Here is a 71631-nt window from a genome sequence, read left to right as displayed (position 1 = left end):
GCGCTCGCCGCCCTCGCCGTCGCCGACCTCTTCTTGCCGGAGCAAAGGTCCGATTTGGGGTAACACATCCCTCGCCGGGTCCTCATGGAGACAGATAACCCCCCGTCCGCCTATATGCGCAGGCGAATGTGTATGTATATAAATTCGTGTGGCTGCAATTCCGCTCCCTATCTATCTATCTATCCGTCTATCTATCTATCTGATTTCTTCTTATTCTATCTGAACCAGGAAGAGGGTCCGAGAAGAAACCAACAAGGAGAAAGACATGGCCGAACCCAGAGAGACAAATAAATACGGGGGAGCTTATAACGCACAGGAGGACCTCCTGGGGGATTGATTGTCTTTAAGTGAGAGAAAGAGAGAGGAGATAGAATGACGAGAATGCCCCCCCTCCCCCTTCGCTTTGTCGCGTCCTGCAGTCAAACGGCGTTGACCCAGATCCGTCCTTTCGTCGTCGGTTTTGCTCTCTCTCTCTATCTGCTTCTGCTTTTGCTCCTCCCTTGTCTGGACTCTCTCTCTCTAATCTTCGCTTTGCGAGAGCGGAATGGAGGTTACGGGGGTCGTTATTTATTTCGTCTCGTCCTGAATTTCGTCCCCTTTTTTCCCTTTTTTTTTTTTTTTTCAAACCCCCACTCGCTCAGGAGAATTTACAGGGCTTTTTAGAAGCGGTTAATTTGGTTATAACTGCGACAACTAACCGTGGTTATTCTTTTCCCTCCGTGGAATTAAAAAAAAAAGAAATTGGAAAAGCGAGTGCTGCCCCCGTATCCACCCTGAATTGGGGGCCGCGTGAGTTCCACGCGCGAGCTCATCCGCCGCTCTTTAATGGGGAGGTGCGGCGCACGCGCCTCTGCCGGCGGGTACGGGGAGCGTCTCCGGTCCCCCGTAACGAAATTTGAGGTGGCGGATCCGGGGGCACTGCTTTGTCCGAAGAAAGGTGGGAAGAAGGGGATGACTCATCAGCTTCGGGCGAGGATGTTTTCCAGGTGATTCTGGAACGGTTAGGACCTTAATTGATCGGAGCAGCTGGAAAGTGAATTATCCGTCTACTTTTTTCACTTGCTTAGGGGACGAACTTTGTGCTTGTGAATTAGGCGTGGGAGACGTGTGTAATTCGTGCTTCAGGGTAATTTTTGTTGGGTCAGATGTTAATACAGTTAAGGTTGGTCTTCCTTTATTTTTTTTTTCCGGTCGCGCCCCACAAAAAATAAATAATGATAAGCTTTCGATTTTAGCGTCGCTAATGTGGTTCTAGTAGTAAACGCGTCGCTCGTTTATCATGAGATCACGAGTTCGGTTTGCCATGACGTAGTCCGTCATCGTGTGGCTAATCCGACCCTCTCTCTCAAGATCTTACTTTGTTGAATAGAGATTGGAAATCGTGACTAAATTCACCCAAATTGTGGGGTGACATGTTGTCCACCCGCAACTGTTTTAAAGAGCGCATGCAAAGATGAAAGTCGAGATTAAACCTATTCTCAAGGTGAGAATTTGTGGATGAGCGGCTCGGACGTCCTCATGCACATGGGGTTCGTGTCAAAATCGGGTTCCATCCTACTTTCGCGTGTACATCGAGCCTAACTCAACGAGCCATAGAGGAGTGTGAGCACCTGAGAAACACACGAAAGTCGTGTGTGTTTGAATAATTGCAATCTTAATCTTGGTGACCCTAGTGAAAAACCTTTGATCATCTCCCGTTATGAAGTAGGAGCACCCGAACTAATCACGTAAATCCTCTCGGTCCACTTTATTTACTACGCTAATCTCTCGCTCCTCCCACCGTTTCGCCGTTTCGTGTAATGCCAAAGAACATTAATCGGCAAGTTGACCAAATAACTAAAGAAAATCCGGAAATTGGCTTGTCAAATCCGTCATAATCAATTTTTCCCTTCTGCCACGAGTCATAAAAATACAAACAAAGGCTATGTAATTTTATTAATTTGCCCCAAACACAAAAAAAAAAACAATAATAATAATAACGGGGGCATGCATCTTAATGGATTTGATTTATTTCCTTTTTTTGATCGAAATTTGATTTCTTGCCTAAATGAGGAGCAATTTATCTTTTTCCGACAAGAATTAGCGACAAGTTATTGTGCTGAAATTCGGAATGGAAATATCCAATGTTGCAAAATTTTGTCTTTTCATTAACGTGGCCGAATCACAAATGTGCAAGATACTTCCTTAGCGACCCAAAAAAAAAAAAAGGATTAAAAAGAAAAGGTTTTGGCATATATTAAACTGAAGAATTAGGAGTAAATGCTGGACTTAATGAAGTTTACTAACTCGGGTCTCCATTTCGGAATTGTTGCGTAAGCATCGACAACAATACAATGCACGTGGAAAAATTAAATGATAGTTGCCTAAAGAAGGATTTACTGCGTTATGTATGACTCTAAACCTATTAACATAATTGATAGCTCAGGGTTTATTTCCGTTACTTAGAGTGAATTTATTTTGGAATTTCATGATAAAGGAAAATACTTTTCGTGGAAATTATTTTCAAGGAGCATATTTTCCTCTTTTCAAATCAAGCGTGAATTTTATTTTTGACCGTAAATGATTTTCCATCGACTAATTATTTTCAACAACACAAATGCGTGAAAGTCTTGAGTACTCGAAGAAAGTTCTTTCACTTGAACATACATCCCCTTAATTCATGTTTATATATATCGACTAAAATTAACCTAATCTCCACCACTTAGTGTCCGTTTCTTTCGTGAAAAAATTAACGATTTTGAAATATTTTCTTAAAATAATCAACTGTATTGGTTGAAATAATTAGCCAATGAGAAATATTTTCATTATCGGTAATAATTTATATATGTATGTTTTCGTGGATAATGAAAATATTTTTCGTTTATTCATTTTTTTATGTGACACAAACGAAGTCTCGGTCCTAGTCTTTTCTCTTATGTTAAGCCAATTAGGAGTGTTTGGGGGGTTCGGCTCAGGTCGCGTCTCCACCGATTCCGGACCCAATTCGGACATCGAAGATTACTCAGCCCGTGCGATTTGATCCTTGACCCGACCCGCCCAGAAACCAAACTGAAGAAAACGGTTACCACGTCTTCGAATGAACTTCAAAAGACACCGCCAAGGCGAAAAGGACGGACTAATCTATTGTGTGGGAGTGTTCTACTTATCTCGCAAGTCGCCGCAATCCCATATCAGTTAACGACATCATTATAAAGATTGACTCCACCATCGATCGGGACTTAATCGAGATTATTTTCCATTTTCGTTTCTTTCTTTTCGACTTTTGGGGACACCGTGTCGGCAACATTCCTTTCGAAAACGCCCAATGAAGGGTAAAAAACATCCCATTAACTGGAAAACTTAATGGAGAGGTCAAAATCTCCGCACCACTTCGTTGAAAATAATTTAAAAATGGGCCCCTTATTTTCCCTTTGTTTTCCAATTTCGACCCCAATCATTAACTTTCTTTTTTAACCCCACTCAAAACTCTCAAACGCGATCGCTCATCGCGCATAGACAAAGAGAAATACTTTAAAAATAAAAAATAAAAAGGAGGGGAGAGAGAGAGAGAGAGAAAAATAATAATAATGATGACAATATCGGGAGCTCCCGTGAGGATCTTGAAGACGTCTCATGGTGTCACGTCGCCGTAAAATTTCATCGATCCTCGTCACCCTCGAAGGCAATAGCGACGTTTTTCAAGAACAGAATTCGCCCGGTCGTTTCGCTAGCGTCGTACGAAGAAATTGGTTCGATTAAGCCGTCGTTCTAGATGATGAACTGATGAGAGTAAATGAAAGAACCACAACACGGCCCCGACATTTTTGGCAAATTGCAAATCGACCCCTCAATGATTTTTTTCCCTCCTCTTCAGAAAAAGGATTGTGGTGTGTGCTTTTGTGGAAAATTATTTTATGTGCCGTTCACATAACTTACTTTGTATGACCCAACAATAATGTCGGATCAAGTGATTTTCTTATCGTCTTACATGGTGTTATAGATGATGGGATCATTTTATTTATTTATTTTTTCCATCAGCTTATATCATTATATGAAATATTGTATGACCCAACACGCCTCCGATGTTTTGTACAAGTTATCGACAAATGCAAGTGCAACAGCTCACGCTCTTGTTAGTCTCGAGGAATTTGCATTTGTGTATAGGATCTCACTAACTCCTTAAAGGATAAAGCTGGGGAATTGCTTTTTGGGGCCTAATGCGTGAAAGCTAGATCCAAATCAATAAAAGGAAAAGCACGGAAGGCGGGTCTAAATTAGTAAAAGAAAGTTCGTGTAAGTAATCAAAATTCTTCGCTTTCTCGAGACAAGTTGGATTCTTCCATTATGAGCTTTGTTGAACTTTATCCTCTCTCAATTATTCTAACCTCGACACGAAAATCAAAGCAAGTGTTTCCATGAACTGTTCTCTTTTAACTCATCCGACGAGTTGCGTGTAGCTAGAGAAGAGCTAAAAGCCCTCGAAATCTTAGAATCCACGACGTTTGACCTTCAATCTCCATTTTCGGACGCAGGCAGGAACGAATCTATCAAAAAGAGACATGTCGACTATATCGATAACTCTGACGGTACGGCCAATCAGAAACGAGATAGTGTGTATAAAATGCCCTCGACTCTTGAATTAGGAGAACATTGTCCAAAGAAGTATAAACCTACTCTACTTTCACTAATTCAGTCCTAAACTTTTTAATCGTGCCAATTGAGTCATAAACTTTTTCATGTTATGTCAATTGAGTTTACGGGCCAACTTTAATCGAAATCGCTAACGTGGGCAATTTTTCAAAAATTTAAGCATTTTATGATTTTCTCTTTAAAAAAATTATCGTGACCGGCGAGGGCGGCGAAGATCGCCGGCCTCAAGTAAGGACCGCCCTAGCCCAATCCGGCAAAGGCAACCCCCACCAGCCCAGGCCCAAGTGTCCCGTGTTCGAGGTCAGCGGGACTTTATATGCTGAATTTCGACCTAAGGTTAAAGCGAGAAAATATGTAATTGAAAAGGCAAATAAAAATTTGGTAAGTTTCGAACTCGAAACTTTATGCTTTGATATTATGTGAAATTTTGTGGAATCGTTTTTTAATTATTTTAAAATTTTAAATTATTAAATGAATGCGAGATTTAATATTTAGTTATTTTAACAGTAGTCGCGTGATTTGTGAAATATAACATTAGCGAAAAGGATGAAGTGCGAATACATAAAAGACCGGAGAGTTACTTGGACAAGTTGGGGGATGACGAGTACATCGTGGAGTGATGAGGACGGTTCCTTGACTCCGTGTCATGCCTGGGGTGGGCCCCCGCTTGTCGGGTTGAGATTGTGCTCCGGTAACAGCGACGGGCGCGAGGGTGGTCGTACGGCCACGTGGCAAGTTCCGGAAGGTCGTCGGATCGTATGCTTGCTCTTCTTGCCAACCTTTTGGACCTTGGGGCAACCCGAACCCTGCGCATGCTCCATGAAACACATGAGTCATGCCGTACCATTTTGAATTGATGGGGGGAAAAATAAAAAAATGGGTTGATGTCATTCTTATGTCGATGTCATTTTGAATTACTCCATCGACCTCTTAGAAAATTGGCAAATAAGTTTTCGTTTAGGCAAGTACCGAAGCAGACGGCACCAAAATATGCCGAGTTTTGATTTTTAGGGCGGTGTTTTTATTCATATTCTTTTGAGGAGTGCTCCTACGAAGAGTGGACCAACCCAAACTTCCTATCTGTAAGTACAATGAAAGCCCTAAAACTTATAACGAATGTACAATTGAGTTCTAAATTTTTCAAAAAGTGCAATTAGATCTTAAAACTTTTCACGAAAGTGCAATTGACTCTTAAAACTTGACAAATTGATCAAATCAAGTTCTTCCGTGGATTGCAACTTTTTGAAAAATCTATGATCCAATTGCACTTTCGTGATAATTTTTAAGACTTCTAGTACACATATTATGAATATGATTGTTGTCTATTCTAACTTTAGACTTAAGTTTACAAAACAAGTTATTTTTCTAGTCCGTCTGCCCAAGGACCTGATCAGAGGAGATGGAGAAAAGTACAACTGTTTCTCCGATTCTAGTTCGTCTGCCCAAGAACACCCGTGCAATGCAAGGCTCTTTTGCCTAGTCCTCCTTGGAGACGAAAATAGGGTTATATCCCACCCAAGCAACATCTCTGTCTAGTACCGGATTAGCGATTGTCATTAGGTTCTCGTTTTTTGATGCGGCAACATTGAGATTCCGAAAATGCATTCTCCGGAGCGATGAGATTGTTAGCTACTATATGGAGATGACTTTCCTATAGGAGCCATCCCGATCTAACGCCTCGTGTCTTTCCGATCCATGTTTGATCTACGGTCAAGGTTTTCTGGTTATGTAAAGAAAAATTCAATATTCGTGAGTTTATATGGATTCTCGCGTAAGATGGGTGCAAATAGCTCTATGACATTTAAATAAGATGCATCCAGAATTTGTCTATGCATCTTGGGATAATTATCGGGCAAGCATCACGCGACATCCATTTTTGAACATTCCACATCTATCTCCGTCGGCGTGGGTGAACAGTTACTTCCCAAGATTAAAAGGGACAAAGGCACCACAAAGTCGTCGAATTTTTTTGACTTATTCAATTAGGCACCCGAACTATTTTTATTCGGTTGAGTCCTCTAAGTATACATTTTCTGTTCGAGTTGGTTGTTCTGGTAAAATAGAAATGACACCGACGCATTGAGGCCGCGTCGGGATTGACGACACAAATAATGGTGCATACGGGGTAATTTTCATGTGTTTTCTTCATTTAACTTTCAATTTGGTTTTCCTTATTCCCCGTTTTCTTATGTTTAAGTACTATTGAGGACCTAATCTTACAAAAAGAAAAAGTTCAGGGGGCTTGATTGAGAAACTCGAAAAGTTTCAGGGATCTTTAGTGCCCTTACCATAAGATAAAATCGACAAACTTGCGCAGTGATGAATGTGGAATATGTAGGGAAAAAGAAAAAAACTCAGCAGGCCCTGGAGATTTAAGACATTTAAATCTCCACGACGAAGTCCAAAGTTGTTGAAAATTGTCTAAAATCTCCGCAAAGGCAACGTCAGTTTCATCACGCAGCTTTGATAAGACACATCTCCGTCTTATTTAATATAGCTCATATCAACATAGAAGCTCAATCTTTTCAATGCTACAACCAGCGAAATCACGTGTTCACAATGCGGTCGGTCTGCCATCAGCCCTTAGGACGACGATCGACCTAGGGGCATACCTACAATATTCAAAGTGAAAACAAAACATGTTTAATCTAGCCACTAAAAAAAAGAAAAAACTAGGATAAACGACACAAATAATCCATGAACTTTAGCTCAATATGCAATATCATTCTTGAATTTCAAAATTCGTCCAACACGGTCCTTGAATTTTAGTCTGTTGTGAAATGCCGTCCTAGAACTTTTAATTTATTCAATGTGGTACATGGGCTTTTGGTACATGTTCAATATAGTCTTTGGGCTGTATAATATTATTCGATGTTATCCCCGAACTTGAATGAATGAAAATACAATATTGAATATTTTTATATATTCATTAAGTTAGACATATACCATAAGTTTAAAGACCTTATCGAACACGTTAAAATTTCGGTGACAACGTTGCACGTTGGACCGTAACTCAGAGACTAAATCGAACTAATTTAACAATGTATATTGGGCCACCAGGGATTGCTCGAACAAGTTCAAAATTCAAAGATCCCATTGCATATTGAACCAAATTTCATGGATCATTAATGTAATTATTTTTAGAACTTAAAAATAAAACTAAATAGTGCAATGATATAGTCTTCTTCTCGTTTGAAAAATTTAATAAAATCCCCAAACCCCAAAAATAGCTCTTTCAATTCAATTATTGACAATGCACGGCTTGGGAACTCAAATCACAGGGGCCAAAAAAAGGAAAAAAAGGGCAGGAAGATGAGTCCCGGTCGGAGCACATTATTGCGATTGTCGGGGAAAACAACGTGCGGAGGAGGAGAGAACCCTAATGGAAACGATGGCGATTGGACACCAAATTTTGCCAATGGATCGGTCGTGCAAGAACATGTACATGTCAGGAACAGCAAAAGGCCGTAGTAGCTTGGCAATTATAGGGAAAGTGATGGTTACCTGCAAGGAAAAAAAAAAAAAAAACCACCGTGAGCGGTTGCTTCCGGGTCGATCAATCGCTGAAAACTCCAAGAGGATCGCTCCCCTGTTTTGGCCGGCGCTCGTTTGGTCATCTTTGATTTGACATGAGCCGTTGTTTTCTGCTGTTGGGGATGCCACGGTGCATGCTTCGAAGTTGACTAATTTTAGATTAGCGAAAATGACACAAATAATCTCAGAATTTCGGTTCAGTATGTAATGTGATTCTCCGAACTTTTAATTTGTTCAATATGATGTATAAATTTTAGCTCAATATGTAATGTAATCTTTAAACTTTAATTTGTTCAATATTATTTACGAACTTTTTTGTACATTTTCAATTTAGTTATTAGCTTATAAATAGAGAGATTACATCGAATAATTTTATTTATTTCATGGACTACATTAAATATGTACTAAACGTCTATGAATCATATTGAATAAATTAAAAGTTTAGAGATCACAACCTTCATAATACTTGACATCAGAAAGCACTTATGATATCCTTATAGAATTTGTGAGTAGATTTATGAGCGAATTTAAAGATTGATGGAAAACCGTCCTTGTTCAAAGATCAAATGGCTTATTTGCTTGTATTGAACAAATTAAGGATTCAGAGACTTACCGATTCCAGACTCTGTTCGGGTCGTTTTCGTTTCATTTAGGAAGGAGATCTCTCGGCCGATTTTGGGTTTTAGGGTTTGCCTCTTTGATGGGACGTACTCTGGTTTCGGTTCGATGGCTTCGAAATAATGCCACGCCTCATGTCCCCATTTTGCCACATCTCTCTCTCTCTCTCTCGTCCTTTATATTGACTTTTATGTACGCGCATGTATAGGTTTGTCGATCAATAATTCCATAGGTAAGTCCGGCCAAATTGTAAAGTTAAAAACTAGAGTTGAACTTGGGGAAAATTTCCCCAAAAAAATCATAAGTTTATGTTATATGGTGACTAATCCGATTTTAAACTTTTTAATTTGATCAATTGAATCATAAATCTTTTGACATCCTATCAATATAGCACTTCTAGCAAAAATTGGTTGGAAATTAATGATGTGGAGAACTTTTGAAATTTTTAGAAATTTTGCAGTCTTTTTTCCTTTCCTTTTCTTCATCCTATTTTTTAACGGGAATTAATTATATGACAGTGTTTGGGTGGCTGTTATGCTAACAGTCCATTTTAGATCATAAAAATTAATTAATTAATTAATTGAAAAGTATTATGGAGTTCGCTCTTTTAAGAATTTATGGGTTAGAACATTCTGTTATTATGGCGATCACCTAAATACTATTATGCTAATAAAATCCTTTATCAATCTCCCTTTGCCGATCGCCGGAGGAAATCATGGCCGGCAAGGGCATGCGACGGTCATTGTCAAGGCACCGACGACTGGTGGAAAGAAATAGGCAAAAAAAAAAAAAGTAAAAGGAAGAAAATAAAAAATTCACAAAAAAATTGTGAAAATTGTCGGTTGGCTTTTTTGAAATTTTAACCCAATATAAAAGATTTTCCTAATTTCCAAAAGAAAATCATGAACAAATCCTACATTAAAGCGAATGACTTCACATGTTTATGAACGTTTTCGAGTTTGCTGGTTTTTCAATAAGAATCAAATATGAAATCTTAAAAAGCAAGTTGAAAGTAAGCGAGACTTCCTATGGCTAGAAAAGGAGGAGAGGTTTTTCTTGATAATCCGAGGACACGAGCACAGAAGCCCGACACGGGGCAGTCCCTAGAACACCCTACAAGCCTCGCAATATGTAGGTGATCTCGACTTGAGGTAGTTTGCATGTAGTTTATGGGTTTTGAATAAGCAACATCTAGATCTCGAAAAGTTCAATAAACTACATTGAACAAATTAAAAGTTTAAGGACCATACTGAATAATGAGTTAAAATTCAAGCACCACATTGCACATTAAAACAAAATTTACGGACTATTTGTGTTATTCCGCTTGATGGTAATGGAAAATTCTCCATGATATCATAGTGAGATATCATGAGTTTAAATCTTTTCGGGCTTCAAAGTTGCTTCGTCGTCTTTTATTTTTTGTTATAGTCTTAGACCAAAGTCCCACCTAGCATGAGGGAGAGTGTTAGAGGCTTCGGTATTTTAATATCAACAGGAATGTTCATCTAACATTTTGAATTTTTAGATTAGTAGGTAGTGTTCTGGCAAAACTATGTACAAATTATTTATTAATTGTCACGGGTACGAGTAAACATGTCTTTGAAGCACATAAAATCTTATGTCCATTCAATAATATCAGGAGATGGTACCTTGCAATTTTATCTTTATCCAACGAAGGGAAGGGAGGCAAAAATGAGAAGAGCTCGGAATTTCGTTTTAGGAGAGATGGTAAGAATTTTCTTAAAAACTATCATACACAATAATACACAATAAATGGTGTATTTGTTTATCGAAAAAGGAATGACCAAAAAAGTCGCTTGTACCGCTTATGAAATGAATGAATAAACGATATTTTCATAAACTAAGAAAATATTTAGACATAAGTCGTCGTCGATAATGAAAATATTAGTGAAATATATTTTTCAAATTTGTTATTTTTCTCAAATTAAACAGAGCTAAACTTTACAAATTTTTAGTGAATACGAACTGATTGGGAGGTGGCAACAAATTTACCCAGGTGAGGTCCGCCGTTAGGAGGCCAAGAAAGAGCGAGTAACCACTCTTCTACTGTCGTGACAATTACGACAATCATATATAAATCTTGGTACATGTGTTATGTAAGAAATATCTCTTTATCATATACCAATCGTAGTAACTCCATTTATTTCGTGAGAAATAAATTATTTGAAATATATATAGTTTAAAAAATCATCCATTTCATCGTTTATAAAAATAATGAATGAAAAACGTTCTCATCATTTAAGAAATTATTTATATATAAAATTGTCAATAGACTAATAATTATTTCGAATCATATAAGTGATTATTTTTAAAAATTTATTTGAACAAACGGAGCCAAGCAACAGCTCGTATTAATAGCGATGGACGTGGGTTTAACCTCCAAAAGGGAATACACTACGTAGGCGGCAGGCGGTATATAGCCAGTGTTAATCCATACGAAACTAGCGGGGACCCGCATAGGCAACAAATCACGTAGTACAAATCTGCGGACGTAGAACTTCACGACACGTGCCCGCTGACGTGGCACCTCTTGACTCGTGAATCTGTCGTGCTCTGCGGGGCCCACATGCACGGTTTTGCTAGATCTGGAGAGCGCGTCGCCGTGACGGGGGTGGTGGGGCCCGGTTCTGTTGGTGGTTCACGGACAAGGTGAGTTGCTCCCCCTCTGGGGAAGTGGTGCACGGCTCTTCAGCCGACTGACACGTGGCGGGTCTTCTGGCCTCTGTGATCGGAAGCGTTGGCGTATCTGTTCACATGCCACGCGAGACAGAAGAGACAGAGAGAGAGAGAGAGAGAGAGAGAGGATTGAGTAAGTGGGAGAAGAGGACGTCGGACGCGTTGGTTTGGCTCAGTGCGAGACTCGGTCCCCGACCCAACCGACTCGACAGCCACCGCGCGACTCGCTCGTCTCGTTGCTTCGTCGGCTCGCGTTTGGCTGCATGCGGTGTGCAGTCCTTGCCCGATGATATGGTTAGCGAAAACGTACTCCTTCCCTTCCCCCCCGACCCCCTCTTCTCTCTCTCTCTTTAAAGATTTTCTTATGTGAGCCAAAATGGTGAAAAAGGAAAGAGGAAACCCAATTAATATTTATTCGATAATAATTCAAATTATTTTTAAACTTTGACTTAATAAGCAATACAATTTCTGCACTTTAAATTTGTTAAGTATTGTTTTTGACCGTTAAGTAGATGTTCCATTTAGTGCCTGAATTTTGGATACATATTCGATTTAATCCTTCAATTAAGTCAAATTTAAGGAAAACATTGGACATTTTCGGACTGTCTAAGTAATAAATCGAAAATGCACCAAAAGTTCATGGACTATATAGAACAAATTGAAAGTCGTTGCACGTTGGGCTGAAATTGAAGGAGCACTTTTCACATTGAAGAAAGTCCAAAGGCTATTTGGTTCGTTTACCCCGATATTATAGAGGTTTAATACAAAAAAAAAAAAAAAAAACTCAAAATTGGTACACTCATTACAAACTTACTCCAAACTTTTTTTTTTACCATCAAAAACTCCAAAGTGGTACACCCTTGATAAATTTACTCTAAACCGATACACACGTGACAAATTTACCCTCTATTAGTTTTCGTTAAATTTTATCATCAAATTATTGTGTTGAATGACACGTGACAATTGTCGTGGGTACACATTTGGGATTGTTACCCTCTGTTTGTCACATGTGTATCAATTTGAGATTTTTCGTGGTATTAATTCAATTTAATGGAAACTAACGGAGGGTAAATTTGTCACATGTGTTCAAATTTGAAGTTTTTTTGGGGGTAAAAAAGTTAGTTTGGGGTATGTTTGTTACAAATGTACCCTTTTGGAGTTTTTGCCAAATGCATCGGTTTGGGATTTTTGGTGATAAAAAAAAATTATTTATGGTAAAATTATCACATATGTATCGGTTTCGATTTTTTTGTGATAAAAAAAAAAGAGTAAATTTATTTTAGATGCACCAATTTTGAGTTTTTCGTGTTATTAATCCTATTATAAATAACTCATTCATCCTTAGCTAAAGCCCGGGATAAATAAATTTTTCCGTCTCGACGCGACGAAATTTACCGTAAATATAATGATTGGCCGCATCTAAAAAATGTCTTGTGATTACTCGCGTTCTCGGAAAGTCAATTCAAGCACCGACGAATTGCGAGACGGGTTTTCACCCTCATGTCACATTGGAGTACATCTAAAGCTCGTATCATCCGACACTCACCCACAACACAATAATCAAAGCCAAGTCATTAGTAAATTAGGATATCGTCGCCGTAAAAATGGGGGTTGTGTTTAGCTTGTAAATGGGCCAAAGCTCGTCCCTAACGTAGAGAAACATCAATCAACATCCCTCATTCCTTACGTCGGGGATGATATCGAAAGACGGGGGAGGAAAAAAAAAAGGGCTCGGCTCGAACCAAGTTAACCAACTCAAAAGCTACCTCACACGTATCTCACTAATGATAAACCTAAGACCGCTTTATTAAAGGCGACAGAGAATTAGAAGAGATTTTCTGCAGAGGATGTTGCTTAACGCATTTGCCAAATGAGCGTTAGTAAACAAACCACGTACCTCGTAACTGGTGTTGGGGGATTGTTCAAGCATGCGCACGTGATGGCGCCACTTCCACTTGAGTATCGTCCAAGTCATACAGTCAGGAAAAAAAGCTTTGTACTTACGAAAGCTATCATTTTTTCTTTGTTAAGCTACTAATTTTATTGCTCTTTGGTCGAGACTTGTGTGCATTTTTTTTTTGGTTTATAAGATGGTTATGCACATTTTAAGTTAACCCAATCTTTCGAAAAGCGTGATTAGGAATGTAATAAGATAATTGGGGGGGAAAGGAGAAGGGGAGGTGCGGGGACATATCTTACTTCATGGTACAGCAGTCAGATTTTGGTCAACCGGTTCGAGGGTTGCGTTGGTCGGCTCCCATCGTTTGCCCTGACTTCCTTCCTGCTTAATCTTTCGGATCCAACTTGCTAATCTTTACCAAATAGTGGCACGGAGGACGCGAAATGACGAGGACGCCCTCGTCCTTTTCAGAGATCGTTAGCACTAATAATAGTACGCCAGAGGGGACACATTACTCGTTTGTATTTATACAAAAGCGAAAATGTAAGTCAATAATTCGTAATTTTATTCAAAATTTTAAAAAAATTGAAGGAACATTGTAAATGTACACGTCAATGCTTAAATTATATTTATAATACTTGTCGTAGATGAGTTCCTTCGCTAGTTTAAAACGATACAGTGCTCATTGTACAATTCTTTTGATAGTTTCTCATTTTTATGAATCGTTACTAAAACGAGTTACGTTGTCACAGTACGTGATTTCTTGTATGATGTTTATATGTTGAGAAATAGCCGATGTTGAGATTTTAATTTGAGTGTAACCTCAAGAATGACCGATTTTCAAGTTGCACCGAACCAAATAACAAGCCGATTTTTCGAATTCCTTCACAATTTTTTGAGCACGTACAGTTAATATTTCACCGTATGAGTCTAATGTCTACGGTTACGGTCTCGTTTGAAATATGCATGGAGTAACTTGAAAAGTAAATAAAGGCAGAGTAAAAACGATGGTTTGTATCATTTCGTTTGAGGACCGTCAATCGCACGTGATAGGCTCCCTTTCAAAGAAGAGAAAAGGAAAATTGTCAGCTTTGACCGGGGAGTTTGACCAGTCTTTCCTCTTCGTCTTCTTTTACAACGCCTGCGAATATTGAAGCCAACATTTCCAACCCACACGCAAAACCCAACTCTCTCTCTCATTGCCTGCGACTGCAAACTGCTGGAAAAGGACAACCCTTTCTCTTTCTTTTTGGTCTTTCGCCTGTGTTTTTATCCTGGTTTTCTCGGCTTTTGCCTGCGACTGCTCCTGTTTTTCTCGTCTGACATTTCTCGCGGGTTTCCTTCAGACGACGAAATTCTCGGGAAAATTTTTACAGCATGAAAGGGGGTACAGAAGAGTTAAACAGTAGGCAATGATAACGTGGGGTTGGTTTGGTTTCTTGGCAATCCAGCTAATTCCCGTGGGGAAAAAAAATAAAAATTCACAGCTCGTCGTGCAAGCGAGCTTGATAGAGAGAGAGAGATTGCTTTTTGCCTCCTAGTCCAGCGACAAGCTCGACTTTGCCTTTACGTGCATGGTAAGTGAGCTTCCTTCGAAATTTAACCAGAAAGCTCTACCAACTTTTCACCCAGTCATCCTACAACAAGCTCTCTCTCTCTCTCTCTCTCTCTCTCTCTCTCTCCCCCCTTCTCTCTTGGTCATTATGCTTCCACACAGCGAGTGACGGGACTTGTGGTTTGCGTTGAGTAGCCATCACTTTCCCGGCACTGCTCTCTCTCTCTCTCTCCACCTTTTCTCTGTATGATTCCCAGCGCCAACTGTCAACTGTGTGGCGCCACTTGGATTTCTATCCTTGAAGTTCAAGGTTTTTCTGGAGGGGGAGGTAAGTTGGGGGATTAACGTTATCCATTCCACGGACGATGGAAGGTAGCAAAAGCATGGCAAAATAACTCTGAATAAGAGGAATTTTTCAACCTAAAAGAAATCAAGAAAAAGCAAAGAAGCCAAAAAGACGATGAAAAACAGCGATTTGCATGCGCATAATTCGCATTCAACTAGGAAAATGAATAACTTTTTCAAATTTTTCATGACGGTTAAAAAAAAAACGTATTCGTAAAAGCATTTAGAAAAAGCAGGTATATTGGGCAGCGTTGAAAGCTTTTTCCTAATTTTCATTGGTAATCCTTATGGTTTGAGGATATGGTGTGCTTATGATTTGATTGCAAGTTTTGTCCAATCGTAACGTATGCATATGCATAGGCTGTTTCGTAGAATTAATGAGGCCCGATGATTAACCATAACACATACGGTTACCGTTTAAAAATATTTTCAGAAGCGATTCTATCCATCGTTGACTCAGGGGAACATATTTTCAGAAGCTGTAGTTAAATGAGACAAGGTTGCGATTATTTTTTTTTTTTACCGCGAAGATCTTTGCTTTAATCTTCCCGATACATATGTATTTCCGTCATCTTTACTTATCTAATTTGTTGCCGTAAAAGCAAGCAGAAATCCGGGGAGAATTGTTGGGAAGAGATAGGATTTGAGATGTGGAGTGGGTGGAGCACAAGTCTCGCTTTTATTGCTCGAAATAAGGGCTTTGGCATCCATGCATATTGAGATGAATCAATAAATTTGATGGTGACTAGGATAAGTTAGCAGAAGATCTTTCCAGAAAAAAAAAAAAAAAAAAGAGTAGACGTTGATCATGAAATTTCTACACGACATTCACGCAAAGGATGCTTTCATCCATCATAATAAGATCATGCCGCTCTAACCAAACTTCCTTTGGGATGAAAAAAAATTCTATTAATTATATACGCTTCTTAATTAATAATATATATTTTTTATCCGACCAATAATAATAATAATAATAATAATATTTTGATTCCTTTTGTTTTGCAAAAAGCGAATCATTCGAAAAAACACATTTCTAAAAAATGATCACTTATATTGCTTGATGTAATTAGTCAATGAAAAATTTATTCATTATTGACAATAGTTCATGTATTTTTTGTTCATTCATTTTTATAAGCGATGCAAGCGATCATTCTTAGAAAAATATGTTTCGAATAATTTATTCTCCGCGAACCAAATGGACCGTTTTCTAAATTTTATTGCTACTCTATTATATAACATATGGCGAATAATACAGATGGGAGGGAGGTTCAGCATCATTGCCTCCCAAAACCCACAAATTTGAACATATGATAGCAATCATGCGTAACAAGCTATAAAATTTGGTTTAGCAAGGTCTTTACAAGACCGTAACTATTAGGATTCGGCGTTCAATCACAAGAGAAACCGACTTAAGGTTTATCTTGATTTATCCTTAAACTAGGGTTACGTTCGGTAGAGGATTCTACTATAACAAGCAACTCACACCTCTCGATACATCCCTAAATTGCAAGAGAAAAAGATATTACATCGCAGTGATAAGAAAAAGCTCCCGTGCTTTTCTGTCGATTGGGAGTATGAACTACACTCCAACAATAACAATAAAAGACCGTTTGCCAGCCTGAATTTATTAATGGTTTAGAAATTATTGATTTTCATTTGAGTTCTCATGAACGTATACGTAACTTCACAATCGTTGCATGTGAGTTTCTTTGAAGCAAAAGATACAGTAATAGCGTGACATTAATGTTCCCCACCTGTTAGGCTAAGACTTCAGCGAGGAATCACTCGAGATAGCCTGGTCCCCCTTGAGAAGAGAAGAAGATCAGTAAGATGAGAACGGTCCGGAGTCCTTGATTTTTTTTTCTCGGCAAAGTACTAAATTTTTTTTAATCAACACAAAACCTTTTAATTAAATAAATTTAGTCATAAACTTTTTGCACCGATACCAATTTAGTCCAACCGGCCAATATAGGCCGAAAAATCGCTAAAGTAGACATCGACCACTCTATGTGGCGCGGCCGGCGCTGTCGTAAACATTTTGTATTTTTTTTTAAATTATTTGTTAATTATTTTTTTATCATTTTTTTCTCTTAAAATTTCGCTGCCGAGGGCACCAAGCCCACGCTAGATGGGCGAGGGTGCCGCCTCGCCCGTGGCTGCGTGCAATGCTGCAAAGTCGACTTGGGCCTTCGCGGCCTCCACAAGCCCGCAACCGAGGTGGCCCTTGCTAGCGGAAGTCGAGGGCTGGGTGGCCCTCACCCGGTGGCCGAAGAGAGTTACCGGCGAGCCTTGCCGGCCAAAGTGAAAGACAAAATTAGAATGAAAAAAAAGAAAAGAATAATTAAAAGATAATTTTTAAAATTATATTAAAAAATATTCACGTCAACGTCAACGCTACCAATGCTATGTAGGGTGGCTGTTATCCACGTTAGCGATTTCGAGCTAAAATTGATAAAAAAATTTATTTATTTTTAATTATATAACCGGTCATCCGAAAAGTGAATAAGTCTTGACGACCCGAGCCGTTTACTAAGAGACTTTAAGACAAGAACCTGACGTAAACTACGGACGAAGCATATGGTCAAACAGGTCATATGGTGTATAGTATTTTGGAAAAAAGTTCACACAGTCGGTTACTAACTCTCAGCTAAATAATAATTCATATGAGCGATACATACACCGACCCCTTCATTATTTGAAACGAAAGTTTTGCCTCTTTAACCACCGTGGACGTCAATGACACCGAAACGACATGCCACCCTCTCAACCACTGCTGTCTTCTTCCTCCCGTTCTTATTCTGGTCCGCCATGGATAAGTTTAGTCTGACGACGGAAGCTTTGGGAAGATGAGGGCAGCTCGAGTGAATTACTGGGGGATATCTCTTTCTTTTTCCTTATCTGTTTGTATTAGATGGTTTTTGCTTTTCTTGGTTCTTCGTCCGATGATGCTTCTTCGTATGTAGGTCAAACGAGTACGGGTTCATGAAGTTTCGGAGCTCGGTCGGGAAGAAAATATGAATGACTGAGGAAAGAATGTCGAGTAACTATAACTGCTCTTTGTCAGATTTATGACTTCGTGCAACCTGATATTAGGCCAGTCAAGCGAATACGAGTCGATGTAACTACAAAGTATTGTCTTTAATCATGACACGAGATAAGCATTTGCTCGGAGAGGACCGCGCTAGCGACTCCCTCCGAGCGTTATCACAAGAGTCTCGCATCTCTAGCGGAACGTTCAGTTTGAGCTATGGCTACTCAAGCATCACTTGCGATCGGAAGGTTCAATGTTGACGAGCCTATCGCTGCAACCCCATAAAGATTCTAACGGCCAGGAAGTCTCTCTATGTGAGATATATCGCAGCTAGGCGATGCAGCACGAGTTGAAATATCCATGTATTTAGGATTTACATTAAACTCGTAACACGTAACCTTGTGAAAAATAGGATGTGTTGGAATATATAAATATTAAACCACGCATTCTTCTATCGCCTTAAGTTTTTAGAACAATTGATTGTGGTCCCATAAAATCTTTCATGGTATCGGAGCGGGAGGTCATGAGTTCAAATCTTTCCGGACCCCTATTTGCTTCCCCAATGAATATTTCCATGCTTAGTACTAGGTAAAAAGACCATACTAAACATGAGGGAGAGTGTTGTAATATATAAATATTAAAACCATGCCTTTTTCTATCAGCTTAAACTTTTAGAACAGTTGGTTGTGGTCTCATAAAATCTTTCGGGATGCCCATTTACCCCTTTATTACTAGGCTAATCACCTTAACGGGGCCTCATTTCTTGGTCCCGGCGGGAACCGAGTCACGTACTATTTCTCGTTCGATGGACATGTGAAAAGTTGAAACATCCACGCGTTCAGGATTTACATTAGACATGGTCGATTCATGAGAATTTTAGGCAAACAAATCTTGGTTAGGAGCATATAATTCCAGCAGTTGAATGAGACTAATTTACTGGCTAAACTAAAACTATTAAAATCTGGCTTGCATGTCTCTGTATTAGGATAATCTCTGAATTTCATTTTTAATACCTCTAGTGTTTGAAATAATATCCACTTTTAACATAGTTGCATGTCTCAGACATTTACATCAGACGTGGGACTTGATTCAATCCCTATATGTTAGACGGAATGGAAATAATCTATGACCATGCTCTAAAAATTTTTGCCCATGCAAGGGCTTGAACTGACACATTCTCGGTTCCCAGATCGTCCAAAACCAAATGTACCCGAGTGAAAATATTTACTATTTTGGCCGATCGCTGCCTCTTTTGCAGTTTTCACGTAGGCGTACGACCGAATGGAGTAGTAATTCCTACTCACCACATGCGAGCACACAAATATAATTCAGATTGTTGCTTTGATTGACCGCACGTCCAAAAGCTTCAGAACTAGATCGTGCCGTCACGTGCGAGCTTTGCATGGTGGCTAGGTAGCGTAGCGTACAACTCCGTCATTCCGATTCATTCATGAAATTCTAACCATTTACAAATTATGGCAACATCAATATACGCACATATTAATAAGAAGACATTAGAAAATTTAATGGGGATTTGGGAGAATTTAGCGTGACGAACCACTAAATGTGACAAGCAAGGGGATGTTGCTTGACGCACTTGCCCAATTCCCCGTTTTCTTTTTCTTTTTTTCCTTTGGTCGATCGCCGCGAAGAAGAGAATCCAAGCGAGGGTCGAAATTGAACACGTGCTGACCCAAAAGGAATCCCAAAATCTTGGAGTGATTCTTAAGACATCGCAACATTCTCTGCTCAACGCACGATCTCCCCCTCCATTATTTATAAGATCATGGCTTCGCCAGCGGTCAGAAGGTGTGCACACCCAAAAAAAAAAAAAAAAAAAAAGGCCTTCGAAATCATTTTTCATTTGGTCAAATTCAATCGAAAGCATCGATTTGAAAAGCTGGCTTTTGCCCACTTGGAAACATAAGTCAAGGCTTTGGTCAAAGGGAGATATGATTAAAGCTTTGGGGGGTAATGGTATGGCCACATTGTGCCGTGATTGTAGGTCATCTTCTTCATCCACATCTTGAGGAATTCTTAGAATTGGAATAATAATTGACTAATTGCATTATGTGACACCACTATTTTCCATAGATATGACATATTTTCATGCCATTTGCAAATTCTTATCTTTTTCTCGATGTATTTCGAACATTAAAAGGGTTTTGGAACTTGGAGCGTCGGAGAAAGCCCTAAAAGATTGAACCCTAACCACGGGCAGGGTCAAGCCGAGCATAACGATTCTTTAAGTATCGTAGTTCTTGCGATGCACCCATCTATCAATTAACCGGCACGGAATGACGATCCCAGCATTGAATTGTAAAGGTTTCATAATGTATGTTTGCGCGGAACTTACAGGAAATCGTGAAATGTCTTTAACCGAGTCTAACTCTACAACTTAAAAGCCTATCAATGGGATAAGACCTATGGTTTTAATAGAATCAATGGAAAATGAGATGACGACGGACCGTTATCGACAATGCAAGATACAAACGTGGACTTGCCTTTGAGCCATTTTTTTTTTTTTGATATATTCTAGGAAAAGTTTGTTATTGTCCAATATATCAATATTTTGAAAACTATGAGATTCTCAATTTAGTATGACTAGAAGATGGTTCCATCTCAGAAGCTCCAAAGTTCAAGATATCTCTCTCTCTCTCTCATTAGTCCGTCACCTCACTAAATGAGGCGTAACTTCAGGGGCGAGCGACGTAAACAGACGGGATCCATTTGTTTCGATCGAACGTCAATGTTTCCTAAGAGAAGGCGATTATTACAACGTGAGAGACCATCGTGAATTGGTAAAAAAAAAAGACTGATTGATGCCTCCCAATGTCGAGACACGAAGCTCTTTACGTGCATGGTAAGTGAAGTTAACCATTTCCTAAGCACCTTCATCGATTGTTGGGTATTTTACCTTGTAATCCAATTAAGGAATAGCCCACCATGACGCCCCTCTCGTGGTGCTTACGGGGATATAAACATGTAATTTCTAGGGTAGTTCTCTGTTTTTCCTTCTTTTTCACTTTTGCGATAAGATGCGAATACGTAATATGCCAAAGTATTATTACATATCAACCCCTCAGCATTGGCGTAGATGCTCATTCTGGACATCAGTAAAAGTTTTGAAATAGTTATAAATCTATTATATTGGTACCAATTAAGTCTATTCGGGCAAATGTAAGTCGAAAATTACTGACATAGATGGATGTCAACGGTCTTACATGGCACGGCCGGTGTTGCCGTGGACATTCTTAATATGTATTTTTTTTCTTTCCCTTATCTTTCTACCAATGTCCGGTGACCGATGAGGGAGTCCCTCGTCGAGGCAAGGCCAACCCTCGCTGGCCATGGCATGTGTCGCCAGCCAATGGAAAAAAGAAAAAGAAAAAAAAATTCAAATACAAAGGAAAAAAAAGGTTCATTGTCGAATTGATACAAATGCAACAAGTTTATGACTTTTTCTCTGCTTTTTCTCATCCTAGTTAAATCATGTGAAAACAACATTTCGTCTGGGTCATTTACATAAGTGAATGGCCAAGATGAGACTAACAAGATAACATTTTTTTGGTAGATTTGCCTCTCTAAGAGTTTTGATAACGACACTCTCCGAATCGAGTCTTTTACTCTAACACGCAAGTTCGAGATCAATATTCCTAATCATAGATAATATCGAACGACCCCAAATCATTTATAATTTGTCCAACTCAAAGTCTTATCAATTCGCCAAGCAACATAGAATTATGGTGTCATATTAATATGAACTTTCGAGTTACCATCGATCACGAGCCCGTTTGTTTCCAGTCACGAGTATTGAATTTTGACAGGGTGATCTCATCCAACCTAATAAACTGGTAAAACTAACTAAAACTCCACCTAATAAGTCTGATTAGTGGCCAATTCTTGAGGTCGGGATAAATGCATACGTATCATAGCTGATTTGGACATATGGCTTGAGCTTTCAGGCTCTCCTATTTCTTTATACCTTCTCACTTAGCCGATCTGCCGTCCAAGGTCCCATTTTTCACAATCACCGTACAATGATTCGAAGATCTGGCAGAAGTCCATCCGGAGAATTCTCCCTCAAACATCATGATCAAATGTCATGCCGCCCCAAATAGACAACAAAAGCAGAAAGCGAAACCTTTCCAAACCTAAACCCTGGAGAGGAAAAAAGTACAATAAATGTCAAAAAGAACACATAAATAATCAAATCACCGTACGATTTAAAGAAAAACAGGGCGGAAAAAGTATGAAAAATATATCGAAAAGGGCAAGCAAAGCATGCCTCGTGTTGCCATTGCTGCCGCTCGATCTCATGCAAGAGAGCTTGAAACGACGTCATGGGCGGGGGTTTGAGAGCTCCATCTCATCTAACTCCACCCCACTCCTCGGCAGTTCCCATGTTTCTTTACGTTGACCTCGGACAAGAAAAATAGCTAAAATCCCAAATCGTCAGTGAATCAAGCGGAGAGAACACCCTCGGATAATGAACTTTAATAGCAAACGTCGAACGACGATAATGAAAAGGAATAATGTCACTAATTAGCCGCCGGAGAAGGAAAGATGGCGACGGGAACTGTTTGTAAAATCAGGCTTGGCCGGCTGAAAGACCGACATCGCGATCGACATTTGACAAGGAGGAGTTGAGCCTGATGGATTAGGTGGTCTAGCAAAGGAAAAAAAGGAAGACATCTCATTTGGGTATAAAGAACAGTCACCCGATTGATTGGTCGGCGTCTAATCTCGATTAAATAGCCGCCGCGGCATTTTCCTAACATTTTTCAGGAGATACATTATTTTCGGGGAAAAGTATCAAAAAGATACTAAACTTATTACATTTGTGCCAATTTAGTCTTAAACATTTTAATTGCAATTTAATCATGAACCTTTTACATTTGTGTCAATTAAGTCCATTAACCAATTTTGACGGAAAATCGCTGACGTGAATGTTGGCCATCCTACATAGCATGACGGGCGTTAACATGAACATCTTTTAATATATTTTTAAATTATATTTAAAATTATATTAATTATTTTTGTCTTTCTTTCATTTTGGCTGGCAACCCTCACCCAGAGCCGGCGGGGTTGCAAAAGCCTTGGGTGAGGGCCTTCACGGCATCGCTTGAGGCCGCCAAGGACCCCGCCTGCAGATGAGGCGGCCCTCATTGGCCAAAATTGAAGGAAAAAATAATTGAAAATTAATATTCAAAAATTATTTTAAAATATCTACGTCGGCGCCGGTCACGTCACGTTGGACGAACGACATCCGCGTCAGCAATTTTCGATCAAAATTGGCCGGGAGGGCTCAATGGGCACAAATACAAAATGTTTAGGACTAAATTGGCATAATTGAAAAGTTTAGTACCGAATTGGCACCAATGCAATAAAGGTTTTAGGGAAAAATCCAAAAAAGGGCCCCGAAGTCCTCATGTTTTCTCAAATAAGGGTCCCAAGTGAACACTGTTTCAAAAAATGGCCCGAAGTTCTCATGTTTTCTCAAATAAGGGCCCCAAGTGAACACTATTTCAAATAAGGGTTTGAAATGACTATAAAATCTAGAAAAAGGGCCCGATTTAAGGGTATTTTAGTCTTTTTACTTATTTAATTTTTTTCTTTTTTATTATACTTTTTGTTATCTGTTTTCTTAAAAAAAAAAGAAGAGAAAGTGGACATTCACAGGCGGGAGGGGCAACCCTCCCGCTCGTGGCCACCGCCCCATCGCCGGAGGGCGATAGTCGGGGGTGGCAAAGGCTGGCGGGGTCGCTGGCCCTCGCTAAAATCGGGAGAGGGTCGGGCCCTCTCCCGGATCTCGGTGAGGGCCGGCGGTCCCCACCTAGATCGGGGGCCGCCGGCCATCGCCCCATTGTTGGTAGGGGGTTGGCTTGTCAACGCGACCTCGGCCTGGTCCCGGGCGATGGCCGGCAACCCCCGGATCGGGCGGGGACCGCCAGCCCTAGCCTATGACCGGAGGGGTCGCCCAGGTCATCGGCGACCTCGCCGGCCTTCGCCGCGCTCGCCGACCCCCCACTAACAGTAGGTCGATGACCACGGGCGGGAGGGGCGGCCCTCCCACCTGTGAGTGGCTTTTTTCTTTTTAATCGGGAAAAAGAAAAAAATGAATAAAAAAATTAAAATGTGAAATGACAAAAACGCCCTTGAGGCCAAACCCTTTTTTGAAACATTATGACCACTTCGGGGCCTTAATTAAAACGTACTATGTCACTTTTGGCCCTTATTTGAAAAAAAAAGAGGACTTCAGGCCTTTTTTTGGATTTTTCCCAAGGTTTTATGATTTTTTTTTGTACCTTTTCCCATTATTTTGGGACGGCTGGAGCTTAACTCGTAAAGAAAACTTGCAGATACCATTCAATAATGCTTTCAACCTACATATTCAATCTTTGAGACAGGAGCCACTATTATATTTTTTTTTTGTTTCTGCAATGAATAGACAAGAGAGCTTATAATAATCACCGAAAACGAAGTTTGTCGAGACATAAATATACAAGAAGAGAATAAGTAGAAGGAGAGGAGAAGAGGGGTGGTATGATTGAAAAGAATAATTAGGGGATGGATGGTTTTAGGTGCATGAGACCAAAGTCATCGAATATTGAATTAGGGTTTCCATTGATAACCACTTAGTCTTAACTCTGCTCTCTTTCTTCGTAAGGAAATAAATATATAAATATACGTAATATTATTTATTTATCTATTTATTTACATATATATACACACTTGTCATGATTGAAGCTAGAGATTACAAAGGGAATCATGTGCATATTCAATCCAAGTCAGCTGCCAAAATCATCACGTATGCTTTTGCCTGGCTGCTTTCTTCTCTATGTGTTCGCTTTTGACTTTCTTCTTTTTTAAAAGGCGAATTAAGTCTCGACTCTTTCAATTATTATTTTTTTTTAAATTTATGGATTTGTTTCTCTCCAATGTTAATGGCAACTATCGATCCTTCATTAATAAAGGGAAAAAAAAAGGACATAGAGCACCATTTATTAAAGACCAGTTGGATTGGCATAAGCATTAATGTATAGTGGTCGACATCACAAGCATTGGAGATAACATTGAATTTTGGACAACCCACAATCGTACGTTAAATGCACACATTGGCCAAAAAGCAAACCGCTGACACAATCTTCCCCACAGTCATGCGAACATATTACCTACAATGAGAGCTTCATTTCATTCTTCCTTAATTTCAATTTAGTTAGGGCTTGGATGGTGCACATTAAAGTGGGACCCGCATCAAATCGCCGAGCGACACCCCGTTCCATCGGTAGAGGGGTAGCATAGATGGATCGGAAAACGCTCGGAATAACTTGGGGCTGGATCGGAAAACGCTCGGAATAACTTGGGGCCATGTTGTTCTCTAACGGGTCTTCTTAATCGGCGGGGGTTACATATGTAGACGGACATCGCCCATGTTAATATTTTGTCAAGTCTGCGTGAGGGGTGCGATTCATAACTTGCATCAGCCAATCAAATGTAAAATTTCTGAATAAAATTGTATGAAAGTCAGATGCCATGACATTGCTTCCCGTTCAGTTTGCAACTTCTGATTTGACTTTTTCATGAACATAGAAACCCAATGACATAAAATCTGGACATATCACTTTCAAGTTGAGAAGTGGCCGTCTTTGAAGCGATGAGCCCTATGATCTGTCACGATTCACGAGTCAATTCACCAAAAAAAAAAAGAAAATCAACCGGGGCCTATGATGAGCCCAATGACATAGAATGGGCCCATGTGAGTTTTCTAGCTGTTGATTAGTCTAACCCACTTGTAGAACATGGTAGGACAAGTGTATTTACAAATTTTTCCATAATTGAAAGGACATTGAGTTCCTTGACCATGTCGAGATCCTAGTCCCTAGTAATCACACTTGTCCTTCCCTTCGGGACGACAACGTCTAGGACAACCGATTTATGTGCTCTGATAGATGTGGTTCATGTTCGAATGGAATGAAGAGATTGCGATAAATAATAAGGATTGGCCGAATCTCAACGACCGTAAGAAGAGTCACCGAAAGTTTCAAACCAACAAACAACCGATAATTCCAATGATTTGTGGGACGAATGCACTCATGAGAACGAATGCCACACGTGTTAACGTCGGCTATCCATCACGAGTCAAATCGGGCGACGGTCGTATCTAATGGGTATTAGTCGGGTACCGAGGAGTGTACGTAAACGGTCCTAGTAAAGGTCACACGGTACAAAAAAAAAAAAGATCTGGTTAAGGGCAATCAAGAAGATGTCTCCTCGAGGTTGAAGAGAGTAGTGTTTGAGGATAATGATTAGGTCATGGTGATGTCCTCTTGAGCCATGAAAGTGTCCCCTAACGAGTTGCAAACTCAGACGTTTCTTCCTCCTCTCCCTTTTGGCGTTGCTTCCGAGCTACTCTTCCTCTCGTGCATGGTCATTAATTAGTATGGAGAATTCAAAACACTTGGAAGAAAACTGCCTTTTTCTTGGGTCCCCCACACCTCCTCTTTGGGGAGCCCCCAATCTAAGGGCGCAATCACCCTCCGAGCATGTGAACGTATGATCGAAAGGGGGCGTGGATTGTTGAAAGCGATGATAATGAGGACCAACGAAATGATGATTATGATGATGATGATGACGATCCATTGGGGGTCCGACTTGTTTACTGGTTAAGGATCCGACAGAATTAGCGTACTTCTTATGGGAGGTTTTGGGTTTGGGGGGCGGGGAGAGAACCTGGTTTAGTCATTATATCGGAAAAATTACCAAAAAAATCATAAAATTATTATAATTGTGCTAGTTCAGTCTTAAACATTTTGCATTTGTGCCAATTCAGTCCATCCGACCAAATTTTGGCCGGCCAATTATGATGTGGAGCTACCGACACTAACATGGCAATTTTTATTAATATTTTAACATTTCATTTGATTTTTTTCTTTTTTCTTTTCTTTAGTTCCCCCCCCAAAAAAAAAAACTAAAGAAAAGAAAAAAAATATGTAAAGATTAAAAAAAATTAGAAAAAATCCATGTCGGCGCCGACAGTCTACACTAACCTGCCAAAATTGATCATATGGACTATATCAGCACAAATGCAAATTAGGACTGCATTGGCAAAAAAAAAAAGATTTATGACATAATTGACATAATTACAATAGGTTTAAGACTTTTTTTTTTTTATATAGTTCTCCCTCGTTATAACGACCAAATCCAGCTGTGGATTTAGTGCTCTTTGGAACGGAAAGCTCACAAGGCCGTGTTTATATCCTGTGTCCCCACGTAAAGTTGAATCATTGATGTCGATGACTATAGCCCTCGCCGATGGTTGACCCCGCAATCATAAAGGATGGAAAAGCAGGAGAAGTTGTAAAAATTTTAGGGAAAAAAAGAAACATAGAGAATGATCGAGTTTTGTAATATTTATTTTCTTTTGGGTTTTCAACATACGTAGTCGTACCGTGCATAATGATGAAGTTTGAAACCGTAAATCGTTTCGTTTTCAATTAATAGGATCGTCGAAATTGGCAATAAACTCTTCGGAATCGATTTATATCGAGGTCACATGATAAATTCACAAGCAAAAATTTATCGGAATGACCCACATATTTCTTGATACCTATCATATTTCATCGCTATACCCCGGAGTAAGCAAGCAATTGATGTCTGGAAGCGCCTGTTAAGCCAATAATTATAAGGCCTTTCAAAATGGTGAACAAAGCACGAGATATCCATATATGTTTCCTCAAGAATTCATTGCAAGCAATCATTCAGGACATGCTGGATTTTCGAACAAGTATTGAGTGAGATCTTTGTCTTAATCATGATTATCGCATCCAACATTACGGTGTGATTTTCGGGACACATGATTATGGTTGCTGTTTATGCTGTTTTTTTTTTTTTTTGGGACCTTCATGCACATGCTTGCATTAAGGAGGAAACAAAAGAAGAATCCGAGGCACAATTAATTCGAAGGCAATCTCGATTTCTTTCCTTAATGTTCAAGGATTACTGAATCCTACCGAACACGATTTGGTTGGTTCATTAGTGAATAGTGACAACGACCCGACATTTTGCTTCCTTAAAAGGGTAAATCGCCAGTTGGAGGGTGGGGAAAAAAATTGGGGGGGAGTGGCAGCAATTGGCGTGTTAAGGTTAGGGCCACCAACCGGACATGATTGTTTTGGTCGGTGGTATTTATGTCCTGATTAACAGTATAATTACACTTGCCTTTTGGCTCGGTAAAGACGTGAAACTTTGATTAAGAAGATCCAACGCCGCACCCGGTAAGGGCTCCAATGGAAATTGCTAATGTCGTTGGCCGATGAACGGAGTGACAAGGCCCACATTAAAAACCTCACCTACTTCGTTTCCTGCGTCCTCTCGGTTCAATGTTTTCGGGGTCGGTTTAGGTTCCATTTATCTGAAATATATTCGTAGGAACTGAATTTTCGATTTTTGAAACTTGAAACCTATTATGCATTCCCCTAAAACTTGGAATTTGTGGTTGTCATAGATTTCAAGATCGGTTTCAAGGTTTACCTAGGTTCCATTTATATTCTTAATTGAACGATTACGGTTAATCGGCGCCGATAATAACCACCATTTGCTGCTAGTATCTCTTGAGTATAATTCATATTTAGACACACAAAAAATATAAAATATTAACAAAGTAAAAGTCTCAATCATAGATATCACCAGAAACGAATGGTGATTCCAGATTACACACTCATCATCGGATGTCATGGAATATCGCAAGATCCCACGAAATCATAGAACAAGGAAAAAAATAAAGAGTTGTTCAAAGTTCCACCGGAAACCTACCCATGTGAACCGATTCCGCAATTTTTAGAACTTGAAACCTACCGTACATACCCTAGAACTCAGAACCGGATCGATTTCCACTGGCTTAGCTCTCCAGTTCCTGATTTTATCCTCAAACCTTGCTCACCCCGAGTTCGGGTCACCGCCGTCGTCAAAAAATAATCTGGAATTGATGGGAAAAGGGAAGACGGTCGCACGAATGATTGCGACGGTGCTCTATCCCCATGCTAGGACAATTTGAGTTATCGACTTATTTGGTCACAGACTCCGGCAAGCAAATTGCATCGTTGCGAAACGGTGGCCAGAACGAGCGGGACCCTGTATGGCGAAACGGGCATTAACCCTCGTCACCGTCAATGGAGATGGGCCTTGAGTGTTAAAAGTAACCAGGATACCTAGTCCTGAAAGGACACTTAGTGCACACAAGTGGTTTTGGGATCAAGACAGACAGGTCCAATCCGTTTCCGTTCTTGGTAACCGGCCGGCAACCCCCGTGGCGGTACCCATCCTGTGTGCAATGAAAATCGATCAACCTGCAGGTGGTCCAACACAAAAAAAAAATCTTGGACGATGTGTGGGCCGTTTTGAACAATCGGATTAAAGATTCTGACAAGCTAGACAACGGAAGGAGTCCACAGAAGCAACACGTCCAGCCCAACTCTCTCTGGAAGCTCCAGCCCTTTCCATAACCTGGATGCAATTCACCCAGAAATCCTATGATGAGTCGTTCATGAGTTAGATTTCTGGTTAAGTGAAAATTAAAGACTCTATGCAAGTTACGTCGTCAAGTGGAGATGGCCGAGTTGGTCTAAGGCGCCAGATTAAGGTTCTGGTCCGAAAGGGCGTGGGTTCAAATCCCACTCTCCACACCATCTCTCCTCCTCTTTTCTTCTTTTGCGATTCCAATGGTGTCGTTCATCTGTCGAACAATGATAAACGTTTTTGGCTACTTCAGTACGAGGTTCCATTCTTTTCGCTAATTCCCCACAGAACGATCACCGGTAAACAAACTGAAACTTGCCAGAGATTAAGCATGGTTGATAACCTGAGGCAATTTTTCATTCTCCGCCCACCATCTGTAATAATGATGAAAGAGTTGTTAAGTGAAGCATAGCCTCGCCAGACTATATGATGAGGCCACGCAGCAAAAATTGACTTTGTTTGAGGAAACGCAACGCATTGTTACAGAACAGAACGTCACATAAACCAAAACAGCCGAACTTGAAATCCTCATGAGCTGACCCACAGAACTTGTAGTATATCGACAACACAAGTACATGTCTTAACCAACGGGTCGGGTCGAATCAGAAGCTGTCCTCTCCTCAATTTTTTTTTCTCGGTTGCACTTCAGTACAGCTCTGCGAGTTGCACACCCCATTGGTTGACAGATAACACTTGCCATCAATCTTTAGTCGACTATCCTTGCTCAAAACACTACACAAGCTATCAAAGAATATACAACTGCATTCAAAATGGACTTTAAATGGGTATTGTTGTACGCTCTAAAAGACTTGTCTGATGTTGATGTTGATCCTTGAACTTCTGAGGTAATCCAACAGAAAACAATCATCTTGATGCGAAAAATGCAACTCAAGCGGAGAGATCTCAGCAGTATCTTTGTCTGTAAAGATCCTGGGAACACCTGTGCAGAGAGTTAAAGGAGATGGCCCGAATACCGTCGTCAGATAACCGACAAATGCGTATCCATTACATAGACGATAAAGATGGCATGACTGACTAAGTCGAACAAGAAAAGGCAAAGTCAGGTCAAATGTTCCAGGCAAGGCACGCCATGAAATTTTGTTTTTCAGTAGCCAAAGCAAGTAGAAGAAGAAACAAAATATCGATTCAGCACAAAAAACGAATAGTAGATTTAGAACCAAGGAAAACATGAAGTCGCACTTTCACCTCTCTGTTTCTGAAAATTTTATTGGAATCGCGGAGTGGCAACATTACTTTCTAAGAATGTCTCTCGCTATTATTTAGACATGCAAAGGCTCTGACCAAGCAAGGAGAACAATCATCATTCAGCCAGACTCATGGTTCAGCTCCCCAGATAAAGACGTACATTATAGAGTAGTAATTAGTGTAGTCAGGAGAGAGGCGTAAGAAACTTCCACAACCAACATGATGGAGACAGCAGTCTTACATCTGAATATAATACACTGAAGGGCAATAACCAGTGTAGATTAAGGGCGTTCGTTTTGCGGTTTATAAGTGATTTGCAGTTCATCTTTGTGAAATATCTCTTACAAAAATGAATTAACAAAAAATATTTTCATAATCGCTGAAAATACGTAGGCATAGATTCTGGTTGAATGGTTTTAATGATGTTTTCTATTGATTAATTTTTCTAAAAATATAAAAAATCGTTTTTGGAAAAAGGTTTTTAAGCCATTCATTTTCCGGGAAACACATGCACCAACAATCAGATTCAAGCGTTTCAAAATCTTAATCGGGCTTAACTTTATGGTAACAAATGAAAGCAAGGAATAAAGCTGCAAAGGAACTTGTACCATGAAAGCATTCCCTTGCCTCTCCGGCCATAAGTACAACATCACCACTTCGAAGAAACATTGCTATAGGATCATCCTGTCTAGTCTTCCCTCCCAAAAGAAAGATAGCTTTGCATCCCAAACTGTCAGAGAAGTACATATATTGTTAGATTCTCGAAAACAATTACTCCATCATCTTTCTTCTTCAAGCAAACTAGAGAGAAAGGTGGGGAAAACTATGATGTACCTCATGCTAACTATAGGTTTGCTCCAGTCCGCTTCCATGTCATCAAGATGACCACCCAAAGTATCACCTGAGAAGAAATAAGATGTGTAAACACCAGAGTAGTTTCAACTTCTGATCATATACTAGAAAAGAATTAAATCTTTGATCCAATCAAAAAGAGAACAACAAGTGAATGCAAAATTCAGACAATAATATTACGTACAGGAGGTAAGAGCCATCATGGCTGCTATAAACTGTTAGGATGCAGGTTATGGCCAAAGACAAGCGTTAGAAGTTCGCTTTACATACGGACTGGCTGACACTGATCCACATAGTGGCCGAGTGCAGGATACAGCAGTTCAAATTATCAATAGAGGGGTTGCAGCTAGCGACTCGTACCTATTAGGGGTGAGCAAGAGACTAGTGGAATTATCATGACTGGGAAGATTATTGTTCTAATAGATATTAGCCCAGTACTCATGAAATAGGTTGTAGTGTCTAAGCCATGAGGTTACTCATCCTAAGGCTAGTTCGTATACTATAGATGTATCATTATAGTTTGCAGAAATGGTCAACTAATAGAATTTCCCTTGTTTATTGTAAAATTCTAACACTCTACAGTGTGCATTTTCGACCTACTATCACTCTCCTATCTTACTTCCCTCATTCTCTCTTCTTTAAGCATGACCCTACGGTTTACATCATATAAGCGTTATGTAGTTCTGCATTGAGGTGTGATTGATTGGCGTCAACATAATTCCCACTTGACTCGACTTGACTAGGCCATTACACACTCAACTCAGACAAGATCAAATCTCATTTTTCTCAAAGCAACAGCTTGATTGGAGGTAGTGCTTTATAAGCCCCAGCTCAACTGGACTAAACTCTATAATTAGAAAGCAATCTCTTTTTTAAAGCTTGAGCTCAAACTTGAGTTTTGAAGTTACAGTACAACTTCATATGCTTCTCACGTCCATTGTAAATAACAATGTACACATGCAGGATTCAACAATTCTATTAGGCCTAAGTGCAAGGTCAAGTATTGTCAAGCTTGAGCTGGATGCGTCTAAACATTAGAGCTATTCCTATTCAAACTCGAAAAAAAATTATGCAGAGGTCAAACAGTCTATGAATCAAACTCAAGTAGTTTGACTCACTTGCGCTCCTATTCGAGCATCCACTCTCTACGTTCATAGTTCATGTCAAACACTGTTGACTTCCAATATTACCAACACAATACCAGTCAGAGAAAAGTACCTGATGCAAAGTAATTCACTATTGCAGCTTCAGGTCTAAATTCTTCTCCCTTAGGCATTGCTGGAGTAGCCAGTCGTTTAGCCAGTTGACAGAGTGCATCAGGGATCTTATTGTGTGGAAGAGACACATCATAGTTCCGCTGCATCATATGGAAAAAAGCTAGTTACGTATCAAAATTATAATGCTGGGCGCATTAATTCCTAGAATGCCAAAGAGATGGCAACAGAAAAAGGTTATGCAGCAACAAGCATGTAAATCTTTAGCCACTCATTTCCCTTTATTCACCTGAGACCAGTCAAACTGAAGGCCAAGGGTACTCCATCGTAGCTTCCGTAAAAGAGCAGAGGCTGGATATGATCTGCAAACATTTCCTCTTAATGGAATTTCAGCTTCATCAACGAATTTCCAAGTGGGACAATCTCCATTACTCTCGTCTTTGACCAAACCCTTCCTCTCTTTTGCAGCGGCAAAGAGATCCTGTAGAGGGCCATATATCGCATTATGATTCGTTCTGTTAGGAGGTTGCGGGAAGCTGAGTAAACTCTCCCTCATCCATTGGCACTGTTCTTCTAGACTTAACGCCCCAGGAATGAAATAAAATCCTACATTATCACAGCTAAGTCAAAAACCAATGGAGAAGGAGAGAAGCATATTGATATCTATACGGCACTTTGAAGGATCTCGACCCAGCGCAGACCGGATTTCAGTCCCAACAGCGATCAGCAACTGAAGTGTGCGTTTCCTAATTGGTAAATGGTAATATTTACTCAAACAAAGTGGGTTCTTCTAGTACAACATTTACTTTTTCCAATCGCCTCTCGTAAGATTACAAGCTAAACCTCCCATTCCCATAGGTCAAGCTGATGGAAATTTCCAATTCAGGAGGACAAACTTCGACCAGCTAAACAAGAATTGATAAATGGGAATCAGTTGACGTAGCAATTACCGGGCCGACCCTCTAAGCAGAACACGGGCCGAGGGGAACCGCACCGAACCACCACGACACCGGCCGGAAGCTCGCCGCCCCGCTCGTACGCCTCCGAAATAGCCTTGAAATCGATCACGTCCGATACATCCACGGGTTTGACCTGCTTCTTCCTAGCAAGAAATCACAAACACAAACGCACGAAACCGTGAGACACTCCAAAAATCAGATTTTTATCCTCCGCGAGAATGTTAGAGAGAGAGAGGGAGAGAGGGAGAGAGAGAGAGAGGCGATTACTTTCTCGATGACTTGAGAGAACCGTCGTCGTAGTAGAGCTTGTACTTCTTCTCAGCTTGCCTGAAAGCCGTTCGCTCCGAATCACCGGGAGGCTTCTCTGTCCCGTACATTCTCCGAGCTGGAAGTTTCGATTCCGTGCGCGAGTTCGATGAGGGAGAGATCGATCTCCTACCCCGACTCCATTGTCGTCGTCAGGGTTTCTCGCAGCTCTTTACTTGACCTGACTGGTTATTTTGGATGATTTTCACAATTTTCTCGCACGGCATGGGTAGTAGCGCCGAATGGTCGGGTGGGATTGAGTTTGGATTGGGTCTAATATAATCCGACTTATATTGATCTCTTTAATTCATTTTGATCTATATTCAATAACTCGTATTTGATTCAATTTATAATCGATCCATACGCAATTCTACTTATTAGTCGAACTTGCAAGACCTTGGCCCAAAACTCATAGGAAGGACTAGCCTTCTCAATCCCCATTTGCTTTGGATACGTCGCCTTATCACTCACCAAGTCTTTCCCGGCGGTTTTACCCAACTCTTGGGTCGATTTGGTCACATCCAGTATGGCTGCATTTGGAAAGATTTTTAGGGAAAGCCTTTAGGAAAATACAAATGCCATTAGTCTAAAGGGGTTTGGTGAAATGTAAAAACTGTTTGGTAAACTATAATTGAAAAGTGTCTTGAGAAAGACTTTTGATAAAATGTTGTTTGATAAATATATATTTGGAAAGTCATTTAATGTGACGTATTTATATATTTTTTTTAATTTGTTTAAAATTGGAAAAAGAAAACAATGACGGCCACGTATATATGTTTGCATTGAGAATAATATGATAGAGGCATACCAACAAATTTATAAATAAAAAAAATCATATCAAAGTGAACTTCTTTCACAATTAAAAAGAGAGTACTTTCATTATAGTAAACATAGTCACATATGCACTAATACAAGATTTACGTTATTATTGAAAATTATAAGCATTCTTAAAAATTTACTAAACACGTGGCTATTCGATCACGCAGAAGTTCCCCATCAGAAGATAAATTATCATTTGATGCACTAGTCCCCTTATTTACGTCATTAAGGTTAACCGAATATCCATAATCAAGATCCAAATCGGCTCTTGCAAAATGCGTATTATTAACGGCATTTCTCCATATATAATTATGCAACGTCATTGCTACTATCACAATTTTCACTCTTTTTCAAATAGGTAACTTGGCATTTGCTTTAGAATCTTCCACTTCTTTTTTAACACACCGAAGGCTCGCTCAATATTTGGTCACGGCGAGGAATGAGCACGGTTGAATACCTCCCGATAATATGTAGGTGTGGGACCTTGCCAAAATTCTGCCGAATGACATCTAACTTCTTTGTATGGTCCCAAATAACTCGTTCGATTTGGATATCCAGCATCTACTAAATAATATTTACATACACAGATATAATGTAAATTCAATCAATATAGACATATGTATACATATTACTCTATAAAAATCATTAATGCACAAGTCTGGAGGAGGATGAGGAAATTGTACATCATGTCTCCCAATGGCTTCATAGAAGATACGAGTATCACGAGCTTGTCCTTCCCAACCAGCCCAAATATAAATAAATTTCATGTTAAAAGTACACACTGCCAACCAGCCCAAACAAAAATAAATTTCATGTTAAAAGTACACACTGCCAATTCATTTTGAGTCGGTATTCATTTTCGACCCATAAAACGAATCCGATCATGCATACGTACCACTGCTAGAATATGTGTGCCATCAATAGCCCCAATACAATCCTAACACGAAAATGAAAATATTATTGTATAATCGAAATGTATGCTTAGTTCTACATTTATATTGTATAAGTGAAGCATACCTTAAAATAAGGATAGAATCGTCGATTATTCCCGATCTTCTATGGAACTTCCCTAAATTGCCAATAAGATGGTTGGATCAAATCTTTTCTCATTGCACATAATTTATCTAATACTAAGCTAAAATACTTACTTATGGTTTCCTTAGAGCATGAAAAGCGTTTTTGTACTAACCTATTACCCACACCATTTCCTAAAACGAGAAGAAATATTCAAAGCATTTCTGTTACATTGAAATTCCAAGATCCTTGAAGACCATAGCCCGTTACTAAATCATGCATTAAACTATTTAACACAATATTATCCACTCTAAACATTTGATAACACCTTATCGAATTAGCATATTCGCTCATCAACTCTTCTAACCATTTATTTCCTATACATGAAGATGCCATACAGAGTTCTTTGTAACTATACATTGCATGATAAGCCATCGCAACCTGAGCAACTCCTACGATTTGCCAATATTCTTCTTACTCTTTGTCATGATTTTATCCTTCAAGAGAATTATCCATAATAACTGTTCAAAGTTACAAAATATAGAGTTATAGTCAGAAAATAGATAGATAGTCTAAATCATCCATAAATAGAAATCATCCATTATATATATATATATATATATATATATATATATATATATGTAAAATCCACTCAATCAAAAGAATATCAAGCGAAAACAGGTCTCACATTAGAACATAAATTGAAATATAGTTTATACATAGTGCAAATAGAGTGCAAATCATACCAACTGGAAATAAGCCTCACATTACAATAAAATAGCTTATGAAAGAGCTCAAACAAGTAGCTAACATCCTAGTGATGACTCTGTGCTCTTCCAACTTGAGCCACTCGACTTTTTCTTCATCTCCATACAAGTTCATGAAGATTTGTCGGTTGTCTTTCTTTTCAACAAAGTGTGAGAGTGCAAAAAAGTACAACTTTCGATTTTGCTTAATCTCGGACATGGCATTCAATGTTTGCATAATTTTATTGTAAGGATCAAACTCCCTTGCAAGAGACAATACATTGCTCCTACTCTCAACAGCTGAGCAAAGTCTGTCAATTTGTGATGCTAACTTAGCGGGTCCAATCAACTTTTTTCCTTTCTTTCCTCCAGCTTGCCTGTGCGCTGCTCTTTTATTGCTCTTACTTGGACTTGGTTGAGCGATATCTTCACCTAAATTATCCTCTAAATTATCATTAGTAGATCCAGCACCATCACCAATATCAGCTTATGGGGCCTCAATCTCCTCATTATTGATTAAACCTTGTAAATGATTCTATGTGACACTTCTAGTGGCAATCGTTTCCCCGAACATTTTATCCAATAACACTTCAAGATCTGGATGTATGCCTTTTGTTCGAAAAGTCTTAAACTTATGATCCTCCTGTTATAATAGAACATTTTTGTAAATTGTATCATAAAAGATGAACTTAGAAAAAAGTAAAAAAAAGAGATAAACACTTTAATTTTCCGCTCCCACCATTCATCATTTGCATCTATGGTCTTCTTCCTTGCATCCTATCCTAATCATGTTTCACCGAGAAGCAATTTCCTTGATCTTTTGTATTCTTCCTTAAGATTATCTTCATTTTATTTTTGTCATACTTTTTGCCCTTTAGCTCCTCAAACTTGTTAATTATGACTGTCCATCCATCTATTTTGTTGCTTGCAGGACAATTACCTATTTCAATTTGTTCAATGTACAACTTACAAAAAGTTTCTACATTTTCTAGGCCGCAATATGCCTTTTTCTTTTGATGAACTCGTCATCTTCCCGTAAAATGATGACAAACAATTGAGAGATGCAAAAAAATTCGATAGATTCTTTTACCAAGGGTCACTTTGTCATGAAGAAATACATGGCTAAAGGCAGGGGATGCAAGAAAAAAAAATCCACAGAGGCTTCTTCTTCGCTTTCTTTTCCATTATCAACTTGAACCGATCGTAAACGAACCACTAACTCTAAATTGAAATATGAAACTCAAAGAAAAAAAATTGCTACTTTCTATCGTCAGCACGAAAAGAAAAGAGCAGACACCTAAAAAAAAGCAACTCAACGTCCACACCTAAAACGCTAATACTTATCGAGAGATTATATCCGTGAAAAAATTGCTAAAAAATGGATTACATATGCCATGAAAATTTCTCAGCATGCCTAAGTATTGACCACCAGACAAAAAATGAGGATTATGGCAAACAGATCCTTCAGCAAATTAACAGACTCTTTGATTGTTCCAATGCAAAACAAAAAGGAGGGAGGGAGCACCTTCTATTCAAGCAAGGAACAATTTGCCAGAGTAGAATTTCTTGGGTATCGTGCTTTTTACCTTATTTAGCATGAAAACTAGTTACTGTCATGAATCTAGGTTTAACAAAAGTGATAATATTCTTCAGCGCAGCACGTAGTCCTATGTGCATGCACTTGTGTGCACGAGGGATGGAATTCATCTTAAATCACTCAACATGGACAGAAAGGGCTTACTGTCAAACATTAGTAATTGGTCCAATAAACAGAGCCCCGACACCATAAAAACACCGAGTGTCCCGGACATAAAATTCAGCCAGCCCATTATAAATAATAACCAAGTTTAGCCTTTGAGGCCCTAAGCCCATTTGCAATTTGTAGGAGTTGCCGTCATAGGTCGAAAATGGGTCTAATATGGGTTGAAAATGGGATTAAGGGTGTGACCCATTTTTTACCCTTCTGATTCGATTTAGAATTTTTTGACTCATTTTTATTCAGTTCTTTAAAAATTTAGAACCCATATACAACCCATTTCTATAAAAATATGTGTTAAAAATGTTTCATTGACCCATATTGACGGCTTTACATATGGGGCAACTTTTTTTTTTACAAAAAAACGCCAATTTTTCTTTTCTGTTAAATAATAATTAAATTATGGGCATGAGCAAGTCCTTGAACTTATTTCGTTTGAACTCTAAGACGTAATAAACTTCGAAGGTATTCCAGAGAAAACGGGAAGAAAAATATTTTCTCAACTTGAGAGTGATGGAGGAAAGATATACTCCATGTCATTTTCAAATGGTTAGTGTCGGGTAGGCTCGTATAATAGCGAATCATGCCTAAAGTGAGTCATCGAAGCTTCGGCTCTTGTATTGTCGGCCCGTGCTTCGCATAGTTCTTGTTAATTAGCTTGCTGGCTACGTACCTCGATTATGTTTTTTTTTTTGGATCAAAGCGTACCCCGTTTATGTTGGATGCTTTTGCTATTTGCACAATGGAGTCGATGCAATTAAACTTTTAGTTTGCATGATTTGCGCGATAAAATGTCCATTTTTTCATTAGCTCACTTTTCTTTTGCGGTCCAATCATTAGCTCACTTAGTTATGTTGACATAAACTGCCGAAGTTTAGTATCACTTAAATTATCAAAAATATCATAGATTTTGATATTAAGAATGCGAGAATAATATCCACAAATTTAATGAAATTATTTAGTTTCTAAAATAAAACTTATTTATTTTGACACAAAAAGTCCTTTTAATTCGGTCATTGTGCGTCAACACGAATTATATCATCTTAGATATAAACATGTGCCTTACTTGTATAAATATATTCATTTAGTACTCATTATGTCCTAGCAATTAATTTTAATATCTGTTTCGACAGTCGTCATACATTTCGTTCAGTTATATTTTTCTCTTTCTCTATAAATATAAGTGAAAATCCATCTAAATCCTTAAACTTTACGTTTTAATATCCTCGTTTATTATGAATTTTTAAAGCCATACAAGATATTCATTGGACAAGTCAGACCCCACGGACACGTCAACGAAAATAAGAATGGGAGGAAATATTTCTCGAAAATCGGTGTGGGGGAAGCACAAAAATACCTATTTTCAAAAATATTTCTTGTTTTGTTTTGTGGTTCGTTTAATTTGGGCCTCGTTTACAAAATTGAAAAGCCCAATAAGAAACCCAACCGGGCCCACTTGACCGGGGCTGGACTGCTCATGAAGAAAAGCCCAAACGTAACTCCTACAATTAATCGCGGCATTGAGGCCGAGGGGTCGTCGCCCTCGCTCACTTTCGCTCGATCTCTCGCGTTGAATCGAATCTCGACTCACTCGAGACCCTCGTCGTCGGTCCGCCTCGCCTCCGGTCGCCATGTCTCAGGTACTCTCTTCTGACTCCGATGCATCTTAGATTCCATCGAATCTCTCCTTCACGGAGCCTTCGTATCCGTTTGCGATCGCCGGAATCCGTGATTCCTATCTCGGATGGATATGCGCATGCAATCAGCGTCGAAGCGCGGTCATGTGATGTGTTGTGTTGTGTTGTTCTTTCAGGTGGACAACAGGAACTCTTCTGCTGCCAAGCGTGCTAGAACCGATGGTAAACCATCTCATCGTTTCTCATCGTTCCCCCTCTGCTGCGACAATTTATTTTTCCTTTTGCTTTTGGTATAGGACAATTTGTGCCAGTTCCGCACAAAGAAGAAAGATAATTGATCCAGAAAAAAGAAAATCTCTTTAATGAATTTGATGGAGTAACCTATGTCGTTTGCATGACTACAGTTCTGATTTTGACCTACTAGACATGCTTTCAACAAAACCGGAAATTGGGACAAGAATTGACAACGACGACATTATCGAGATCAAAACAGAACCAAGAAGTTACTTTCCTGGTTTGTTTAAGCCAGTCTAAAGGGAAATTCTGATGTATTTAGGAATTCAGAACATGTTTTTTCTGTGTTAATGCCATGGGTTTCGGCTTAACTTATGGGGTAATTATTATTGTTGGTCCCCAGAGAATAGATAGGACATGCTTCCGCTTCCTTCACTGTTCCTGTTAGATCTCTGTGCCAGTGTTTGATTAGGTGAAAATTGCAGGTAGTCGGAGGGAAGATGACTGGACTTGCCCTAGCTGTGGGAATGTAAACTTTTCATTCCGGACAACTTGCAACATGCGGAATTGCACTCAACCAAGGCCAGCTGATCATAACTCGGTAATATATGGCTGTGTGTGATGTAAATTTTCTTGATAGCTTCATGCTCAGCTGATAGTTATGGCCACACTCATGAATACAAACCTAAAGTATTATCATACTTGTTCCTTTCTTCCCCTCCAAGATTTTCTATTAGACACTTGATATTCCATTGTTGCGATTCAATGCTAAATAGGTTGTTTGTTTTGCGTTTGTCAAATGCACTTTTTTCGAAGATATGTCCCTACTAATTTTTGCTTGTTTAACGGACGGAATTAGTTATGCAAATTCATACACTAGCTTCATGCATTTTCGTGTGCATTATTAAATAGGAGATGGGGCTAGCATGTCGCGTGTCTCTATTTCACTATTAACTGCTCTCGTCTTTGTTGCAGATAAATATCTTGCTTTCCACTAAGATCCCCACAATAATAACCTTTTGTGCTCAAGTTCAATAAGCTTACGTTTCCTAGGCTGGATCCACACATCATTATCCAAGTGACTTGTTTGGTCAATGGTTGCTTTTCCTCCTAGATTTGTAGTCCAGGTTTCACCATTTTTATTCCTAAGACTGTTGATCTCCTTGTGAGTGTTTGGGGCAAAAATGTTGTGACATCATATTTTAGCTGCCTTTTCTAATCAGAAGGCAGTTCAAAGAGACTGGGAGTATCTGGATTATGTGGTTTTAAGGTGGCATGGGATACCATAGCATGCATAAGAAGTCTTCGCTCAGAACTTTAGTTGCTAACCAAAAGATATAATTAACATCGAAGCTTGTATGCTATGCAAACTAAATTTTCAAGGTGAAAAGCTAATTAACAGTCAATGCGTGTGATTGGTGATCCGTTTTCTATTCTCAAGATGACCGGTTTTGCTATTCAGCTTAGTTTATGTCTGCTCTGCCGCCTTTTGGCAATATAGTAATCCCAATGTGAAGTTGCTAAGCTTTCTTTTTTCGTTTTCCTCAGAAGTCTGCAATGAAGCCAGTGCAACTCCCTCAGAGTTATTCATCGCCATCCCCATATATGGGTGCTGGGGGCCCTTCTTCTATATATATGGGAATGCCGCCGTATGGTTCTCTCTTTAATGGTTCCTCAATACCACCGTATGATGTTCCATTTTCTGGGGGCTCAGCGTATCATTACAATTATGGTGGTCGCCTTTCTGCTGGTAATCCTTATAGACCGCTTCATCTATCTGGAGCGGCACCTTATTCAAGTGGATCGATGATTGGAAATGGTAATGATTATTTCGATTTTGCTACGACTCTGGTTATTGTAATGACTGCTGGGTGGCAATTAGGATTCTAAGTCTTGAATGGTTAAAAGATCCTTGGCTCTAAATCATATGTGGTCATTTTTCAATTTGTTTGGCCGAAGTATTTTGGTTTTCGCCTTTCACTTCGTATATCTGTTTTTGAAAGATTTTCCACTTTCCAAGCTAAATCACAGGTAGTGGAGTTACACATGAGAGCAAATGAAAAGAAGTAATTAACTCTGCTTGTGTATTGTCTTTAGGAAGTCTCTACTAGATCCGGTGTAATTGCTGATTGTTAATCTTGTCGGTAATGGCTGCTTTTTGTTCTTTCTCAGGTGGAATGTATGGGATGCCTCCTATGATGGACAGATATGGCTTGGGTCTTCCAATGGGCCCTGGTGGCATGGTATCTGCGAAATTTCTCTCTTTCTTCGGATGTTGCTGCTTTTGCCTTGTCACTCTACAACTACGTTTTATAGTGTTGATCTTTCAGATATTATGCATGTCATTTTTCTGATATTTATTCTCTCAGGGACCACGGCCTGGATTTTTCCCTGATGATAAACTTCAAAAGAGGGGGGCAGGTTTGTATTCCATGGCTGGTTACTGCTTTTAAAATCAACAAAATGAATACTGGTTCATCTCCCACTGACATTATGTTTCCTTTAAATACCTTGTAGATGCAACACGTGATAATGACTGGACGTGCCCGAACTGTGGAAATGTTAACTTCTCTTTTAGAGAAGTATGCAACATGAGGAAGTGCAACACTCCAAAGCCTGGATCACAGGTCTGTGTTGCTTTGGCAAACAATTTGGCAGCTTGAGGAGATTGAACTTTGTGGCTTTCTTTTATGTGGTTGTTGTATTCCTGAGTTACAATTTTGCTCTTGGTAATTTATTTTAGCTGAAGAGTATTAAATGGTTTAAATTAACGGACTCTTTTGCCCTTCAACTGCAGGTTTCAAAACCTGATAAAAACTATAGTAAGTTATCACTGCTGGCCATGTTGCTTGCCTGATATTTGTTTGTATTGGTACTCATACATAAAGTTGCTTACAGAACAAAAAATGCCTGAGGGTAGTTGGAAGTGTGAGCAATGTGGTAACATAAATTACCCATTCCGGACAAAGTGCAACAAACAGAATTGCGGCGCCGACAAACCATCTGAGGCTGAGAAATCTCCCCCTCCAGCAGAGGATGAAAATGATCAGGTCTGTTGTGTAATGTGCTCCTCGTACTCCCACTTCCTGAATTTGTTATTGTTTCTCTCAACCATCTGTACAATTATCAATAAACTCAGTGGAAGAATAATAAACAGCCATGTTAAATTAGTGAATGTTCATCAAGTTTTTATCTTCGATTTGTTTTATAGTATGACTTCTTTCGTGCATTCATTGATAAGCAATTGTCTACTGTTCCAGTGAGTACTAGGACATATTTGAGGGTTGAGAAGGTCCAGAGTTGTCGTCCAGCTTTGCTACAATGTGGGTGTCTGAAAGTCAGTCTTGTCGTCCTCATGTTGCAGCGGTTGTCAAGTCACTCTACCCTCTCATAATTCGTGTCAAGGTGGTTGTATCAAATGGTGGTTTATATGGTCTCTATGGATCCTTCAAATGCATTATCTGTCAGCGAGCTTGACTGGCAAGGATTATTCAGTTTGGTTTTTGTTTGATACTTTAGGCTCTTGAACTGCAAGTGAGTCATCTTTCCCAGCCAGTAAGTGTTATTTGCATCAACAAAGTTAAAAAAATGCACGGAAATCTCTGGGGCTAATGTTTCTGGTTTTCATGTGTTTTGAGTTGTCACCGGGTAGTGGCTGATCCAAGGAAAGAGAAAAAGGGGTTCACAGCAAAGGTGAAGTAGAATTGTTCCAAATGCTTTTGCCTCCATGGGCAGAGATTCTGAAGCCCTGATTTTGTCTGTTGACTCTAAGTTGACAGTTCTAATCTTTAGGCATTGTGAGTTGGTGTCGGGTATTGAGAGTTCTGTTTCATGCTGAATGGGTTAGACTCAATTTATATGGACATAGAGCGATGTTAGGGATATGAAGTATTTGCTATCCTTTACTAAATGACGCGCCAGCACATATGACATGCTTTAATTATGAATTGCCAAATATTTAAAGAGTGGGTTCCAGTGAACTTATCTCAGTCAACAATAATCAGTTGTCATAGCATTTAGTAAACAAATTCTAGTACACTTATTTAGTCCATATTGCATTTCTCATGAGCATATGCTCTTAGATGAGGTCTTTCCTGTGCCATCATGATGTATGTCCCTTTGACTTTAAATTTTGTAAAAGCTGCACGATGATATTTCTTAGGTAGTCATTGTGAAATATCAAACTTCCTCACTGCCAATGTCATGAAATAGCAAGTCATTTTTATTGAGCAATCTGTTGCCGCAAGTATTAGAATGCCCTGCCTCTGACTCCGTAGTAGCTGCTGCAAAAAATTAATGTCTCCATTCCAGGTCTTTGTCTTGCATGGTGCATTCTGCCTTTGTGGGTGGCCGGGGGATGTAACATTAGGAAAGGGGGTGTAAGCTGCTTCAAGCATTAGGAACAAAGGTTTAATTTATTAATGCACCCTTTCTTTGTAGAAAAACTTGTGACCAATCATTTGGTATAGCTTGTTGGCAACAGTTTCGGCTGTGAAAGAGGTTATTACGGTTTTTTAAATAGGCATTTGGCAAACACTTTATCATTGCAGCACTTCTAAAGTTATAGCGGCTTAGAGCAACTTTAAGGAAACTGTTGTCTAGCTTTCTCGTCCCTAACTTTGAGGGGTTGCAGATTAAATACATATATTACCAAACATGCAAGTTACGGCATTTTACAGCAGAACAAAGCTACAGTTCCTTGTTATGCTGGTTTAGTATCTCTAGCATTGTTCTTTCGAAAGCCGCATCAAGCATCGTGGTTACTTTGGTTTGTGATTAGTCTTGGTTGCATCTGTTCCCTGGACATATTAAACCATTAAACCCTAAGAAAGCTAGTGGGGGGTGGTGGGTGTTTTTGTCTATGAATGCGTAGCTCTAAGCTTTACCTTCATTTAGTCGGTTTGTTGCTCAGTTTCTCTTGTTTAAAGTAAAAGCGCGTGCTTTTTTCGGCCCTGCGACTCTCTGTTGCTGTGCTTGTGCTCTGGTCTCTTTGTTTTTTTTTTTGGCTTATGATACAGCAACGTTGGAAGGCTCGAAGCAGAGACCCGGATACAGATAGTACCGTCCTTCCCACCCGTAAAATTTAATTGGGGCGCTCCTTGTCAAATTTGACGTTACGTCTTTTCCTTCGTTTAAACTTCAACGTACAGCTTGTCCTTTCATTTGCCACTTCATGGTTTTTGCTTTGCCTTGGGGGCCTGCATGTCCTAGCCCTTTACGTTACTGGCTAGAAACATTCATGATTGACAGCTTTGATTTCAGCGTGTCGGTTCTTCTATTTTCTTTCAGCTTTGAGCTTGTGCTTTTTAGAAAAGCAATGAACAATCAAAAGTCAAAATGTAATAACTATGCGTAAGGGACATGTCAATAATTGTGAGATATGGAAAGTTCTAAGTGTTTTGGGCATTAGAAATTGTCGTCTGTCGAGACATGTAAATGAATAGAAAAGTAATACTCTTATCTAAACAAAACCCGAAAGTAGAAAAGGAGCCAGGTTGAGGTTGCTTGTAAGCTTTGTTCTTCGCGAATCGCAGTTTGATAATTGGGTCAAAGAAAGAACTTTAATTTAATTATGTCTTCTTATCGAAATGTTTGCTTTATCCAAAAGTTCACCACAGTTCTTATGTTGTTGCATGATATTGGACTTTTATGAATACCATTTCCATTCCTCTTCCTCAAATTGAAACAAATTTTAGAATTCTTAATTATCTAAATCCTTTAGTAGATATAGAGATGAAGGCTCTTGTTTTGTTTAAAATAGATGATTTGAGAAATATTTTTTCAATAATGATCGTTTATATCGCTTGAAATCATTAGTCAATGAGAAATGTTTTTTTTTATTGTCAATAATAGTTTATGTCCAAACATTTTAATAAATGGTAAATATTTTTCGTTCATTCATTTTTCTAAGTGGTTTAAGCGATCATTTTTAAGAAAATATTTTTCAAATTATCTGTTTTTCTTAAAATAATCGGAGCCAACAAAGTAGTTTCCGGCGAGGCATAGAAAGATTGAGGGATCGAGCCAGTGAGAAGGCTTCCTTCTCGCCTTATTTCTCTCATATTTCCCTCCATTTTTCCTGTGGATCTTGCTAGTGAGACATATTGAATCATGGAGTTGCACCCACAATTTCATTTTGATTGTTCCTGAAGCACCAAAGAGAGGTTTGCTTAAACAAAGTAGAACAGCACCCCCGACGCTAATGTAGACGAATGACCATTCCAAAAAAATGGATGGGTGTCCTTAACCCCCCCCAAAAAAAAAACATGGATGGATGTCTCCTCGAGATGGAAAGAAAGGAGGATTGTTGGACAGGAACTCGACTTGCCATGACTCGTGTACGTCGAGGCGCGTATATTAAGCCTCGATCAACAAAAATTTCGAGTTAGCATCGATTCGGTTCGACTCCGTTTGGGTGGAATGCGAGTCCGGCTATCCCGAAGCCGGTGGATGGCAATCTGATTGAGCTCATTGCATGCTCAATTTTTTTCCTGATTCATGCTGATTCTTAAGTACTTTCCCTTTTGTTCAAACAACATTTCTTTTGTAGTTTGGGGGGCTTAGAAAGTGCATTGTGGTGGAAGAACGTGATGAGGTGAAACGGGGAGCAGCGGATCGTCAACCCCACCCCACACACCCCCCCTGGGTTCAAAAAAAGCGATTCGACACACGAGTAAAAGAAGAGGAAAACTCCATCATTCTCGTCATTAATCATTATTACTAGACAGTACTAGTAGCCATATCAAATTTCTTACATTATTTCTTGTCAACTTTTTCTTCAGCCCTCTTCCCGAGACAGCACCTATCATTACCCACCGGTTCCCCCATTTTCTTCCTTTCAAAACCTCATCATTGTCACCTCCTCGGAATTATGACTCCATAGTTACAAGATTGCCCCCACTGTCTCGGTCGAAATTACAGTCCCGTCCTCCTTTTTCTTGTTTAAAAACTGGCTACTCAAACTTTAGTTAGGACCCGTTTGGTTCAGCTTTGGAGAAATATCTTCGAGAAAATGCAAATATTTTTGAGCTAAAAGGGATTTCTAAAATACAAGTATTGTTTGATAAAGTGTATTTTAAAAACACATTGAAAAACAATTTTGACGTAAATCTCGTTTGGTGAAAAATACACTTTGTAAGATATTTTTATTTTTTGAAAAAAAAGAATTTTTACTATTTAAAAAAAATTAAACTACTTGCGCCGGCCAATTGCCGACGGATAGTCGTGGGCGATGGTGAGCGGCGGTTGGCGGTCGACGAGCGACGATGGGAGGCGATGGGCGACGGTGGTGAGCGACGGGTGGCGATCGATGGGAGGCGGCGGGTCTTTGGAAATGCAATTGTATTTTTTCAAAGTTGAGCAAAAAAAGAGCCAAACGCTATTTGCATTTGGCCAAGGGACTTTAGAGCCTCAAAATCCTTTAGAAATGTTGGACCAAATAGGCCCTTACTCGTGAGCCCGAAGACTTTTCCATCCCTTGTCCATCCAACCGAAAATTGCAATTGTATCAATTTAGTCATGAATTTTATCATGTTTTGTCAATTAAGTTTGTCTAGCAGATTTTGACAGAAAAACACTCATGTCGGCACTGGCAGTGGCACGGCCGGCTCTGACATTGATAAATTTTAATGATATTTTAAATTTTTTTTTAAATTCTTATTTTTTTCTTTAATTTTTTTTTTCAAAAAAATGTCAAAAAGTCATAAATTTATTTTTATTTATGCTAATTCAGTTCTAAACCTTTTGGATTTATGCCAATTCAGTCTTAAATATTTTATTGGTGTCAATTCAACCTTAAACTTTATGCGTTAGTGCCAATTCGGTTATAGGTCTTTTGTATTTGTGCTAATTGAGTCGATACGGCCAATTACGGCCAGAAATCGCTAACGCGAACCTTGGTTGTCCTACGTGACACGATTAGCACCGGCGTAGATATATAATTTTTATAATATTTTAAATAAATGAAAAAAATTTGCAAGGGAGAGAAAAAGATGAAAAAAGGAAAAACCAAAGATATTATTAAAAATTATTTAATTTTTTTAAATAATATTAAAAAATATCAACATCGGCGCCAGCCGTGTCATGTAGAACAACCGATGTCCATTTTCGGACTAAATTGGTTGGATTGACTCAATTAGCATAACTACTGAATTGGCACCATTTCAAAATGTTTAGGACTTGATAAAACGTTGAGGATCGAATGGGTACCAATTCAAAAGATTCAGGGTTGAATTGGCACTAAAAAAAAGTTTATGACTGAATTGATATTAATGCGATAGGTTTATGACTTTTTTGACACTTTTCTCATTTTTTCCCTAGCTTAGGGCCGGCCGACCTTTGTCCGACTAAGTACATGGGAAAAAAAGAAAAAGTTAAGAAAAGAAAAAACTATAAAAAAGTTCAAAATATTACTAAAATTTATCAACATGGTATATGTGCTTCTACATCAGCGTTTTCTGGCCAAAAATATTTGAACGAACTGAATTGTCACAAATGCAAATGATTTAAGACTGAATTGATCATGATAAAAAAAAAAAAAAAGACTGAATTGGCTAAAAGGTTTGGGATTTTTCTGGTGATTGTCCCGAACGATGCGAACTCACAAAACATCCAAGTCCAATGCATTAGATTGACAACTTGATAAAGTGAGCAAAAGACGAGTCTAATGCACGGCTACTGCCATTCGTTTTCGGTTCTTTTTAAGAATCAGTCACGTAATGACAAAGCGCGTACACGATAAGACGACGAAGATACTTAATCCGTATCTTCTCATCCACCCATTTGAACTAGCAAGGGAAGAGGTGAGGTCTGAGAGAGACAACAGGAAGTGCTTTCTTGGAAGCAAAGGACCTTGGCATGATTTCAGAGAGTCTTTGACTGTCTGTTCGGATTTTTATTGTTCTTATTATTGCTAATTGATGTTGGTATTTTTGTTTTTAGACCAATTGATGTTGGTAAACCCCCGTCGAGTTTTGGGCAGGGAATGAGGTGGCGTGCACAGAGTTCTAAGGTAGGAGAAAGCAACGGAGTTGCAAACTTTCGAGTGAATGGAACAGCCATTGAGAGTCAGCTTAAGAAAAGCTTCATGGAAGAGCCCTCCTGGAGCGCCCGTGCACCGTAAGTCTGTCCATCCCCACTCAATTAGAAATTTCACAAGGCGTGAGATTTGTCAGATTTCGTATTGGATTTCTAGGATAACTTAGGGCGGATGATGCTTGACACGATCAATTTACGTGGGACGTAGTCAAGCACGTTCATGTCCTCACGTGGGGTGAGTCCGCTTTTATCCGAAAAATAAGCATGGCTGTGCATGGTTTGGACCCATCGACTTATTTATTGTACGTCTATACACGTTTGATTAGATAGGTTTAGACACACTGTACAAATTGATGTGTCGTATATAGATACATTCAAACACGTGTGTACGGACATCCGAACCTATTTTGCACGTTCTTTTAAGGCATCGTAAACGGGTCGAATTCTCAAATTAGACATGAATTTGACACGGCACGCTTTTATTTACCGGGAAGAACAGGTGAGCCTATATTGCCCTATTACCATTAAGTTACGTTAAAAAGTTTCTTATGTAACATGTGTTGAACAATTGAGAACAGTAATAGACGATATAAAATATATCTATAAAGTTGATTTACCAAGCCATGTAACGGATAGCAAATAAGTACTTAATCATATTCTAATATATTCAATAAAAACCTGGCTTATTCTTTTTAAATCTTTAGAGCTGACTGATTACATATCAAATTTTTATGATATAGTTTCTTACACTCGACGTAGACATACCACAGGGCATTAGGTATGCTAACCCGATATAGATGAACCTCGAGGAATTCGCTGAATGATGCATTCCACGTGATTAGTTCAATTTCATCATAATTCAGTTTGGTGGGCCAATAACTCCTAGAATGTAAATCAGTGCAACATGTTGAGTACCGTGATGGATATTGTGGCCGAAAATACAAGATATTCTTCTAGCATCCACTGATCGAATCGGGGAACTTCCGGAGAGCCCCACGATTTGGCATTGAAATGAGTAAGTCTTATCTGATTTTTCATCATGACTGCCTTGGATGTATGAACAAGCTTTGGAAGCAAGTCGGATTCAACTACGCACTTGATTCACATGATCATGACGGACTCTCAAAAGGAAATAAAAGAGATGTGAGAGAGAGAGAGAGAGAGAGAGAGAGACAGTCGGCTCATGATGGCTTGGTCGTGCGAGCATTTTCATAATTAGTGTTTTGGTAATTAGGGTTAAAGAGTGTTTTGCTCGTTTAGCGCTATAATTACAATTTTTTCCTTGGTCGAAAGCTCTATAATTAGTTTGCTTTGCCACAAATTCACTACTCGCGTAATTTGAATACTACCCAACTTTATCCCTAGCCATCTCAATCATTCTGTGTCAAATTGGATATTAGTATCATCATAAAAGGATTAAATTCTGACCATACTACGATGGTACACTTGAGTAACTTGCTTTGATACTTAATGGATTTTCATTAATCTTTCAAAACAAGAGAAAATTTGTCCTTTTTTTTTTTCTTTCAAGTGAAAAGAGACTAGTAGGAGAGGTGAGCATGGTTTTAAAGTAAAATCGAGAATCGGATTGGTGGAAACATGATAGGTTCCAGGTTCCGGATATGCATGGTATGTTCCATGTTCCACATTCTAGGACCTGAAACCCGAAACCCGGAACCCGAAACAGTATCTCTCTCTCTCTCTTTTATGTTCTACATCTTCACGCGACCCTGCTATATTCCATGGTATTCGATGATCAATATGTGATATGAAACCGTTACTACGAGCTTTTATTTCCGGCGTTATTAAAGACTGAGACATTTAATTTGTTAATATTCTATATTCTTTGTGTGTCTAAATGTGAGTTATGATAAGCGAATTATACCGGTAAATGGTGGTCATTTGATGTGATAATTCATCGCAATCATTCACTTAGGAATACATATGGAATCCGAGTAAACCCCGAGACCGACCGTAGAACCCGTGATAGGGTAGGTTTTCATGATATGCACGGTAAGTTTCAAGTTCCAAAAATTAGAGAACCGATTCCGACGGGCCGATCCTAGGTTTTAGGTGGAACCGGAACCGCTCACTCCTAACTAGTACCCCTAACTAGTAGGAGGAAAAAGTATAGTTTGAGTTTTGGACGGAATGAGTTTTCGTGAAGCTGGTGGTCGACTTGTCAAATCATGTTCTTAATAATCGGATCTTACATTATATCATCTCACTGCTTTATCAAGCACCATCACTACTTCACTGCCTCGATACATTGAACTGATTGTGCAAAAAATTACACAGATTTACAAGATGGTAGGGAATGTTTAGGTACATATTTATGGGTTGTGCGTAATTTTCCCAAAGGACCGCTTTTAGGGGAAATTTTTTCATTTGAAAAGGCCTCTCGCACCCGGAAGGACTTGAGTGGGAATGATGGACAATCGAGCAGCTAAATTCTAACAATATCATCATTAGGACTGGAAAGTGGTGGGGCCCGATCGTGCGGTTGTGCGTGTGGGGGGTGGAACGATTAGATGGGGGAGCGCATCGTGGGCCGTTGGATCTTCGTGAGAAAAAGCGAAAGCCTTTGGTCGCGGAGAAAAAGGTCTTCGGCCTTCCTTCTTGACCAACGAGCCCCTCGCTTCGCACGTGCGGTGAACTACTATTGCTACTACTACCGTGCTCTTTTTTTTAAACTTTTTTTGCGGCTTTTGCCCGGTTATCAAATGCATTCCGCTTTCCATGCTTTCGAAATCCCTTGTTGCAATTCTTCCAACAAAAATGTTCATACTAAATGACGATTCTCAAGTTGGCGAATTGATGGATTAATCGCTATGTACTTCCGTTTTCTATTTTCGACATCGAAAAATAGGGATCAAAACACGTACGATTATCGCGAGCACGGATTTGCGAAACCCAAAGTAAGTACATATGAGTTAGACAAGAGCTTATAGGTCACCGGACTTCACATGCCTTGTCAAAGAGGCACTGGAAGTCTTGAAAGATGGCCCCCATCGAAATAAAAAGTAGGAGATGATAAGAAAAGATTTGACTTTTGTGGACTTCTCGTGGTTCGTTGACCGGAAAGGGAGAAAGAGGTAAATTCGCCAAAGGGAAAAGCTCAAGCGGGAATGATAAAACAGGGCAGGGGGGGACAGGAAATGGACAAAGGAAATAATCACGAGAGCGAAGTTGCGTGCGGGCAAAATACAAATAATTAATTGCCCGATTTTTTTAATGACCAAAAATTAGAAATTTTGGAAATAAAAAGGAAGAAGCGAAAATCGGTGCCGCTGACGTGGAAAAAGATGAGTGGGTGACCCCGAGGGAGACGGACTTTGAAGCATAAGACACTCGGAGAGAGAGAGAGAGAGAGAGATTGTAGTAGAGAGAGGGAGAGAGATGGTGGATGCGGTGGCGATTTGCGGCGGAGCCACCGCAGAAGGTGGCGTGTAGAGCCGATTGACGACTTTTTTTGCCCTTTTTCCTCCAGGGAGGGGCATGGAAGTGGAGCTGGCCATGCTGAGACATTTCATAGGTCAGCTTGAAGAGCTCTGCGAACTCTACGGCTCTCCCTATCATCACCACCTTCCCGACACCGAACCTCGCCCCCTCCTCCATCAACACCTCAATCGCAGGTCCAATCTCTGCGCAATCCGTCGTTTTCCCCCGCGGTTTTGGCCAGAATACGGCTTCTCCGCGCTAGGCTCTATTTTTTTTTTGTCGTTTTCGGCTTTTGCCTTGCTTCGGTTCTTAGGTTTCGGAATGTTGCGTCTCTGTAGTTTTGATTTTGCTTTGTTAGCCGTTGTAATTCGCTTTGAGTTCTGCTCTTGGTTTCGGCTGTTTAGTTTTTGCTTGTGGAGATAGCTTCTACAGTTCTGCTTTCTAAATAATTTTCGAGTTGGGCGTTTGATGGTTTAGTTGTAATGGTTCGCCTTCTTCACGCAACTTTCATCTCTTCATTGCGAGTGCGTTTGTGTGAATCGGCTTACCTTTGAATCAGCGGCAGCGTGCGTATGGGCAATAATGTGGGTAGAGTTTGGGTTTCTTAAGAAAGGAAAAGTCTTGGAAGAATTTGACCATTTTTGAGAAGTGAAATTGGTAGGGTTTTAGGATAAGCAAGATTCGGGCGGATGTTTATGGTCTACTTGATAATTATGGATGAACTGATTCATTCCGGAATAAAGTCAGATGTTAAATGATAAAATTTTAGAAGCTTGCTATACAGGCCACAACACAAAGGTTTTCTAAGTTCGCTTCTCTCAATCTCTGCGACTACGGCAAGCTTTCTAATGAAAGTAATCGGAGTTGTCTTCCTTCAAGCTGAAAATATGGTCTTCCTTCCCTAGAACCCACGCTCATGGAGAAATAGATTGCATAACGATTTTTCGATACAAAGAATAGCCCCATTCCTTGAATTGTTAGCCATTCAGTCCACCGATTTGGCTTAGTATTAAGCATTACGGACGGCTTAGTATTTAAGTATTAACCGTACGGTTTCTTTTTTTTTTGTGGACAATGTGAAATTTCATCTACCTTACTAATATGATTAGATCATCCTGTTTGAGTCTGATTTACATATGTTAGATTTATCTGCAAGATTACATAGATTGAACTCTGATTTGTATATGTATTTTTCAGATTTTATTTTGTGAAAATCCATTGTAGCTGGGTCCTTTGGTTGTCTCGTGGGAAAAAATTGATACCTTGTCGTACATATTCATATCTAAGGCCGCTGTGCTCAACTGTTATTGCATAGTCTTGTTCTCCCAACTAAAAGGGTGAGAATGTTTCCATGTCGGTTCTTTTCCGTTATGATCTTAAGTGATGTTAAGGTCCTGTTTAAGTTTGTTTACTGAGCAGATTGTGCCATTCTAAGAGGAAACTGTATTTTCACAGAGAATTTTCAACTCATAGCGTTCATTAGATGCCTGTATCTTCCTAGTGTTAGATAAATTCATCCTGCTGTGGTATTGTGATGGAAAGAAATAAAGCAGTTTGTTTCTTTATAAAGATATTATGCTTTAACGGTTTTCATGAATTGATGCTCCCTTTTTTTCCTTTCAATTTAGCAAAAACCCACCTCTATTTTATCTTTGATATTTCTGGATTCCTTTATATTGCGTGGTCTTCATTGTTGCTATTATATGGAGATTGATTTGTAGAATTCTGGAGGTAGGATCTCATGTTTTACATCTTAGGGCAGATTTTGTGTTATATCAAAGACTAAATTTAGTCCATAGTGATAAAAGGTAAAATGGTTGTTTAAGCAATGTGAGCTGAAGTTAAATCTGGCTCCGAAGAGATGAAATCCTTGAATTCAAAAGATTTCAAAAAATCAAATGCTAATGGAATTAGATGTCATGTGGAATCTATCTCTTATGTTCACCTTTGGTTCTCCTCAAATCTTTTTGAGGTGTTTGATTCGCTTCAGAACGCCATATGACTTTGTTAGGTCTCTGGAAGAAACAGAATTAGAGGTAAATACAGGAAGTATAGTTGCTAAAAGTTATTAACACAAGTATTAAACATCATCCTTTGGATAACACTTTTCAGTTGATCTCGTCTATAAATCGTGGAAAGGCATTTTGAGAAGAGTTCTGGTTTTTGTCTAATGATGATTTGGACACGCCTTTCCAAAACTGTTCTGGTTACTGTCTATTGTCTATTGAATTCATGGCCATGCCTTCTATGTAGTGTTTCGAACTTTATTGATGTGATGGGTCATGTATGAAGAGTCTCTCTCGTGTGTGCATGAGTTCATGTGTGTCCTTTAATGTCATTCTCTGGTTGGAGCTTTTTTAAATCCTTTATTCAAGTATTTGAAGCAGTTATTTTGCACTATGAATATGCGACTGTATTTATAGAACTCTACAATTCTTCGTGAAACAGGCTTTCTGGGTGTATAACACTATATATTGGAGTATCAAATTCGTGAAATTCTTTAAATTAAAGTTATTCAAGGTGTATTCATACGTTCTCTTCTAAATCGAAAGGAGTAATGGTTTGCATTTTACATGGGAACAATAAACCATCAACCTCTGCAAACCATTACTCCTTTCGATTTAGAAGAGAACATATGAATACACCTTGAATAACTTTAATTTAAAGAATTTCACGTATTTGATATTCCAATATATAGCGTTATACACTCAGAAAGCCTATTTCACGAAGAATTTTTGGGTTCATGTGGGTCCTTTAACTTCATTCTCTGGTTGGAGCTTTTTGAAATCCTTTATTGAAGTATTTGAAGCAGTGGGTCCTTTAACGTCATTCTCTGGTTGGAGCTTTTTGAAATCCTTTATTGAAGTATTGGAAGCAGTTATTTGACACTATGAATATGCGACTGTAGTTATAGAACTCAACAATTCTTTGTGAAACAGGCTTTCTGAGTGTATAACGCTATATATTGGAGTATCAAATTCGTGAAATTCCTTAATTTAAAATTATTCAATTGAAAGGAGTAATGGTTTGCAGAGGTCAATGGTTCTATATTTCCCGTAAGTGTAGATGCATTTTACATGCTTTTATTTCTGATGAGTCTTCTTGTCTATCTTTGGTAGAATTGATTGATGAGTCAACTGATGAAATTCCTTGCTTTATGTTGCTTAAAAATTCGAAGGTGGTGCCTGGTCATGTTCTGACCCAACAAAGAGACCATAGAGTAGATAATGCCCTGAAGGATGAGAATGTGCTAATTGCTGTATATGATATCTTCATTCGTAATGTGATACTTGCTTGGAGTGCCCGTTAGCACCTGTTTTTGTAATCAGAAGTCAGAACAAGATACTGACACCATTTTTTGCAATGATTTGCTATACTATTTGAACAGGTGGCACTCTCTTGATATTGATGAAAGTTCTCCAGAATTCTGTAGCCCCGTAATGGCCGCTGGAAAGTCCAGAGGAATCAAAAGCGTAGATCCCTGCAAGCTTCCCCCTTCCAAGAAATCTCGAAAAGAGCGCAACCAGGGTAAGTCTGCAAATAATGACAAATCAGCCGAGGTTATGGAACAAGAAATCTGGAGAGAATTCCCAGAAGACCTTTTCGAAGCTGTTATTGCAAGACTTCCTATCGCGACATTCTTTCGCTTCCGTGCTGTGTGTCGGAAGTGGAACTCATTACTCTGCTCGCAGAGTTTCTCTCAGCATTGTGCCCAGGTTCAACAAGATTATCCATGGTTTTACACTATCACTCATGAGAATGTGAATTCTGGGGTCATGTATGATCCTTCCTTGAAGAAATGGCATCATCCCACTATCTCTTCTCTGCCTGCAAATATAATTGTGTTGCCAGTTGCCTCTGCCGGGGGGCTTGTCTGCTTTCTTGACATTGGTCACAGAAATTTCTATGTCTGTAACCCTCTTACTCAGTCTTCCAAAGAGTTGCCAGCTAGATCCATTAAAGTCTGGTCTCGCATTGCAGTGGGGATGACCCTGAATGGAAGTTCCGCCACTGGGGGCTATAAGATAATGTGGCTGGGGTGCAAGGGGGAGTATGAGATTTACGACTCGGTGAAGAACGCTTGGCTCCGTCCTGGAACTATGCCGCGGAATATCAAGCTCCCATTATCGCTGAACTTCAGGTCACAGGCAGTTTCCATTGATGACACCCTGTACTTCATGCGCTCAGATCCGGAAGGGATCGTGTCCTACAACATGGTCACCGGAATCTGGAAGCAGTTCATTATACCGGCCCCGCTTCATATGACTGACCACACACTCGCCGAGTGTAGGGGGCGTATCATGCTGGTAGGTCTTCTTACCAAGAACGCTGCCACGTGTGTATGCATATGGGAGCTGCAGAAGATGACGCTCTTGTGGAAGGAGGTTGACAGAATGCCAAATATATGGTGCTTGGAGTTCTACGGAAAGCACGTTAGGATGACTTGCTTGGGCAACAGAGGTTTGCTCATGTTGTCATTGAGGTCTAGACAAATGAACAGACTGGTAACTTATGACATGTCGAGCAAGGAATGGCTGAAGGTGCCCGGGTGCGTGGTGCCACGCGGGCGGAAGAGGCAGTGGATAGCATGTGGTTCTGCCTTCTATCCTTGCTTAACCGCTGCTGCTTGAGCCAATTTCCTTTGCGTCTGGCAGCCATGGCTTGTTCAGATTAGGGAGTCGATTTGGTTTCTTATTTTGGTTGATTGGCTGTATGTTTAAGCTGCTAGGTTTTTCTGTGGCTCGCTTTCTATGTTGTACTCGTCCAGTAGGAATACCATTGGGTTAGCCACATGATCTACGTGCTTTGTTCATGTACAAACATATGCGGACAAATAACTCCAATCATCAGAAAACATATTCCCGTACTTCTGTTGTCTTTCTGTTTCAGGTTGGTGAGACTTATATTGAAAGTGAACTGACGGGTTCTGAATGTAATTTGTGCTACGATGTTGTATAAGAATGAGGTGAATTTCATCTAAGGAGACAGTGAATCTGATGTTTGTTGGAGTAGAATCCTCCGAAATTTGAGAGCGATTCACTTTTATGCTATGTGACAAATTTGGTCTCCAAAGAATTGGCGACGGAGCTCAGATAATGTGTGCACCATTACTCTCATACAACTGCATGCTAAAGTTCTATGCTATGATCCATTACGGCAGTCTTTCACCCCAACCCCCACCAGGAAGAAGAGTAACTTTAAAGATTAGCGTGCAAAAATATTTTGAAGCGCTGTGGTAAAAGAGTCGGGTGTTTAAATATAACCCGTTTGTTAATTTTGTAAGCTAGTTTTTGTAATCATAGGCTTGAGAGTCCCCCAATTGTCCGAGGAGCATAGGTAGTGTAGTCCTCGAATATTCACAATCTATGCATCTCATTTTAACCCTGCTGGACGGACTTACTTCCGCACATTAGATTGCAAGAAGCTGGACATTTATGCCCGGCTCATTCCGCACTACTTCACTTATAATTCCACCATCTCCTAGTCCTCTGGTGAATAGGTAAATGTAATTTTCTTTTGAGCAAATAGCAAGAGGTTCAATTGAGTGTCCGGTGTTTCGACCAAAAAGAAAAAGAAAAAGTGCTTGTATAATGACTCATTCTCATCCATGCCCCTCAACTGACTCCTCATAAACATAAACGGAACACATGGCTGTAATTCGTTCACCGAATAACTGAATAAACGATCATGTTATATTCAAATCCAGAATTCACACCATGACAATGACAACAAGCCGGATAAAGGTTTCCATTTCTCTGTTTCCTACGGACTAAGAGGATGACATTACTGTCTCCATCACTCCAAGTTTATGCCATTCCTCCGCTCGTTGCAGTCCTGATTATCTGGAAAAGAGCTGTTACATGCAAGAAAAACAGAGCGGTTAGAACTATGATCGATCAACTGACGAGCACTGTAATTGACATTAACATTACAGAGTACTGAGCAACAGAGCATTCGCATATCCAAAGATAGACCCGATGGTTTGAGAGTCACAAGGTCAACAGGGTTTTTTGGTGCAACTGGTTCAATGGCACCAAACTTACCACGTCTTCAGCACCACACCAGTTTGAAACCAAGGAAGTGCATTAAAGGGGGTGAAGTGGTCTTTCAACGTTGGAAGACTGGTACAGGGGTTTAAGACAAGCAAAACAAGTGAAAAATGCATATGGCGGGCCGACAAGAGACAAATAATGACATGAATGTCAATTTCTTCCTTAACCGACTTCACTTCATCCTAGATGCAGATAACCACAATTGTTGTAGAGTACTTGTCTCTCCTAATTAGGCAGGAAAAGATGGAGAAACCATAAATCAGACAAATGCAAGGAGCATCATCATGTAATAATTTTAAGGAAATCTCATCCTGAATGAGGCAAGCCTTCTGCTTTCCTTCTAACCTACTTGTGCATTGCCATTATTTCAGAAGAATTTGACTCACAGCAGGATATGAGTTCTGTATTCAAGTTTATAAATCAAGAGAACAAGCATGTCCCATGAAGGTGAAAATTCTAGCAGATTGCTAAGGCAGTTTCTAAATTACCCACCCAAACAAGATATGCAAGTAAGATGAACCCGACAGTTATCTAAAATGATTATTAGAAGCCAAGCATAAAAGTCTCACATGAGCCGATCACGACAAAAATGAAGAACCCAATCAGCAGTGGACCGACGGGATAGTCCTTTCCTTTCTTGGTGGTTGTTTCAGGCACAGCTCCTCTCTTCTTAATATTCTTTTCGAACCTGTCCACCTTCCTGTCTGCGAGACGCCTTGATGTAGTCTGAATGGGAAAAATAATTCAGTACCTAAATAATGTACACCAACGAATTTTCTAACATTACTCGGTCTGAAATCTTCTAAAATAAAATTGGGCGATCAGAATCAGTGTCATTATCCAAGCTCAGCGACCAGCACGAAACAGAAACTAACATACAACAAAGACCATGTGTCACAGCATTCTTCCATTAAAGCAATTCCAAGTTATTGAAATTAGCAACATATGATCGATTTCCACATTCCCTGCACAAAAAAACGACAATCGACTTCAACATTCCTAAAGGGCCACAATCACAGAATGAAATCCTCCTAATCAATGCTTCATGGACTTTATCTTCCTAGAAAAGTCGCTATATTTCCAGATGCAACGAGCTTCTCGAGGACACGTAATGATATATTGCGAAGCTAATGGGCTCAGACTCCATAGATCAAAGCGATTTCCGAGTCGGAGTCTCGATCTCCCAAGAGACATGTGTGCATGGAGCGATTTTCAACCCGATCAGCCGGACAACAATCCAACAGAAAACGCCATTGCTCACCTAAATCTAAAACAACCGAAACCTTCAACTAATTAACGACGCTACAGGTCGCAATTTGGATTTGATAAATCAACGAAACCAGTAAAATTCCAGATCGGGAACGATTCAAATCATCATCTTTCTGCTCCGGAAGATCCAAAAGAAGCAGTATCGATCGGGACGGGAAAAACATAGCTTTGCCGCAACAATGCCCACCGAACCAACGCAGGAGACGAAGCGAAGAGGAGGCCGAGATTACCATGGTTAAGGCGAGATCCGAGAGCCGCGAATCCACAACCAAGCCGAAGAAGAACGGGCGCAGGCGATCCCTCTTTCCGTTCCGTTTACGTCTCGCAGGCTAATGTATTGTTGAGGCAACAGATCTACGATTGCCTCCGCAATTCCAGATTTTTATAGAGGTTCCAGCTGAAATCTATAGAGGGCGACGGGGTCCACTTCGTGTGGAGCGTCACAGAGTCCGTAATCTCCCGTCCCATTGGCTGGAACGCGTGGGTCGGGACACGCGTCGAAATTCCATTGGCCTCGACTTAAGATAGTTGAATCGGAGAATTGGGCGATTTGGAGCGAGGAGATGGAGAAGAAACGGTCCCGATCCTCCTCCTTCCTTTGACTTCTAATCAATCCACACGCGTCTCGGTCACCGTCAGTGGTCGCCAACAATCTCCGGCGAAGCGTTGCATTTCTCGGAATGATTCAGTGCACACATGCGACAGTTTTGCCTGGCAAATCTGACATATTTTATATAGGCCATATTTGGTTCAGTATTAAGAATGAGCATTAGAACTCTAAAATTCCTTGGTTAAATACAGATGATGTTTGGTTCATTTTTTGGCTCACTTTGGGGAGATACAATTGCATCTCAAATACTTTCCAAAGTTTTTTAGTCCAAAATACCTCTATTTTGGGCTAAAGGACTTTTGGGAAATGCAACTAATTTTTTTTATTTTAAATTTGTCACATTAACTTGTTGCCACTCATCGCCGCCGCCGCCACCCACCGCCACCCTCCACCAACCGTTGCCTGTCTCTGGCCATCGACCGCCGCAGACTGCCATCCATCACCGTTGACGGCCGGCTGTCGACACCTTCCCCGTTGCCGCCGATGACTAGCATCGATCGCAATAGCTCGCCACCGTCGCTCGCCGCATATGGTTGCCGCCGCCCACCAACCGCCGCCGTTGCCACCACCAACTGTCACCCGCCGCCGCCGCCACCCACCACTAATCGCCGCCGACCACCACCATCGCCACCAACGATTGCCGCTGCCGTCGACCGCCGCTTTTTTTTTTTTTCAAAAAGTAAAAACACTTTACAAAGTTCATTTTTCACCAAACAACATTTACGTCAAAGTTATTTTTCAATGTGTTTTTAAAATACACTTTACCAAATACTACTTGCATTTTGGAAAAGACATTTAACTCAAAGGTATTTGCATTTACTCAAAGTCCATTGGCTAAATGCTGAACCAAACAGGCCCACATAAACAAAATAATTACATTCAACATCGGATTGTTAATATATGGAAATTATGCAGTTATAGAATTAATCCATTTCTTTATTTGGCGATGGAACTAATTTTTCTCGGAACGTAGATCGATGGTGTCAGGATGTTTTTAAGTGGGGCTACTGAATTCATATCCATATAAAAATAATCGAAGATTTTCTGAACCTAAATTTCAAAAAATTCCGTGTCATTTCATCAAAAAATACGGGAAAAAAAAGCAACTAAATTTGAACGCAGAAACCTCGAGTTTGAATAATTTGATGAGTTTCTAACTAGCATGGATACAAATAAGCGTTTATTATAATGTCTAAGAGACTGATTTTTCAAAAACTAAATATAGATACCCCTGCCACTTTCATTTCGAAATGGTTGTCAAATTCCACGCGACATTTGGATGCATGGACCGACCCATTTTGGAGCCCCTCGCTCGCTTTTCGACAATTGGAAAACGGTTGGCGGTTTTTTAACCTTTCGTTAAAATTTTTTTTTTTGCTCTAAAGACTAATGTTTTCCCCATTAAATGTCTGCAAAAAAATATTAATCACAACCTTTTTCCACCTAAAAGAGAAGTTCAAGAAGTAGTTCGCATTTTGGTGCTAACCTAAAATAATAAACCCACTTCATATTTGTTTGACCTCTTCCGGCATTAAATCGGTTGACTTCGTATTGCAGCATCAATATGCTACGATGAAGTAGCTGGCTGGCACGTAGGGCTTGGATTATGCTATGCTATTTTATGACGCGGCAATTCTGCTGGCCAGCAGCCAACTAAGACCCGATCAACATTGAATTGGCACAGCAAGTAGAAGTCAGAAGACATACCAGCTTAACTGATTGAGGAAATCCATTCTATTTCTCTAGATAAAAAAAAAAAGTAACGATTTAATCAATGCGACCCACGATTATGTAGACATTGTCCACGCTCTTGTTAGGTTTCACGTGGATTTTTCGTATTATTATTTTCTTTTCGGGTTTCTGCAAATTGATGAACATGTGCAAATTCTTTTTTTGATCGATAGCTATTCTTACTTTCATTACTAGGCGGGAAATGAACCATAAGAGCGTCCGAAATCATCACATTATAAAGACGAAAGAGAGTGGAGAGTTAGTCAGCCAACTTCGTACTCGCTCAAGTAACTCAAATTCTCACATAGCAAACATCAAGAAAGACTACTCTTGTGGCAAACATGGTAGTACTAGTCCTATTCCTAGTCCTAGTCCCAGCCTCGAAGATTCTCTACTAGTGATGAAAGTGCAAGAAAGGACAACAAGGGATCTTCCCTAATTTGTTGCCCGAAACTCAATACAACATAATTTACCCGAGTTACTTCGTATAATGTAACAAACATACCTAACGTATTTGAAATAAAATCACCCGACATATGGTGTAATTATCCATGTAAACCCGCAATGTTTGTCGTCCGCTTATTTGAATTACACTGAGTGATATCCGGAACACTTGGTCAAAAAAATTATAACGTAAAGATGAAAAAGCATTTTGTGCATCGAATGCAAGCACAACAACAATGACACGTGGAGAATAAAGTCAATCATAACATAAGAATTCCGAAAATTCAAGCGCGTACTTGGTCGGTATGCCTATTGCGCAGGTAATTTGATCAATCGGTTTGACCACGTCGGTGATAAATTGTTCCATCACATGCTTTAAGATGATGAATTTTCATGTTTTCACTCATCACTCGCGTCCTGTAATTCAGAGATGTTTTTCGGGCAATGGTTCCTGGTTTTCCTCTTGAGCTGTCGGCCTTTCCTCGGGAAACCACTTTGGACAGCCCAATGGAGTTCGGTTTTTGCACGACTTTGATGAAATGGGCTGCCGAAAGATTGCAATCGGCCCAGCCTCTTGGCCACTTCAGCTAATCATGAATATTGAATATCTTTTAATTATTTTTTTTCCTTCTTTTCCTTTTCTTTGGGTTTTTTTTTTTTTTTGGCCCTCGGCGAGGCCTCGGTTAGAAAAAAGATGACGAAAGAAAATAGAAAATAAGAAAAATAAATAAAAAACAAAGAAAATGAAATCATAAGATTAAAAAATTAAAAAAGATGTCGATTTTAGCATCGGACAATTTTGACTAAACCATCACGTCGGCGATTTTTGAAAAAAAAAAATCGCCAAGAGGAATTTAGGAGTAAGTCGACACAATTAAAATGTTTATGATTGAAATCGTGGAAATATTTAGGGCTAAATAACTCAAGTTGAAAAGTTTATAACCGAATTGATATAAATATAATAAAGTTAAAAAAAAAGATTAGTAATTCTCCGCACGTTCAATCGGTTGTCAAATTCCATTTGATGTTCGACTTCGGATGCCGGGGACGGACCCAAAACTGTAAAAACCACTTCATATGTACTTTGAGCTCTTCCGGTTGCTCTTTCTTCTTTTGCAACCATTAAAAATAAGCTGACTCTGTATTGCAGCATCGACATGCTACAATGAAGTAGCTGGCACGTAGAGCTCGTACGATATAATCTTACTTAATACGCGGTTACGAAAAGTTAGTCACAAAATCAGCCGTTACGAAAAGTTTATCGGAAATCTAACGCAAATTTCATCGCCCGAGTTTTCAAGTGAGACAAATGCAACTGAAAAAGATTTTTATCTTCTTTTTTTTTTGCGGATTATTCTCTCTTTTTAGGAATTTTTCCGTATTAAAAATATCCAGGCACATGAAATTGTATTAAAAAGATATGTCTATGCATAAGGTGTCAGTTAATCATAATAGGTATTTTCGACTTACCTGATGTTATCAAATAGATGAGCTACGTACACGTGGCTTTTATAACATGGGACAACCTATAGAATTACACGTACCGAACATCATAAAACAAATTCTGAGTTTTGTTTCGTGAGTTTCGCGAAACCTCAGCTTTACAATTTATCTGTAGTGATCTTCAACGTTGTCTCGGCTATGTCTATCTTCTCTGATACAGAAGTGGTCAAGAGTTCGAATCGTACATCATGAAATGGGGTATTAAAATAGTAATTTATATTAAACCACCAAGCGTCCGTCTTAATTAAGGATTTGATTAAACCACTCTTCTCGGCTTACTCGTGCATGCATCTATTTATGATGGACACAACCCAGTGGTGTTGATAATCGGTTTCACTTTGATTACCAGTAGCAAAGACACCGCCTACTCTTGCTAAAAGTAACTTACTGTGTTCATGGGAAAAGTGTTAAAAAAGTCCTAAATCTATTACATTAGTGCCAATTCAGTCCTAAACTTTTTGTATTGGTACCGATTAAGCGCTAAACCTTTTATTAGTGCCAATTCAGTTCTAAACCTTTTACAATAATGTTAATTTAGTCCTAAAAATTTTGTATTTATGTCAATTGAGTCAATTCGGCTAATTTTGATTGGAAATCACTGGCATGGACGTCAATTATCCTACGTGGCACGGTTGGCGCTAACATGGATATTTTATAAATATTTTTTTTATTTTAAATAATTTTTAAAAATAATTTTGAAAAAAACAAAAAACTTATTTAAAATATTTAAATAATATTTAAAAAATGTCCAAGTTAACGCTAGCCGTGCCATGTAGGACAATCGATATCCATGTTAGCGATTTTCGATCAAAATTGGCCGAATTAATTCAATTGGTATAAATATAAAATATTTAAAATTGAATTGGCAACAATATAGAAGGTTTATGACTAAATTAGCACCAATAAAAGGTTTAGGACTTAATTGGCACCAATGCAAAAGGTTTATGACTGAATTGGCACAAAAAAATGTTTATGACTGAATTGGCACAAAAAAAAATTTAGGACTGAATTGGCACTAATGCAATAGGTTTAAGATTTTTTTTACACTTCTCCCATATTTGTGTTACTTCATAAAATGTAGTAAAAATCCTTTTTTTTTTTTTTTACAGAAAATCACTTACATGCGGTGTGATTGTTGATATGCAATACTCGACTCGCAAAGTTTGTCATTGGCTCATTTGAATTGCTTCAGGTGATACCTGAAACTCTTATTTCAATAATAATAGTGTAAAGATGGAGAAGTATTTTGTGCGTCGAATGAATACGTAACGGCGACACGTAAAGAAGCAAGTCAATCACAACATAAGAGTTCTGAAAATTCAAATGCCAAGTTGGTCAGGATTCCGATAGTGCAGGCAATTTGATCGGTCGGTTATACCCCCACATCGATGATGCAACTATTCCATCACATAATTTAAAATGATGAATTCCCATGTTTTCGCTCATCACTCGCATCTTATAATTTAGGGGTGTGCGGTTCCGGGTTTCAAGTGAAACCTAGAACCTACCCGCTAGTACAGGTTTCTTAATTTTCGCAACCGAGAACCTATCATGCACCCTTGGAACCCGGAACCTACCTTGTCACAGGTTCTAGGATCCGGTTCCAGAATACCCGCGAACCTGCCAATTTCCTTCGAGACAAACTCGACCTTGACATCTTTCTAACCCATAAACACATATTCCATTATTCTCACAATAAGCCAATCATCCTAATCACAAATCACGATGTAATGAAATAAACACAAATTGCCAATTGAAAAACCACATGCATACGGCTTATCCCGAGCCTCCCTTCTGATCGCACGAGACTCGAAATTTAACGACATGCAATTAAAAGAAACAACAAATTAATATAATTAGATTACATCAAATATCATTTTTGTTAATCTCTAGAGTACCTTCGAAGTTCAAATCTTCGATGGCTCGAGAAAGGGAGAGGGATAGCAAGTTTTCTCCTTCCACAAGGGCTTGAAATCGATCGTCGTCGCAGATTCATGCCGATTCCTTGAGCTCACCTTTCGATTTCCAGAAGTAAATCGAGATAGTTTATTCTTTTTTATTTTTATTGAACCGTCCTTTAGCAAAACGGTTGGAAAGGAGCTCGTCACTTGTGCCTTCAAGTGGTTGGCCACAGTGATAGTCGGCAAGGAATTAAGAAACAGAGGAGACTTGGGAGACAATGATAGCCAAGGAAGCAAGAGTTTGAGATTTGAAAACTAAGCATGCTGAGTTGAGAAGAAAAAGTGAACTAAGAGACGACGACAGATGAAAATATAAACTAGAAAGCTGAAACTAGGGTTTAGAACTTTAGACAGTTAAGTTCCGATTTCGGGTCCGGTTCCTATTTGGTTTTATTGAGAACTGGGAACCGAATCCTAGTTTACTGGAACCTGGAATCGAACCGGAACCGCTAGTTCGGTTCTCCGGTTCCCAATTCTACCCTGGAACCATGTTCACCTCTACTATAATTCAGAGAAGTCCTTCCGAAATGGTTCCTGGTTTTCCCTCTCGAGCTGTCGGTCTTTCCTTGAGGAGCCACCTTGGACGGCCCAATGGGCTTTGGTTTTCGGACCACTCGATGAAATGGACTGCCGAAAAATTGCAACCGGCCCATCTATTTTTGTCTGCGAACTCCTCTTCTATCGCAGGTTAATCATACGAATCCGAGCTTCACTGTCTTAGCTTTCTTCTTAAACCACGTCATTGTCTTATCTTCACCCGTAATTATCGTTGTCGGATCTTTTTTAGGCCTCGCACTGGCGATTATGGAAGAAAAATCATGAAAAAAAAAAAGAGAAAAGGAACGGAGGAAAAAAAGGCGAGTGTCCCTTCAGCATGAGCACATCGGGTTAGTGCGGTAAAGGAGGCTTCTCAATCATTTGACACCATCGCACATGCTTTCCTTTCCTATTTGCGTTTATATCAAGCAACCCCACTTTGCTTCCGATAAATGAATAAGCACACTTTCCTTTGCTTATTGTAAAAACATAACATGATTAATTGTCCCACTAAATAGGAAATTTTTTTTTTTGGGGTAAGGACTAAATAGGAAATTAACCGTGTCGAAATATCCCGACAACGCTTGATTATGTTGTATATGTGCTATTTACATGCATATGGTCTTCCTCCATTTATTAGCATAAATTTTTATTTTCTCGAGCACGTGAAGCCTATGCACAAGATAATCGAGTGTTGTGATTGATAAGGCCACACCATGTTAATCAAGGGACACGATTAACGCGGCGTCCCTTGATTAACGCGGACGGCCTTGAAGTGCCTGTTGTCGAACCGGTGGCTACGACGACCAGGAGATTGTGTGAACTGTAACAAGGTGTGGGGATTACTTTTGCCTGGATTGCTTCTGGTGTGCGACATGTTGTTGGACTTGGACTTTCAAAGCGTTATAGAATAAGGGGTAAAAAAAAACGTTCATGCTTCTTTTTTCCACAATGTTTGGTGGATGTCTGGTATGATGTCTCTGTGCTTAACTAAAAAGGAGTCATCTTAACAATAATAATACTAATAAAGTAGTTTGGCAATGTCATGTTGCATTGTTTTGACTAGCTGGACCGTCGACAAAGTGGTCGATTTTCACTATACAAATCCATTTGACGAACGAAATTTTTGCAAGAGTTTCCCCAATTTCACAAGGATTTTGACCGCTCCATGCGCATACATTTGCCCCTCGTCCTCTCCGAAGTTGGTCGGAGTCGGAGCAACCAAACCCGGAAATCACGCATACGCCTCAGTCAAATCGTGGGTTTTCGGCCACATGCTAATGAGCATCCATTTTGGACCTTCTGATGGCTTTGCTTGGTCAATTAAAGCAAATAAAAAGAAAATGACCTAATTAGCCCGAGAAAAAGTTATTAAACCGGCCTACCTCACTTTAGGAATGTCATCGACTTAAAAAAAAAAAAACTTTAGGGGTGTTTTACTCTCAAAATGATAGGAAAACACGCTCACGAGTCTCTATCACTTTACCCATGTGCGTGTTGAGAAAAGTACCAAAAAAAATTATAAACCCCGTTGCATTAGTACCAATTTAATTTTAAACTTTTACATTGTATCAATTCAATTCATTTTGTCAATTTTGATCAAAAATCGCTAATGTAGATGTCTATCATCCTACGTGGCATGGCCGGCGTGACGAGAAACTTTTTGACATTTTTTTTTTTGAAAAAAATTGAGTGTTGATAATTTTTTTTTTCCCTTTCATTTTGGTCGATGGGGCTGCGTTGGCCTCACCTCGGGCCTTCTCAACCCCGCCAACCGCAGGCGAGGCGGCCCTTGCCCGGATTTAGGGAGGGTTATTAGCCAAATTGAAAGGAAAAAGAAAAAGAAAATAAACAAAGAAAAGAAAGGAAATAAAAAATTCACAAAAAAATTGAAAATGTCCACATCGGTACCCGTCGTGCCACGTAGGATAGTCGACGTTCACGTCGGCAGGCTAGACAAACCGCATTAACACAACTATAATGATTTAGTATTAAATTGATCTAATTGAAAGGTTTATAGCTAAATTAGCACATACACGAAAGGTTTATGACCTTTCTGATATTTTTTTTCATGTGCACGTTGAATGCAATGAGTTATTTTCTATTTATTTCAACTAGGCCTCACGTGTTTGGATAGTCGAGCATGTGTCATGTGCAAACCGTGACAAAAATGTAGTGATAACAAATGGGCTTCTTCGAGTATCAAGTTGATTTATGCTCTTAAATCTCGGTTTTGAGATTATAATAATCGGGCATATTTAGCGTTATCTCCTATATTAGAACAGGATATAGGAACCCTAAGATGGTGATCCGATCAATTCATGTTTATCTATTTTATGTTGGAATACAACGCTTTCGCACAAATTTCACTTTTTTGTTTTTTTAATCTCGAGAGAGAGAATAATTCCTCATGATTGGTATGGCTATTGGGGTGCGAGGTTGTGACTGCGAGTCACCCAACGATAGGATTAAGGAACCCATCTAAACTGATGATTATTCCTTTGATTCGATCAACTAAACTAATAATGATTTCATGGTTCATGTGGCCTATAGCAATGGACGAATATTCCATTCTCCTAATCTCCATCCTCTTTAGAATTAACCAAATTGTCAATTTCTTTCTTGATTGTCCTTTTCTGGCCAATTTAATTTCTTTCTAAGATTGGAGTAGAATGGCCGAACATTAAACGCGATTTTCTTGAAAGCGTTCTGGCCGATAAGTTTGAATCTCTTCTTTCATAAAAAAGTAAATCATGGAAAATAAAAAAAAAAGTAATAAAAAAATTAAAAGAAGCATGGTTGGCCAATTCGCACCGTCCATCCCGTGGACACATCGCCATCACCAAAAATTAATTGTTCTGGATGCCACATGGTCACTGTCCGTATCTCTTTAATCTCCACGGATTAATCTATCTAATCAATCCCTTAAGACATTGATTGTCCTGAGATTAGATCATTGCGCGTTAGAAATCATCCGACGGCGCACGAGGCGCCACGCCGGGTGATGTCTTCTTCGCGCCTCGCTCGATAGCAGCCGGCACTTCCGACGTGGCCCGCGCGAACTACAAGACAAATGTGAAAAAAGGTGGGGAAAAAAGATAAATTAAAACAAACAAATTACGACAAGACTAATGAGCGATCGTGGGATTGGAGAGGCCAGTGTGAACGCTTTGAATTTCACGCTCCTGGTCGGTATCGGCATTTCGTCAGGCACTCTCTCTTTATTTTGGTTGCATGCATGCCTTGATTCGCGATGCTCAACTTTGTTTTATTTTGATTAAAGATAATCTGTCAAATACATAGCTTAAGAAAATATTATTATCGTTGACTGATTAGATTAACTTAGACTTTGTTAGAGAATTTCATTGATGATGTACTCAGTCATTGCGTCCTCTAAGCCGGCCCAGAGCTAATCATTTCAATGGAAGAAATTGCAGGGGTTTGATTTACTTTACCATATCAAAAAGATAATATAAGTACTTTATTAACGAGTGTATCGAAGGAATCGTTTTATATAAATTATACGAAGAAATGGTCCTATGTCCAAACACGAAAAAAGCAACGTGCTTCAAGGATAATGACACAAATGTATACAACGTCATCCTTAAATTTTCAATTTATTCAACGTGATCCCCAAACTTTTAGTATATGTTTAAATTAGTCCTAGATTATATAAAAACATCCGATGTTATCATTCAATTGATTTAGGTTCGGTAAAAACATTGAACATTTCCATATTGCTTAAGGATCAATTTGAATATGTACCAAAAGATCAAATACTACGATATTGCACATTAGGATAAAATTGGAAAGATTATAAAAAAAAGTCGTAAACTTATTGCAATTGTGCCAATTCAGTCATAAACTTTTTTTTTTCAATTTAGTCATAAATGTTTTGCATTTGTGCCAATTCGATCATTTCATCCAATTTTGGTTGGAAACTACCGACGTGGCGCGATATACGCCACCGAGCCGACAATCGACTCGAGGAAGAAGTAGAAAAAAAAAGAAAAAAAGAAAATTTTCAAAAAAATATCAAAAAATATTAAAAATTTGGCTATGTCAGCACTTTTCGGCCATAATTGGCCGAAAAGATTCAATTGACACAAATACAAAAGGTTTATGACTAAGTTGGCATGAATATAAAATGTTTAGGACTAAATTATCACAAGTACAATAAGTTTAGGACTTTTTTGGTAATTTTTCCTATAAAATTCATGGGCTACATTAAAAAAATTAAAATTTTAGGAACCATATCGCACATTTGGCAAAAGTTCAAATACCATTTGTGCCATTCTCCATTTTCTTTACCTTTTTTTTTTGTGAAACTCCATTTTCTTTACTTGATTTGTTAAAAAGTAGGCTGGTTCCGAAGTAAAGAAACGTGTTATCGAGTGGCATCGGACGACGGTTGAGTATACTTCACAAAACACGTTTCGATGTTCGAAACACCTTACAACACATCTCGTAGCGAGAG

The 71631-nt window shown here is 39.3% G+C and overlaps 5 protein-coding genes, 1 non-coding gene and 1 pseudogene across 6 annotated transcripts in view; 3 read left to right on the top strand and 4 right to left on the bottom strand.

The window, feature by feature from the left end:
• LOC115738968 (F-box protein At1g67340-like) overlaps window positions 1–532 on the bottom strand; it is a 2274-nt gene extending 1742 nt beyond the window's left edge. The window contains exon 1 of the mRNA XM_048271192.1: window positions 1–532. This exon is cut by the window's left edge and continues 201 nt beyond it. Within this exon, the coding sequence (XP_048127149.1) occupies window positions 1–86 (86 nt within the window). The 5' untranslated portion in view covers window positions 87–532.
• A 29380-nt stretch (window positions 533–29912) lies between these two features.
• Window positions 29913–29993, top strand: TRNAL-AAG. Its single transcript has one exon. It is a non-coding gene; the product is annotated as a tRNA-Leu (tRNA).
• A 541-nt stretch (window positions 29994–30534) lies between these two features.
• LOC115739014 (alpha-ketoglutarate-dependent dioxygenase alkB) lies at window positions 30535–34552 on the bottom strand. Its single transcript, XM_030671865.2, has 7 exons — window positions 34325–34552; window positions 34049–34200; window positions 33388–33704; window positions 33103–33241; window positions 31867–31933; window positions 31641–31762; window positions 30535–30766 (listed from the first exon to the last, which is right to left on the bottom strand). The coding sequence occupies exons 1-7, from the start codon at window positions 34432–34434 to the stop codon at window positions 30627–30629; spliced, it is 1047 nt and encodes a 348-aa protein (XP_030527725.1). The 5' UTR covers window positions 34435–34552; the 3' UTR covers window positions 30535–30626.
• A 2406-nt stretch (window positions 34553–36958) lies between these two features.
• On the bottom strand, window positions 36959–40331 carry LOC125314922 (annotated as a pseudogene).
• LOC115738892 (ranBP2-type zinc finger protein At1g67325) lies at window positions 40202–44364 on the top strand. Its single transcript, XM_030671682.2, has 10 exons — window positions 40202–40338; window positions 40512–40557; window positions 41055–41170; window positions 42118–42388; window positions 42742–42812; window positions 42939–42990; window positions 43087–43196; window positions 43367–43391; window positions 43468–43619; window positions 43830–44364. The coding sequence occupies exons 1-10, from the start codon at window positions 40330–40332 to the stop codon at window positions 43830–43832; spliced, it is 855 nt and encodes a 284-aa protein (XP_030527542.1). The 5' UTR covers window positions 40202–40329; the 3' UTR covers window positions 43833–44364.
• An 8638-nt stretch (window positions 44365–53002) lies between these two features.
• LOC115738891 (F-box only protein 6) lies at window positions 53003–58055 on the top strand. The gene is made up of 2 exons (XM_030671680.2): window positions 53003–53240; window positions 56435–58055. Exons 1-2 carry the CDS (start codon window positions 53104–53106, stop codon window positions 57675–57677), a joined length of 1380 nt encoding a protein of 459 aa, XP_030527540.1. The 5' UTR covers window positions 53003–53103; the 3' UTR covers window positions 57678–58055.
• A 666-nt stretch (window positions 58056–58721) lies between these two features.
• Window positions 58722–60755, bottom strand: LOC115738882 (stress-associated endoplasmic reticulum protein 2-like). The gene is made up of 3 exons (XM_030671666.2): window positions 60599–60755; window positions 59669–59825; window positions 58722–58900 (listed from the first exon to the last, which is right to left on the bottom strand). Exons 1-3 carry the CDS (start codon window positions 60599–60601, stop codon window positions 58854–58856), a joined length of 207 nt encoding a protein of 68 aa, XP_030527526.1. The 5' UTR covers window positions 60602–60755; the 3' UTR covers window positions 58722–58853.
• Window positions 60756–71631: the final 10876 nt, after the last annotated feature.

Source organism: Rhodamnia argentea, chromosome 1 (genome assembly GCF_020921035.1).
Source record: "Rhodamnia argentea isolate NSW1041297 chromosome 1, ASM2092103v1, whole genome shotgun sequence".
Taxonomy (NCBI): Eukaryota; Viridiplantae; Streptophyta; class Magnoliopsida; order Myrtales; family Myrtaceae; genus Rhodamnia; species Rhodamnia argentea.
This window is presented reverse-complemented; position numbering and strand designations above follow the sequence as displayed.

Excerpts from the sequence above, each read along its gene's own strand:
- LOC115739014 (XM_030671865.2), bottom strand. The coding sequence starts at position 34,434 with ATGTACGGGACAGAGAAGCCTCCCGGTGATTCGGAGCGAACGGCTTTC. Across the intron at positions 33,242-33,387 it reads TTCAGTTTGACTGGTCTCAG|CGGAACTATGATGTGTCTCT; the intron begins GTGAATAAAGGG and ends CATATGATGCAG. Across the intron at positions 30,767-31,640 it reads GGCAAGGGAATGCTTTCATG|GTGTTCCCAGGATCTTTACA; the intron begins GTACAAGTTCCT and ends CTCTCTGCACAG.
- LOC115738892 (XM_030671682.2), top strand. Across the intron at positions 42,389-42,741 it reads TGGATCGATGATTGGAAATG|GTGGAATGTATGGGATGCCT; the intron begins GTAATGATTATT and ends GTTCTTTCTCAG. Across the intron at positions 42,813-42,938 it reads CAATGGGCCCTGGTGGCATG|GGACCACGGCCTGGATTTTT; the intron begins GTATCTGCGAAA and ends TTATTCTCTCAG.
- LOC115738891 (XM_030671680.2), top strand. The coding sequence starts at position 53,104 with ATGGAAGTGGAGCTGGCCATGCTGAGACATTTCATAGGTCAGCTTGAA. Across the intron at positions 53,241-56,434 it reads CATCAACACCTCAATCGCAG|GTGGCACTCTCTTGATATTG; the intron begins GTCCAATCTCTG and ends CTATTTGAACAG.
- LOC115738882 (XM_030671666.2), bottom strand. Across the intron at positions 58,901-59,668 it reads TTTTGTCGTGATCGGCTCAT|CTCTTTTCCAGATAATCAGG; the intron begins GTGAGACTTTTA and ends TGCATGTAACAG.